The sequence below is a fragment of the Salvelinus namaycush genome, chromosome 21 (assembly GCF_016432855.1).
Source record: "Salvelinus namaycush isolate Seneca chromosome 21, SaNama_1.0, whole genome shotgun sequence".
Lineage (NCBI taxonomy): Eukaryota > Metazoa > Chordata > Actinopteri > Salmoniformes > Salmonidae > Salvelinus > Salvelinus namaycush.
In genome coordinates, this window is record NC_052327.1 from 8,175,394 (window position 1) to 8,247,482 (window position 72,089).

A 72,089-nucleotide genomic window follows, 5' to 3' on the forward strand; every position below is an offset into this window, starting at 1 on the left:
TGGACAGACGGGAGCACCTGTAGTGAGGAGACAGAGAGACAGCCTGGTGCGGGGGGCTGCCACCGGCTGGTGCGTGGAGGTGGCACCGGAGAGACCGGACCATGGAGGCGCACTGCAGGTCTTGAGCAGCGAACCTGCCCAATCCTACCTGGCTGACTGCTCCCCGTAGCCAAGCCAGTGCGGCGAGGTGGAATAGGCTGCACTGGGCTGTGCTGGCGAACCGGGGACACCATGCGTAGGGCCGGTGCCATGTACCCCGGCCCGAGGAGACGCACTGGAGACCAGATGCGTTGAGCCGGCTTCATGGCACCTGGCTCGATGCTCACTCTAGCCCGGCCGATACTAGGCGCTGCTACGTACCGAACCGGGCTATGCCTGCTCTCCGGGGACACCGTGCGCCTCACGGCATAACATGGTGCCTGCCCGGTCCCTCTCTCTCCAATGTAAGCACGGGGAGTTGGCTCAGGTCTCCTACCTGGCTTAGCCACACTCCCCGTGTGCCCCCCCCCCCAAGAAATTTTTGGGGCTGCATCTCTGGCTTCCAGCCGCACTTACGTGCAGCCTCCTCATACCACCGCCTCTCCACTTTTACTGCCTCCAGCTCAGCTTTGGGGCGGCGATATTCACCAACCTGAGTCCAAGGTCCCTTGCCGTCCAGAATCTCCTCCCAGGTCCAGGAGTCCTCCGATCGCTGCTGCTGCTGCTGCTGCCCGTTACCACGCTGCTTGGTCCTTTTTTGGTGGGTGATTCTGTAATGGCTTTCGTCGGTGGAAGGAGAGGAGGACCAATGCGCAGCGTGGTACGTATCCATATTTATTTGAATACTTTTCAATATTGAACAAAACAATAAACAGACGAAAACCAACGAAGCTACAGTCCCGAACTAGTGAACACAGACAAACCAGGAACACACGAACAGGAACAATCACCCACAAAACCCAACACAAAACAGGCTACCTAAATATGGTTCCCAATCAGAGACAATGACTAACACCTGCCATATCAGGCCAAACACAGAAATAGAAAAACATAGATAAACAAACATAGACAGCCCACCCCAACTCACGCCCTGACCATACTAAATAAAGACAAAAACAAAGGAAATAAAGGTCAGAATGTGACAACACCCCTGCCAAGCACCCATGTCTCAAAGAAGCAGAGAGTCAGTCTGGATGGTATGCATGGATGACTAGTCTGAAGTTCAAGATGGGGAACTATCGGACCAAGTGTAGCAGAGCTGGAGTTCCTGAGGTCTCTGAATGCAGGGAAGAGGAGCTGAAACAACTCCGAGAGAGAGTCACCCCACTCAAACATCAAGAGACCCAGACAAGCTGATGTAAACTTCCTGCCATGCTTCCCGAGAGGGGAAGACCCAGAGTATGTCAAGCAGCAAACCATCAATGAAGTTCAAGTTCCTAGAGAACAACTGATATCCTTCTCTCTTTTGTCTCTGTCTCCCTCTCTCTCCGTTTAACCCTCTTTCACTTTGTAAGATCTTTCTTTCAGTCAACATTGTGTTAAATGTGGCTTTTGTTTGTGAGCTGATGTATTTTTTGCAGGTGTGTGCATAACAAACATCAATCTGAAGAGCCGACTCTATGGCGAGCTAGACAGACAGACTGATCGCCTTGTTCAGGCAGAGGGCAGCAGGGACAGGCCATGCAGCAGATGCTATGAGAAGTGTCTTAATGATCTATGATCTCCAGGTAGGTTAAAAATGAATACCATTCTCCGCATTCAAACATTCATTTTAATGTATTCACCATAACATGACTGTAGACAAGCTATATTTTAAACTTCCTAAACTGTCCTCTGCACCATGTGTGTGACTCTTGAAAGGAGCAACTTGACGTGAACACCTGCTGCCCTTCGTGGTCTCCCCGTCTACCTTCCTGGTTGGCTGATGCAATTATGTTGTTATTTGGTTTGATTTACGCCTTGCATCTGAGTTACCCCAAGAAGCTGATCCACACTTTTGACTTCATACAAAAAGTCCTGATCAAATAAAATAACATTTGATTTGTTACATGCGGCGAATACAACAGGTGTAGACTTTACAGTGAAATGCTTACTTACAAGCCCTTAACCAACAATGCAGTTTTAAGAAAAAAAAAAGTGTTAAAGTATTTACTAAAATAAACTGAAGTAAAAAATAAGTAAATAAAATAAAACATGTAAATAAAGAACAAAAATAACAAATAATTAAGGAGCAACAATAAAATAACAGTAGCAAGGCTATATACAGGGGGTACCGGTACAGAGACAATGTGCGGGGGCAACGGCTAGTCAAGATAATTGAGGTAATATGTACACTATCGTTCAAAAGTTTGGGGTCACTTAGAAATGTCCTTGTTTTGAAAGAAAAACAATTTTTTTTGTCCATTATATAACATCAAACTGATCAGAAACATTGTTAATGTTGTAAATGACTATTGTAGCTGGTTTGTTATGGAATGTCTGCATAGGTGTACAGAGGCCCATTATCAGCAACCATCACTCCTGTGTTCCAAAGGCACGTTGTGTTAGCTAATCCAGGTTTATCATTTTAAAAGGCTAATTGATCATTAGAAAACCCTTTTGCAATTATGTTAGCACAGCTGAAAACTGTAAAACTGGCCTTCTTTAGACTAGTTGAGTATCTGGAGCATCAGCATTTGTGGGTTCGATTACAGGCTCAAAATGGCGAGAAACAAAGGACTTTCTTCTGAAACTCGTCAGTTTATTCTTGTTCTGAGAAATGAAGACTATTCCATGTGAGAAATTGCCAAGAAACTGAAGATCTCGTGCAATGCTGTGTACTATTCCCTTCACAGAACAGTGCAAATTGGCTCTAATCAGAATAGAAAGTGGAGTGGGAGGCCCCGGTGCACAACTGAGGAAGAGGACAAGTACATTAGAGTGTCTAGTTTGAGAAACTGACCCCTTACAAGTCCTCAACTGGCAGCTTCATTAAATAGTACCCGCAAAACACCAGTCTCAACGGCAACAGTGAAGAGGCGACTCCGGGATGCTAGCTTTCTTTTCTTTCAAAAACAAGGACATTTCTAAGTGACCGTAAACTTTTGAACGGTAGTGCACATGTAGGTAGAGGAAAAGTGACTATGCATGGATAAAAAGATGGGGGGGGACAATGCAAATAGTCCGGGTAGCCATGTGATTAGCTGTTCAGGAGTCTTAAGGCTTGGGTGTAGAAGCTGTTAAGAAGCCTTTTGGACCTAGACTTGGTGCTCTAGTACCGCATGTCGTGCAGTAGCAGAGAGAACAGTCTATGCCTAGGGTGGCTGGAGTTTTTGGCAACTTTTAGGTCCTTCTTCTTACAGATCGGATACTTTTTGAGGATCTGAGGACCAATGCCAAATAGTCTCCTGAGGGGGAATAGGCGTTATCGTGCCCTCTTCCTGACTGATGGGCTTGGATGATGGAAAATGGTTAAACCCAAGCTTTTGTCTCTGAAAAATGACCTATTGGAGCAAGAGTAATGATGTATGGGCCTGTGTGGGTATTTGCCTTGTCTCCAACTCATGTCCTTACATGGCTGCAAGGCCTTTCTCGTGGATTCATGTTTTTGTTATTCACTCAATGTTTGCGGGTCTGATGGACCCACAACATTATTGGGTTTCTAAAACAAAACAGCCATAAGAATTTACGTAAAAATTCTTCGTACTTAGATGTTACAAGCAATATAGACAGCAATATAGACAGCAATATAGACAGCATTATAGACAGCCATACATGGTTAATATTTGCCATTTACCTCTGCTAGATCACATTGATCAATAAAAGCGCTATTTGTTTTAAAATAAAATGTTATAATCAAGACATGGGTGGAATAAATCATGTTTATGTTGAACAAATATAAATGAAACAAGGTTTTCATCACTATTGACGTTTATTGCTTTGAACTGAACAAATTGGAAGGACAATTTTTACATACAGTATTTTATGGAAATGATAAAATAGCCCCATTGAATTTATGATTTATTACAGTCTTATCTTAATCAGCTCGTCAAAATAATGTGCAAGAAGTTGGGCTTTTCCATTATTAGCTGGCTATATTGCAATACAAGTACATCCTAGCTATTGTCCATCGCTGAAATCGGCAATGGTTGCTTTCCCTGGCTCTCTTCTAAAAGCTTTAGGGCCATCTGTTATATTGGTTGTCTAGTAGCCAGCTGGTGGGAATACTTGGAAATATTACAGCTAGGTCGTTCCAGCTATTGTTTAGTTAGCTAGCCAGGTAGCTAGCTAGCTAACAAGGTAGCTACATTTCAAGTACAGTAACTAGCTAGCTACTAACTACCTAACCTTTACTCTTCAGATAATTAGGTTATCAGAACTATCAAGCTCTGTATTCATCCTTGATCATTCAATTCCATTGCAGTTCCATTGCAGTCACTGACGACCGAAGTTAGCGTGCATGCCCTCGTCCCACCACAAGGAGTCGCTAGAGCGCGATGGGACATCCCGGCCGGCCAAACCCTCCCCTAACCCGGACGACGCTGTGCCAATTGTGCGCTGCATCATGGGTCTCCCGGTCGTGGCCGGCTGCGGCACAGCCTGGGATCAAACCCGGATCTTTACTGACACCTCAAGCACTGCGATGCAGTGCCTTAGACCGCTGCGCCACTCGGGAGGCCTATTGATGCTTTTAACTTTCATGTTTCACCTTCATGTTTCAACATAGGTACAGAAACTCAGTCCTAGTGGGAAGGTCAGGGATAGGTAGCCTACGGTACTGGCTGGAAGAATGGATTTTATGGTATAAAATGGAAGAATGCTTTATGGTATAAACATTGATAAGGTCATACGGAGGAGACAGACATATTCCCTTCATAAAGACAGAATGACAGACACACAGTATAAAACCATTTGGGGGTTTTGCCCAAACGGATATGACCTAAGCCCTTTAGTTCAGTTATTACTAAGTAGTTACATAGGTATAAGGGCAACTTAGGGTAAACAGTTACCAGCCCTCTTTCAAAGGTCAGCCAATCATCACTTGCAGGTGAAAACAATTCACAGCATAAAGGGGTGGTTTCCTGGGAACCCATCCCTAAATGTACTCTGCTTTGACCGATATGTATACATTGTACTATATATACCATAATGTTTATAAAAAAACACGCACAAAAATGTGTCCATCCAACATCATTACGTTAATGAATAATTATTGTGACCAATAGTGTGATAAAAGTGACATATCCATGGAGTAGTTGGGCATCGTCTCATACCCTGCTGCCAATATCTTTGAACGTGGTAACCTGAACGAATCATATTGGCACACACACTAGAAAAAGATAAACTCTCAGCAGGCTACAATACATAATATAAAAACAGATTTGTAAATATCAAAGTCTGTACGGGACGATTCTAATTTCAAAATGTATTAAGGTAAAAAAATATATATATGGCTATAGAATGGCAATATGATTCGGTTCAACTCAATAAATTAAGAGTTTATTTCAAAAAACACTACATCGACCAATTTTTCACATCTGTGTTTTTTCATCAGAAATTACTTCATCATGATTGCATATGGGTACCTTCATGTTTGTGTATAATATTAATGTTCCCAGATTTTTTATTCATAGATGTTTGCAAAACACTATACATCCATTGTTTAGCTGGAATGGAATGTTCATTTCCTCTATACAGCATTTGACTGTGATATGTGGTTGTCTCACCTAGCCATTTTAAGATTAATGCACTTACTGTAAATTGCCATGGTTAATAGCGTCTGCTAAATGACTAAAATGTCAAATGTAAATGTTTTACATACAGATCTCATATTACCGTATTTGCTACTTTTTATAATGTATAATTAGTACAGTTCTTTATTTTAAAAAATTCAGTTATTTCTTACGCTTGACTATGTAAAACCTAGCAGTACTACTTATTTCACTGAGAGTGGGGCACATATATTGCATTTAGCCAAAAAACATATATTGCATTTAGCCAAAAAACATGATTATTATTATCAAGTAATATACAGTATTTTATAGATGTCTGTCATAGTGAAGAAACACACCAATCTCTTTCATAATTTCTGTAAACTATGAAAGCTAATTTACCAACATTTCTGAAAATGTTTATATATAGCATTTTGGAATGAAACTCTTCATTTATACATAAATAGTGAGGTTCCACTGCAAGACTAATTAACATTAAACCATAATAATCTAAATAATAATGTATAAACTGTTGAACAAACTATAGAAGATAAAACTGTAAATATATGTAGGATAATGTAATGTTATCCTCTGACAAAGAGGTTTGTCTCCATGGTTGCAGATATGAAATAATAAACATTACAACATTACTGTTTCTAAATATAAACATTACTTCCCCAAAGATTCTATTGATTGTGGAGGCCAAGTCATCTGATGCAGCACCATCACTCTCCTTCTTGGTCAAATAGCCCTTACACAGCCTGGAAGTGTGTTTTGGGTAATTGTCCTGTTGAAAAACAAATTATGGTCCGACTAAACGCAAACCAGATGGGATGGCGTGTCTCAGCAGAATTCTGTGGTAGCCATGCTGGTTAAGTGTGACTTATTCTAAATAAATCAGTGACAGTGTCACCAGCAAAGCACCATCACACCTCCTCCATGCTTCACGGTGGGAACTACACATGCAGAGATCATTCGTTCACCTACTCTGTGGCTCACAAAGACACGGCGGTTGGAACCAAAGAACTCAAATTTGGACTAATCAGACCAGTCCTTGTGTACTACTCCCTTCACAGAACAGCACAAACAGACTCGGGGCCTCCCACTCCTCTTTGAGTGGGAGGCCCCGGTGCACAACTGAGCAAGTGGACAACACCAGTCTCAACTTCAATAGCGAAGAGGCAACTCCGAGATGCTGGCCTTCTAGTCAGAGTTCCTCTGTCCAGTGTCTGTGTTCTTTTGCCCATCCTAATCTTTTATTTTATTGGCCGGAGTCGCCTCTTCACTGTTGACGTTGAGACTGGTGTTTTGGGGGTACTATTTAATGAAGCTGCCAGTTGAGGACTCGTGAGGAATCGGTTTCTCAAACTAGACACTCTAATGTACTTGTCCTCTTGCTCAGTTGCGCACCAGGGCCTCCCAGTCCACAGTTGAAGTTTCACAGTTGAAGTTCAACTGCATATATAGAACATTTGTGGGTAATCCTAGTAGTCGGAAGTTTCAACTGTATATACAGTTGAAGTCGGAAGTTTACATACACCTTAGCCAAATACCTTAAAACTCAGTTTTTCATAATTCCTGACATTTAATCCAAGTAAAAATTCCCTGTCTTAGGTCAGTTAGGATCACCACTTTATTTTAAGAATGTGAAATGTCAGAATAATAGTAGAGAGATTTATTTATTTCAGCTTTTATTTCTTTCATCACATTCCCAGTGGGTCAGAATTTTACAAACTCAATTAGTATTTGGAAGCATTGCCTTTACATTGTTTAACTTGGGTCAAACGATTTCGGGTAGCCTTCCACAAGCTTCCCACAATAAGTTGGTGAATTTTGGCCCATTCTTCCAGACAGAGCTGGTGTAACTGAGTCAGGTTTGTAGGCCTCCTTGCTCCTCCTTCTGCCCACACATTTTCTATAGGATTGAGGTCAGGGATTTGTGATGGCCACTCCAATACCTTGACTTTGTTGCCCTTAAGCCATTTTGCCACAACTTTGGAAGTATGCTTGGGGTCATTGTCCATTTGGAAGACCAAGATGTTGCTTCAATATATCCACATCATTTTCCTGCCTCATGATGCCATCTATTTTGTGAAGTGCATCAGTCCCTCCTGCAGCAAAGCGCCCCCACAACATGATGCTGCCACCCTCGTGCTTCACGGTTGGGATGTTCTTTGGCTTGTAAGCCTCCGCCTTTTTCCTCCTAACATAACGATGGTCATTCTGGCCAAACAGTTCAGAGGACATTTTTCCAAAATGTATGATCTTTGTCCCCATGTGCAGTTGCAAACCGTAGTCGCTTTTTTATGGCGGTTTTAGGGCAGTGGCTTCTTCCTTGCTGAGCGGCCTTTCAGGGTAAGTCGATATAGGACTTGTTTTACTGTGGATATAGATCATTTTGTACCTGTTAAACTCCAGCATCTTCTCAAGGTCCTTTGCTGTTGTTCTGGGATTGATTTGCACTTTTCGCACCAAAGTACGTTCATCTCTAGGAGACAGAATGCGTCTCCTTCCTGAGCGGTATGACGGCTGCGTGGTCCCATGGTGTTTATACTTGCGTACTATTGTTTGTACAGTTGAATAATACTGAATGCAGTATTTGGTTTTTTACGTGTTATTTCTTACATTAGTACCCCAGGTAATCTTAGGTTTTATTACATACAGTCGGGAGGAACTACTGGATATAAGAGCAACGTCAACTCACCATCATTACGACCAGGAATACGACTTTCCCGAAGCGGATCCTCTGTTTTGCCCACCACCCAGGACAATGTATCGGATCCCAGCCCGTGAACCAACACAACGACGCCGTAAAAGGGGCAGACGAAGCGGTCTTCTGGTCAGGCTCCAGAGACGGGCACATCGCGCACCGCTCCCAAGCATACTACTCGCCAATGTCCAGTCTCTTGACAACAAGGTTGATGAAATCCGAGCAAGGGTAGCATTCCAGAGAGACATAAGAGACTGTAAGGTTCTTTGCTTCACGGAAACATGGCTCACTCGAGACACGCTATCGGAGTCGGTACAGCCACCTGGTTTCTTCACGCATCGTGCCTCTTCTTACCAGAAAGATGCTTGTTTCTGTAGGCACGATGCGTGAAGAAACCAGGTGGCTGTACCGACTCCGATAGCGTGTCTCGGGGGGGTATGCCTTATGATTAACGAGATGTGGTGTGATCATAACAACATACAGGAACTCACGTCCTTCTGTTCACCTGACTTAGAATTCCTCACAATCAAATGTCGACCGCATTATCTAGCAAGAGAATTCTCTTCGATTATAATCACAGCCGCATATATTCCCCCCAAGCAGACACATCGATGGCCCTTTATTTGACTCTATGTATACTGGAAACCACATATCCTGAGGCTGCATTCATTGTAGCTGGGGATTTTCACTATTCTATCAGCATATCAATTGTGCTACCAGGGCTGGTAAAACCCTAGATCATTGTTATTCTAACTTCCGCGACGCATATAAGGCCCTCCCCCGCCCTCATTTCGGAAAAGCTGACCATGACTCCATTTTGTTGCTCCCTGCCTATAGACAGAGACTAAAACAGGAAGCTCCCGCGCTCAGGTCTGTTCAACGCTGGTCCAACCAATCTGATTCCACGCTTCAAGATTGCTTCGATCACGTGGATTAGGATATGTTCCCCATTGCGTCAAACAACAACATTGACGAATACGCTGATTCGGTGAGCGAGTTTATTAGCAAGTGCATCGGCGATGTCGTACCCACAGCAACTACTAAAACATTCACAATCCAGAGACCGTGGATTGATGGCAGCATTCGCGCGAAACTGAAAGCGCGAACCACTGCTTTTAACCAGGGCAAGGTGACCGGAAACACGACCGAATACAAACAGTGTAGCTATTCCCTCCGCAAGGCAATCAAACAAGCTAAGCGTCAGTATAGAGACAAAGTAGAGTTGTAATTCAACGGCTCAGACACAAGAGGTATGTGGCAGGGTCTACAGTCAATCATGGATTACAAAAAGAAAACCAGCCCCGTCGCGGACCAGGGTGTCTTGATCCCAGACAAACTAAACTTCTTTGCTCGCTTTGAGGACAATACAGTGCCACTGACACGGCCCGCTACCAAAACCTGTGGACTCTCCTTCACTGCAGCGGATGTGAGTAAAACATTTAAACGTGTTAACCCTCGCAGGGCTGCAGGCCCAGACGGCATCCCCAGCCGCGTCCTCAGAGCATGCGCAGACCAGCTGGCTGGTGTGTTTACGGACATATTCAATCAATCCTTATCCCAGTCTGCTGTTCCCACATGCTTCAAGAGGGCCACCATTGTTCCTGTTCCCAAGAAAGCTAAGGTAACTGAGCTAAACGACTACCGCCCCGTAGCACTCACTTCCGTCATCATGAAGTGCTTTGAGAGACTAGTCAAGGACCATATCATCTCCACCCTACCTGACACCCTAGACCCACTCCAATTTTCTTACCGCCCTAATAGGTCCACAGACGACGCAATCGCAACCACACTGCACACTGCCCTAACCCATCTGGACAAGAGGAATACCTATGTGAGAATGCTGTTCATCGACTACAGCTCAGCATTTAACACCATAGTACCCTCCAAACTCTGGGTCCCTGGGTCTCAACCCCGCCCTGTGCAACTGGGTACTGGACTTCCTGACGGGCCGCCCAGGTGGTGAGGGTAGGTAACAACATCTCCACCCCGCTGATCCTCAACACTGGGGCCCCACAAGGGTGCGTTCTGAGCCCTCTCCTGTACTCCTTGTTCACCCACGACTGCGTGGCCATGCACGCCTCCAACTCAATCATCAAGTTTGCAGACGAGTAGTAGGCTTGATTACCAACAACGACGAGACGGCCTACAGGGAGGAGGTGAGGGCCCTCGGAGTGTGGTGTCAGGAAAATAACCTCACACTCAACGTCAACGAAACAAAGGAGATGATCGTAGACTTCAGGAAACAGCAGAGGGAGCACCCCCCTATCCACATCGATGGGACAGTAGTGGAGAGGGTAGTAAGTTTTAAGTTCCTCGGCGTACACATCACGGACAAACTGAATTGGTCCACCCACACAGACAGCGTGGTGAAGAAGGCGCAGCAGCGCCTCTTCAACCTCAGGAGACTGAAGAAATTCGGCTTGTCACCAAAAGCACTCACAAACTTTTACAGATGCACAATCGAGAGCATTATGTCGGGCTGTATCACCGCCTGGTACGGCAACTGCTCCGCCCACAACCGTAAGGCTCTCCAGAGGGTAGTGAGGTCTGCACAACGCATCACCGGGGGCAAACTACCTGCCCTCCAGGAAACCTACACCACCCAATGTCACAGGATGGCCATAAAGATCATCAAGGACAACAACCACCCGAGCCACTGCCTTTTCACCCCACTATCATCCAGAAGGCGAGGTCAGTACAGGTGCATCAAAGCAGGGACCGAGAGACTGAAAAACAGCTTCTATCTCAAGGCCATCAGACTGTTAAACAGCCACCACTAACATTGAGTGGCTGCTGCCAACATACTGACTCAACTACAGCCACTTTAATAATGGAAAAATTGATGTAAAAAATGTATCACTAGCCACTTTAAACAATGCCACTTAATATAATGTTTACATACCCTACATTACTCATCTCATATGTATATACTGTACTCGATACCATCTACTGCATCTTGCCTATGCCGTTCTGTACCATCACTCATTCATATATCTTTATGTACATATTCTTCATCCCTTTACACTTGTGTGTATAAGGTAGTTGTTGTGAAATTGTTAGGTTAGATTACTCGTTGGTTATTACTGCATTGTCGGAACTAGAAGCACAAGCATTTCGCTACACTCGCATTAACATCTGCTAACCATGTGTATGTGACAAATAAAATTTGATTTGATTTGTGGTGCCTTCAGGCATTTAGAAATTGCTCCCAAGGATGAACCAGACTTCTGGTCTACAATTTTTTTCCTGCTTGGCTGATTACTTTGATTTTCCCATGATGTCAAGCAAAGAGGCACTGAGTATGAAGGTAGGCCTTCAAATACATCCACAGATAGACCTCCAATGGACTCAAATGGTGTCAATTAGCCTACCAGAAGCTTCATGACATAATTTTCTGGAATTTTCCAAGCTGTTTAAAGGCACAGTCAACTTAGTGTTTGTAAACTTCTGACCCTCAGGATTTGTGATACAGTGAATTATAAGTGAAATAATCTGTCTGTAAACAACTGTTGGAAAAATTACTTGTGTCATACACAAAGTAGATGTCCTAACTGACTTGCCAAAACTATAGTTTGTTAACAAGAAATTTGTGGAGTGGTTGAAAAACGACCTAAGTGTATGTAAACTTCCGACTTCAAACTGTATATACAGACAGACAGGCATACAATGTGCATCCATTATTACATGGAGCAATTGGAGGCAGGTGTCCTGTTTCTTTGAAAGTCCATATGATGATGTTGTCATTACAGGAGCAGACATTTTGATCTTTGTATTGGCCCTCATGCAGTGCAATGCATTCTGGGGCTTCAGGATGGTGGTGATGTGTCCCTCTGTTCCGGTGACGCTTCAGGTGGTCGTAGCGTGTGTGTGTGTGTGTGTGTGTGTGTTTAGTTCTGGTGGCGCTTCATGTGTAGGGAAAGGTGATCGGACCGGGAGAAACAGCGCCTGCACGCTACACACTTGAAGGGCTTGGCTCCCGTGTGTTTACGATAGTGTCGTGTCAGCTCGTCAGAGCGGGCGAAACGCCAGTCACAGCCCTCCCAGTTGCAAGAGTATGGTTTCTCCCCTGAAACACACAGAGAGAGATGTAAATACATTGTCTGTAAAATACCTATCAGTATGGGTATGTTACAATTGGTGAGACCTGTGTGGCTGTTAGACAGGGATGTGTGACAGTTTGTAATGTGACATGGAGATACAGCAGGACATACAGTTATTTTGAGAAAGAGATGAGAGTTGTAGACTATTTTGCATTGCTCAATACTGTGTTCACAGTGATGTCGTCAACAGAGTGTGGTAAACATACCATCAGACACACAAATCAAATCAAATTGTATTGATTGCATACACCGTTTACAGCAGGTATAAAAGCTTCAGCCAAATGCATACAGTATGTGTATCTCCCTCAACAATGCAGCACATTAGTCAATAATAATAGAGTCAAATAAGAAAATAGAAAGTAATAAGAGAGGTGCTATGCATAGTAATAGACTGTATTTATGCTCTTTCAGAGTTCTGAGTGCATGTGTGTGCGTGTGTGTGTGTGTGTTTATGTGTAAAGGTTGGATGTGCGGGTAGTCTTTGCAAATAATCTATTAGGTGCAAATAGTCTAAGGTACAGGTCTGTGCAGGGAGACAGCAAGGGTTAGCTGTTCAGCAGTCTGATATCCTGGTGGCAGAAGCGGTCTCTGAGCCTATTGGTATTAGACCCGATGCTCCGATACTGTTTGGTAGATGGTGGTACAGTTGCAGTACCAGATGGTGATACAGCCGGTCAAGATGCTCTTGATTGTGTAGCTGTAGAAATTCTTGAGGATCCGAGGACCCATGCCGGGTTTCTTCAGTCACCGGAGGTTGAAGAGGCACTGTTGCGCCTTCTTCGCCAACCTGGTGGTGTGATTGGACCATCTCAGGTCCTCTCATGTGCATGCAGAGGAACTTGAAGCTTTTGACCCTCTCCACTGTAGCTCCGACAATAGGGGCATGCTCCTCCTCGTTTCCTTTTTCCTGAGAAAATCGCCTTTGAATGTTTTGGTATCTAGTGAAGAGCTCTTCTTTGTCTACACCCATTCAGCATTGTTCACACCCTCTTAAACTTTAGCCCCACCCATCTCGTTTCGCTCTCGGCGCGTTCAGAACGCACACTTGATGCTCTGACTGATGATTTGTTTACCTCTGGATAACATGAAAACAGCCTATCCAGCTCTGCTGGCAACAATTTCATTACGCTTTTTTGCAGACATTTACTGACACCGGCCATATTCAACGGTGGTACACACCTCACGTAATGTTAGCTAACGAGCCAGCCAGCTAACGTTAGCTAGTTAAACAACAATGAACAAAGTGCCAACAATGCCTAACATTAGAAAAGCAAACAGCTCTGGGAAACTAATAATAACGTCCGCTAGGAAGCCAGCCAGCTAACGTTAGCTAGCTAGTTAACAGTACACATTAGCTTGAAATGAAACCACTTTCTGTCAAAATTAGAAACGTGTATATCTATCTAGCTGTTTTCTCCATCTCTTTAGCTATCATACTCTAATTCCACTAATTTCAAAACTTGATCCTCCAGAAAATGGAGAGAAACACTTATGCAGATCCACTACAGTACACTTTAGCTTAAGACATATAGCTAACTAGCTCGGTAAACAATGAACCTAGCTAGGTAAACAATGTTTAAGATCACACACGTCACGTAACGTAGCTAATGTTAGCTAGCTAGTTAACAATACACTTCAGCTTAAGACATGTAGCTAGATAGCTAGCTAGGTAAACAAAGTTTATGATTGAACCAGCTAATGTTAGCTAGTCAAACAACAATGAACAAAGTGCCAACAATGCCACAGTGCTGGGAGCTAACCAACCATGTCAGCTAGCTAACATTAGGCTCTAACTAGAAAAGCAAACGGCTCTGGGAAACAAATAATAACATCAGCTAGGGAGCCAGCCAGCTAACGTTAACTAGCTAGCTAACAGTTCACTTTAGCTTGAAATAAAACCACTTTCTGTCAAAATCAGAAACTTGTTATATCTGAAAATGTAACTAGCTAACGCTAGACTATCTTACCTGTATCCATCATCATGCATGATGGACGCGTCTCCCTGTCAGAAATGCCATACCACGGTTGCCCTTAGTTTGAAGATGTAATCCGGAGACAGGTGTTTTCTCCATCTCCTTAGCTATCATACACTAATTCCACTGATTTCAAAACTTGATCCTCCACAAAGTGGAGAGCAACACTTATGCAGCTCCACTACACAATACATTTTTAAAAAGCCGCGTTCGACAGGATTACTAACACAGATTGACAAGCTCAAATAGATAGCAGCCTTCAATATGGCAGACCAATCCAAACTCCTCTCTCGACATGTCCAGCCCACTCATCTCAGCCAATCATGTCTAGTGAGAAGGTTGCTAACTTTTTCTGTGGCTTAACCAACAAGGCTCGTATTTTAATAATTTTATTCGTATTTACAGATGGCATACAAGTTTGTTATTAAGGCACATGAAAGTTGACATGTTCGAGAAGGTATTTCTGACAAAAAAAACATTTTGATAAAAATATATTTTTTTACGTTTAAACATCTCTCCTGTGATGTGAATGGTGCTGAGTCCTGGATATGGCAGCTGTTCAACTGACAGCATTAACAGATTGACAGATAATACACTTGAACTATTTGGTCAGGTGGCAGTTGTGCAACAGTTGAGTTGTTATCAGTCTAACATGGCCACACACACATACAGATGTAGGATCTTAATTTGATCGCCCTGTTGCAATGCAGGACATTGAAAAGTTGTAGTATATATAAAAAGGCTTCTGAAGTTTGTAATTTCAGACTTGATTTTCCCTTACGAAAAATGTATCAACCCCTACAAAGATGTCCATTCAATATAATCCACATAATAATTCACATTTCCTATTGCTGCAGAATTGTTTTCCTGCTGTAGCAAACTGGCTCAAATTAAGTATGCACGCATGCACGAACACATGCCAGTTTTATGAGGCATCTACATGGTTTTACTAAAAGACAGCAAACAATACCAACTCTGTGAAGCCCATAAACCAGGGGTCTCCAAACTTTTCTAGCATACCTTTCAAAAATAAAACATGTCGTGAGCTACATTTTTTGTCAAGCTTTCAAATAGGCACATTATTCTCCTCTCTCCTGCAAGTCTTCCTGGGGTCCTTTGTGTACAATGTAGAACATAGTAAAAAATAAAGAAAAACCCTTGAATGTGTAGATGTGTCCGAACTTTTGACTGTATGTGAAATCAACTCTTGTGGCTTCATGTTCTCTAAATATCACTATCCCCCAAATTTAGCTTTTGGTTATAGATGTGGCCATAAGCTAAAATACACATTTATCTGTTGCAGGGATTTACCGCCCCACATCTGAATTAGTTGATTTACGAGATTTTTACTTAAATTGGCTTACACCTGTCATGGTTCCACCTGTCACCAGAGTGCGGCAGAGACTGTCCTAGAGACATTAACGACACTTAGCTGTGTCCAATTTACACATTATGATTTACCTGTTAAAAGAGGTGTGTTTTCTGTTGTCATTTGCAGACGCTTGAATTGTTTACTGTGTGAGTTTTTGAGACTTAGTGTTTGTTGTTTTTTCAAGTGTACTGTGATCCTGCGGCTACCGTTTCTCAGTCAAGTATTATGTTTATCCTTAACATCTGATTCCTCATTTGGTCTCTTCTCTGCACCTGGTTCCAACCTTATCACATCACAGCAAGCTTCTGCCTAAACATGGACCCAGCAGAGACCAGATCAAGAATGTTGTAACCCACCAAGGAGCACTGATGGGGCAGCAGCAAGAACAACTCTCCCATGTGTCAAAGACCCTCTAGGCTCTAGGCTCTAGGAGCCAATGTCCAAGTCGCCCAGTGCTACAGGCGTCGCCGTAGTTCCTCCAGGGAACCTGCACCGGGAACCCAAGATCCCAGCCCCCGAGTGGTATGACGGCCACCCGGGAGGATGCAAGGGGTTTCTCATTTAGTATTCTCTGGTGTTCGAGCTACAGTCCTCCTCGTTCCACATCGATCGGGCCATGATCGCCTAAATCATCTCTCTACTCTCGGGCAAGGCCCTGGCTTGGGGAGTGTCGGTGTGGGAACAGCGGCCACCATCCAGCAGCTCCATATTAGCCTTCATTGCCGAGCTACGACAAGTCTTCGACCACCCCGTCAGTGGACGAGAAGTGGCCAGTCAACTGTTCAACATCCGCCAAGGGGCCAGACCAGTGGCTGACTTCGCCATTGAGTTCCGCACCCTCGCCGCTGAGAGTGGGTGGAATACGGAGGCCCAGGTCACCAGGGTTTGTCTAATTCCATCAAGGATGAACTGGCCTCTCGGGAACTGGGAGAAGACCTCGTCCCTAATACGCTTGCAATCAGGATCGACAACCGCCTATGAGAACACGTGAGACAGCGCCTTTTTGACACCACCCCAGTATCCGGTTTCCTGAGGACCCCAAGCCCCATGAACCCAGCATTGAGGAGCCCATGCAGCTGGGACTCACACGTCTGAGCCCACAGGTGCGTGACAGGCGCATGCGCGAAGGCTGCTGCTTCTACTGCGGAGGTCTCGGCCATCTCCGTGCTACATGCCCAGAGCTGACGGGAAATGCCAGGGCTCGCCAGGTCAAGGGGAGACCCTGACGAGCTGTGCAGTTACCTCCCGGCTACCCAGTCAACCATCTGTCGCTGCCCGCAATCCTCCACTGGGACAACTGTCAGCACCATATTCAAGCCTTCGTGGACTCCGGGGCCACAGATATATTCATTTGATCAGGACTTCGCCAGAGAATTACAAATCCCCTGTGTGAAGTGTCGACTGGCAGTTGATGGACAGCCCATTGGCTCCGGTCAGGTGGGAATATCAGACCAAGCCCATTCTACTGCAGGCTGGGGTGAACCACTTAGAGACTCTTAGTTTTCTTTTGATCACTGCTCTCGAGAGCCCCCTTATCCTAGGGTACCCCTGGCTAGCGCTACAAACCCCACTATTCTCCTGGTCCACGAGACACCTACTAGACTGGAGTAAGGACTGCCAGACTAAATGTCTAAGACCCCAACCAAGAGCCTTGCCGTGTCCTCCTGCATCCCTTCCCTCGACTGTGCCATAGAACTCCTACCCGGCTCCACACCTCTATCGGGCATTTGTACTCCCTCTCAACCCCTGAAGCAGCAATGGACAATTACATCTGTGAGTCACTGGAGGCAGGTTTCATTCACCCCTCTACATCCCCAGCTAGTGCAGGCTTCTTATTCGTGGGTAAGAAGGATGGAGGCCTGCGTCCTTGCATCGATTACAGAGGGCTGAACCGGATTACAATCAAGAATTGTTACCCCCAACCCCTGATGTCCGTCGCCTTGGAGTTGACCCAAGGGGCCCAATTCTTCACCAAACTAGACCTCCGCAACAATTACAATCTGGTGAGAATCAGGGAGGGAGAAGAGTGGAAAACTGCCTTTAACACCCCTTGTGGTCACTGTGAGTATTTAGTCATGCCTTTCGAAATATCGAACTTACCGGCAGTCTTTCAAGCAATGACACTCTTAGGGATATGTTGAATCGGTTCATCTTTGTTTACCTCGACGACATCCTGATTAATTCCAAAACCCTTCTGGCATACATACTGCATGTCCGCAGAGTCAACTATACATCAAGATAGAGAAGTGTGAGTGTCATGTATCCCAAGTTTCCTTCCTGGGTCAAATTATCTCTACTGCAGGCATCCAAATGGACCCCGTAAAGGTTGAGGTAATCGCTGACTGGTCCCGTCCCACCTCACTCAAGCAGGTGTAACGATTCCTAGGGTTTGCCAATTTTTACAGGCGATTTATATGCAACATTGGTGCGGTGACAGCGCCTCTCACGGTCCTAACCCACAAGTCCCAGACCCATTTTTGCTGGACTCCCGAGGCTGACAGGGCATTCATGGTGCTCAAGGGACATTTCACCTCTGGACCCATCCTCGTTCATCCTGATCCTACTCGCCCCTTTGTGGTAAAGGTGGACGCCTCTGACACGGGAGCTGGGGCGGTCCTTTCACAGCGGAACGAGAAGGACAAGAAACTGCACCCATGTGCCTTACTCTCCAAGCGGTTCTCGCCAGTGGAACGCAACTATGATGTAGGCTACTGGGAGCCTTTGGCGGTTAAGTGGGCAAACGGAGCCGGCCAACCAGGAGCTGTAGACATTTCTCCGCTGTTTCGTCTCCACCCAGGCCAGCAACTGGAGCAAGATCCTCATCTGGGTGGAGTATGCTCACAACACACTGCCAAACTCGTACACTGGAGTGTTGCCGTTCGAGTGTCAGTTTGGGTTCGCCCCCCCGTTTCCTGAACAAAGGACGAAGTGGGGGTGCCATCAGCCGAGGCGTTCATTTAACGATGTTGCCGCAACTGGATCAGAGCGCGATCCTCCTTGCTCCGCACCTCTGCCTGTTTGTTCGGCTTGGCCCTGTAGTCTATGCAGTCTCGCAGGCTTCCCTGGCTTCCGGGTCCACTCCAAAGTCTGCCCCTGCTTGTCCTGTTCCACACAGGCGCTGTTTTACTGCCAAGATGGTGCCGACAGACATGGCAGCTCTGCTTCTAGCTCCTGAGCAACTTTGCAGTATTTAGTCTTTTTGTGTGTTATTTCTTACATTATTAGCCCAGAATGATTTTTGTGTTATTACATACAGCTGGAAACTATTGGATATCAGAGTGGCGGTAACTCACCAGCATTACAACCAGGAATACGACTTTCCCGAGTTTGATTCTTTGTTCGTACCCCCCAGGGCAATTGAACTTAACCCAGAGGCTGTTCCAAGACGCCGCTCTGCCAGTGGAGAAGAGGTATTCGGAGTGGACTAGTCCGACAAATCGCTTCCGAGTATATTACTGGCTAATATTCAGTCTCTGGGCAAGGGTCTCCTTCCAGAGAGACATCAGGGACTGTAAAATACATTAGGCAGCCATGACTTTCATGGAATCATGGCTCTCTAGGGATATACTGTCCCCGTCCATACAGCCAGCTGGGTTCACAGTACATCTCGCAGACAGGAATAAAGACCTCTCCGGGAAGAAGAAGGGCGGTGCTGTATGTTTCATGATTAACTACGTATGGTGTGATTATGATAACATACAGAAAGTCAAGTCATTTTGTTCACCCAACCTAGAATTCCTCACAATCAAATGCTGAACGTATTACCTCCCAAGATAATTATTTTTGGTTATAGTCACAGCCGTGTATATTCCCCATCAAGCCAGTACCATGGCAGCCCTCAAAGAACTACACTGGACTTTATGCAAACGGGAAACCACATATCCCAAGGCTGTATTTTTTGTAGCTGGGGGATTTTAACAAAGCAAATTTGAGGAAAACACTAACAAAGTTCTATCAACACATTGACTGTAGTACTCACTCTTGTAAAACACTCGACCACTGCTACTCCCCCTTTCAATATGCCTACAAGGCCCTCCCCCACCCTCCCTTCGGCAAATCAGATCACGACTCCATTTTGTTCCTCCCTTTCTATAGGAAGAAACTCAAACAGGAAGTACCTGTGCTATAGTCTGACCAATCTGAATCCATGCTTCAAGATTGTTTTGATCATGCGGACTGGGAAATGTACCGGGTAGCCGGTAACTGGGACCTTTTGGAGTGCCAACAGAAGAAGATCATCAAAGGTAACGCATTTTTTATATCGCTATTTCTGACTTTCGTGTCGCACCTGTCTGGTTGAAATATGTTTTTCATGTGTTTGTACGCGGGGCGCTGTCCTCAGATAATCGCATGGTTTGCTTTCGCCATAAAGCCTTTTTGAAATCTGACACAGCGGCTGGATTAACAAGAGGTTAAGTTTTATTTTGATGTATTACACTTGTGATTTTATGAAAGTTAAATATTTATAATACTGTCGTTTGAATTTCGCAATTTCACCGGATGTTAAGAAGTTTTTAACAAACTATAGTTTTGGCAAGTCGTTTAGGACATCTACTTTGTGCATGACACAAATAATTTTTCCAACAATTGTTTACAAACAGATTTCACTGTATCTAAATCCAGTGGGTCATACATTAAGTTGACTGTGCCTTTAAACAGCTTGGAAAATTCCAGAAGATGATGTCATGGCTTTAGAAACTTCTGTTTGGCTAATTGATGTAATTTGAGTCAATTGGAGGTGTACCTGTGGATGTATTTCAAGGCCTACCTTCAAACTCAGTGCCTCTTTGCTTGAGATCATGGCAAAATAAAAAAAAATCAGCCAAGACCTCCCAAGTCTGGTTCATCCTTGGGAGCAATTTCCAAACGCCTGAAGGTACCACGCTCATCTGTGCAAACAATAGTATGCAAGTATAAACACCATGGGACCACGTGGCCATCATACCGCTCAGGAAGGAGACGCGTTCGGTCTCCTAGAGATGAACGTACTTTGGTGCGAAAAGTGCAAATCAATCTCAGAACAACAGCAAAGGATCTTGTGAAGATGCTGGAGGAAACAGGTACAAAAGTATATTTATCCACAGTAAAACAATTCCTATATCGACAAAACCTGAAAGGCCGCTCAGCAAGGAAGAAGCCACTGCTCCAAAACCGCCATAAAAAAAGCCAGACTATGGTTTGCAACTGCACATGGGGACAAAGATCGTACTTTTTGGAGAAATGCCCTCTGGTCTGATGAAACAAAAATAGAACTGTTTGGCCATAATGGTTATGGCCAAACAAGGAAAAAAGGGGAAGGCTTGCAAGCCAAAGAACATCATCCCAACCATGAAGCACGGGGGTGTCAGCATCATGTTGTGGGGTGCTTTGTTGCAGGAGGGACTGGTGCACATCACAAAATAGATGGCATCATGAGGAACGAAAATTATGTGGATATATTGAAGCAACATCTCAAGACATCAGTCAGGAAGTTACAGCTTGGTTGCAAATGGGTCTTCCAAATGGACAATGACCCCAAGCATACTTCCAAAGTTGTGGCAAAATGGCTTAAGGACAACAAAGGTACTGGAGTGGCCATCACAAAGCCCTGACCTCAATCCTATAGAAAATTTGTGGGCAGAACTGAAAAAGCGTGTGCGAGCAAGGAGGCCTACAAACCTGATTCAGTTACACCAGCTCTGTCAGGAGGAATGGGAAGAAATTCACCAACTTATTGTGGGAAGCTTGTGGAAGTCTACCCCAAACGTTTGACCCAAGTGTATATACAGTTGAAGTCGGAAGTTTACATACACCTTAGCCAAATACATTTAAACTCAGTTTTTCACAATTCCTGACATTTAATCCTAGTAAAAATTCCCTGGATCACCACTTTATTTTAACAATGTGAAATGTCAGAATAATAGTAGAGAGAATGATTTATTTAAGCTTTTATTTCTTTCATCACATTCCCAGTGGGTCAGAAGTTTAAATACACTCAATTAGTATTTGGTAGCATTGCCTTTAAATGGTTTATCTTGGGTCAAACATATATGGGAAATGCACATCGCAAGAAAACACGCATTGCTGGCTCTGTTGGGAGTGGAAGCTCTCACGCACCAGTGGCCTCAGACCCTCCTTTATGCGTTTCCCTCTGTGTACCTTATTCAGCCCACGCTGGTTACGGTGAGTTGGGAGGGCTTGTCGTTGGCTCAAACAACCTTGGTTTGAGGAGATCATTCACCTTTTAGTCTCACACCTGTTCTCAGGGTGTGGACTTTCAAAATACAGAAATCATCCTCATATGATTCTGCGTTTTGCATCATATGGGGGATGATTTCTGTGTTTTGAAAGTTACATATCTTAAACTCAATTGCTGACAAGGAAAATATTTTGGGGACAATGTCAACAATGGACTGATGAAAAAAAAGAGCAAAAGATCATTTTTGGGTGGAATTTTATTTTAAGAGTCTATTAAGGCACCTGTGCGTCAGTCGAAGCTTAACTCAGTAGAGACTAAAGGATATTCCAGAGTTAACCATCCCTGAGACTGGGTGTGGCAACTCATATATCGAAAGTTTAGTCAATATTTTAGGTTACTTTTTGTAAAAGGGCTTTATAAATTAAAACATAGCATCAACCTACGTGACATCAAAGAGGGCCAACCAACTTTCTGGTAGAGAATGCAGTGTTGAGTACTAAAATTGACGCCCGTAATAAAGCGCAGTGTGCTATGATAAACTGCATCTAACGGCTTTAATTATGTGACAGATTTTTTATTGCTTGGATGTGACTGCCCCCAGTGTAGCCCACAGTGTGCTTATGGCTGGGGCAGGAGACGTCATTAGGTAGCATGCAGATTGTGCAATACCTAGGTATCACAAGTTTTCCTGTGGGTTGGAACTCTGTGTGGTCTTCCATGGGCCATTTCATTTTATGTCCACTGTAGTCGGCATGGAGCGTGATTTCATATCCACATAGCTGTGTTGTACCGAGTTAACCAACTGAAGGAGGGAAACAAGTTACAACACCTGTTTGGCCCTGCACTGCCAAGTTCTGGGCTCGGTGAAGAGTGATACTGAATTGAAGGAATGAATCTGTGCCTCGAGTTTATCACCTGAGGAAGGTCATTGGCCTTGTCAGGCTTGATTCTAATGTCCTTCAGTAGAGGGCGCTAGTGCCTAAACTTTCCATAGCTGTGTTGTACCTCGTTTCCCATCTTCAGAGAAGAGTAGTTATAGTCATAAATGTACATTTCTATTTGTGTAATTGTACAGAGGACGTTACTCTTTCTTACCTGTGTGTGTCCTTTGGTGTGCTTTCAAGTGAGAGCTCTTTGTGTAAACCTTGGAGCAGCCTACAAGGAGAGACAATGGATGTTAGTATCACTGTACTGACCATGGAGAAGTACTCAACTTTGGCCTCTCGGTAAGCAAACAAACAGCATCATGAAACGCATCTCCTGTATCTTTGACCAAACACGTTTTAGCCTTTAGCACATTAGCCTGCAAAGTATCTATATCAATGGCCTAAATGTCACTTTGGCTGCATTCATTAATTCATGCATTAATTAATTAATTACATTTATTCATTCATTAATCTATCCATTCATTCATCTATCCATCCAGGATCCGGAGGCTCACCAGGGAAGTCACAGAAGTGGATCCGTCTCTTCTCGAGCTCAGGGTTGTTCCGTCGGTTGTACCTGGGTCCTGTCAGCACCCCTTGTCCGTGGGCCATAAGCATGGAGTGGTGGGACATCTGGGTGACCTTTAACCCCAGTCTGCTAGAGGCCTGGAAGGGAGGCGGAGGGGTCAGCAGCTCAGCCTGGTTCTCAGGACTACCCGGCTGCGAGTTGGGGGGTGAGGGAGGTAGGCTGTGGGGCTGTGACTGGGGTGACGCCTTGGCGTGGGGGTGGTAGAAATGCGCCGGCATTGAAAACGACGAGTCACCACCGCCGTGACCCACCGTTGTCAAGGAGACGCTGTTCAGGTTGAGCATGGTTCTACCGTTGCCGGCACCGCTGGTCCCTGATTGGCTGCTGCGGGAGAGTGTCATTGTGAGGTCAGCGCCGCTGACGGGGATTGGCATCTGGTAGACCTGCGGTTGTTGGGGGCCAATATGCAGCTCAGTATGTGTATCTGAAACTGGGTGTCCGCTGGCGGCCATATCGGGTTTGTTAAACATAGTGCTGAAAGTCTGGGGAATGCTGAAGACAGACATGAAGTCAGGCAGGGTCTGGATAGAGCACGGCACTGGGACGTCCAACCCAGGCTCTGTCTTGATGTGCTGGAGGAGATGGGTCTGGTGGTGCTGCTGGGGCTTGTTGGGCCGGTTCAGGCCGGTGCAGAGGTGGGTGGTTTTGGGGAGGATGAGGTTGATGTTGAGGCTGTAGGGAGCTGTGTTGGGCTTCTCCTCTGAGAGGTACTTGTCCACCAATGAGGGGCTCTCTCCGCGGTTCTTCTTGTCTGTGTGGGCCATGGATGAAGGATGGAGGGGACTGCATGTGGTCTGGGGGAGGTACTTTTCCATCTCCAACCGGATCTAGAGGGAGGGAGGAGGAGGAAGGGGGATAGATGGGGAGGGATGGAGGGAGAGAGATTAGATTAGATGAGGATATGGATTCATGATGTGCGCTGAGAGTCAGGAAGCAAGTTCAGGGAGGGAGAGTTTTAATAAATAAACGCAACTTAATACAAAACAAGAACCACGAATAACGCACAGACATGACACTGGAACAGAAACAGTAACACCTGAGGAAGGAACTTTAGGAAGTGACATATATAGGGCAGGTAATCAAGGAGGTGATGGAGTCCAGGCGAGTGAAGACGCGCAGGTGCGCGTAACGATGGTGACAGGTGTGCACCGTAACGAGAAGCCTGGTGACTTAGAGGCCGGAGAGGGAGCACACGTGACATTGACTAGCTTTTCATTTACAAACTAGGTTCTTTTAAAAAAAACTATGTTTAATTGAATCCCTATAAGCAAAAATAGGACATATTAAGCTATTGTTCTTTTTCTAGGAAAGTTACAAATGGATGCCGGATAAATATGGAAATGCAGCCCAAAACAAATCAGCCACAACTTTAACTGTGAGTTACTGAGGCCAAACGCTAGGGCACAGGGAGTTAATCCAAGCCAAAGCCCAGCCAATCGGTTGTGTAAAAATAATTCACTGAGCTGTTGATATACTTAAGCCCTATCCAGCTGTGCACAATGGCTTACCCAACATCAGATACAATGGAGGGAAGAGAACAATTCATCAGGCCTATTATGCCTCCACAGCTATTTGAAGTGCCAGCTACAGTGGGGCAAAAAAGTATTTAGTCAGCCACCAATTGTGCAAGTTCTCCCACTTAAAAAGATGAGAGAGGCCTGTAATTTTCATCATAGGTACACTTCAACTATGACAGACAAAATGAGAAAAAAAAAATCCAGAAAATCACATTGTAGGATTTTTTATGAATTTATTTGCAAATTATGGTGGAAAATAAGTATTTGGTCAATAACAAAAGTTTATCTCAATACTTTGTTATATACCCTTTGTTGGCAATGACAGAGGTCAAACGTTTTCTGTAAGTCTTCACAAGGTTTTCACACACTGTTGCTGGTATTTTGGCCCATTCCTCCATGCAGATCTCCTCTAGAGCAGTGATGTTTTGGGGCTGTTGCTGGGCAACACGGACTTTCAACTCCCTCCAAAGATTTTCTATGGGGTTGAGATCTGGAGACTGGCTAGGCCACTCCAGGACCTTGAAATGCTTCTTACGAAGCCACTCCTTCGTTGCCCGGGCGGTGTGTTTGGGATCATTGTCATGCTGAAAGACCCAGCCACGTTTCATCTTCAATGCCCTTGCTGATGGAAGGAGGTTTTCACTCAGAATCTCACGATACATGGCCCCATTCATTCTGTCCTTTACACGGATCAGTCGTCCTGGTCCCTTTGCAGAAAAACAGCCCCAAAGCATGATGTTTCCACCCCCATGCTTCACAGTAGGTATGGTGTTCTTTGGATGCAACTCAGCATTCTTTGTCCTCCAAACACGACGAGTTTAGTTTTTACCAAAAAGTTCTATTTTGGTTTCATCTGACCATATGACATTCTCCCAATCTTCTTCTGGATCATCCAAATGCTCTCTAGCAAACTTCAGACGGGCCTGGACATGTACTGGCTTAAGCTGGGGGACACGTCTGTCACTTCAGGATTTGAGTCCCTGGCGGCGTAGTGTGTTACTGATGGTAGGCTTTGTTACTTTGGTCCCAGCTCTCTGCAGGTCATTCACTAGGTCCCCCCGTGTGGTTCTGGGATTTTTGCTCACCGTTCTTGTGATCATTTTGACCCCACGGGGTGAGATCTTGCTTGGAGCCCCAGATCGAGGGAGATTATCAGTGGTCTTGTATGTCTTCCATTTCCTAATAATTGCTCCCACAGTTGATTTCTTCAAACCAAGCTGCTTACCTATTGCAGATTCAGTCTTCCCAGCCTGGTGCAGGTCTACAATTTTGTTTCTGGTGTCCTTTGACAGCTCTTTGGTCTTGGTCATAGCGGAGTTTGGAGTGTGACTGTTTGAGGTTGTGGACAGGTGTCTTTTATACTGATAACAAGTTCAAACAGGTGCCATTAATACAGGTAACGAGTGGAGGACAGAGGAGCCTCTTAAAGCAGAAGTTACAGGTCTGTGAGAGCCAGAAATCTTGCTTGTTTGTAGGTGACCAAATACTTATTTTCCACCATAATTTGCAAATAAATTCATTAAAAAACCTACAATGTGATGTTCTGTTTTTTTTCTTCTCATTTTGTCCCTATGATGAAAATTACAGGCCTCTCTCATCTTTTTAAGTGGGAGAACTTGCACAATTGGTGGCTGACTAAATACTTTTTTGCCCCACTGTATGTCTGTACAGTATATTTCCAAATCTCTTCCCTAACAACTCTAGTGTTGATGTGCTTTTCAATCAAATGTATTTATAAAGCTCTTCTTATATCAGCTGATGTCACACAGTGCTGTACAGAAACCCAGCCTAAAACCCCAAACAGCAAGCAATGCAGGTGTAGAAGCAAGGAGGCTAGGAAAAACTCCCTAAAAAGGCCAGAACCTAGGAAGTAACCTAGAGAGGAACCAGGCTATGAGGGGTGGCCAGTCCTCTTCTGGCTGTGCCGGGTAGAGATTATAACAGAACATGGCCAAGATGTTCAAATGTTCATAGATGACCAGCAGGGTCAAATAATAATAATCACAGTGGTTGTCGAGGGTGCAACACGGCCTAGGAACAGTGGATTAACTGCCTTGGTCAGCACCTCAGGAGTAAATGTCAGTTGGCTTTTCATAGCCGATCATTCAGAGTATCTCTTCCTCTCTTGAAGGGCTATCACTTTATGGGCACTTCAACCTGTGTGTGAGGTCAACAATACTTTATTGCGAGATCCTCCTGTATGAAGCTGCTGCTTTCAAAACAGGGCACAAACAGGTCTTGTGTTAGTTGATTATGTTCTGGCAAGCAGCTTAACGCAGTACCCTTGGCAGAGTCCCCCCTCTTGCCTGAGTGTCCATGGACTACCTGGATTGGTCCAATAAGAAACAATTTTGTTTTCAGTTGCATGCTGTAATGAACACAACCCTGGTTCCTTTCCTTTTCCCTCTCACACACACTCCCCTGTCCCCTGTTTATCCGCTCTGTATCAGGAGAAGAATGGAGTGCACCTGAACCCAAGACTGAGTCAGTATTTATTTTTTATTTTTATTTAACCTTTATTTAACTAGGCAAGTCAGTTAAGAACACATTCTTATTTTCAATGACGGCCTAGGAACAGTGGATTAACTGCCTTGTTCACGGGCAGAATGACAGATGTGTACCTTGTCAGCACGGGGGTTTGATCTTGCAACCTTTCGGTTACTAGTCCAACGCTGTAACCACTAGGCTACGCTGTCGCCTGTAGAACATGTACAACTGCTACATGCCAAAGCCCAGATAACAGAGAAAGAAGAGAAGAAAATATGAAACGTCTTATCAGCTCTACTCTGGGTTATGGGGTAAAGGGGGGGGGGGGGGGAGTGGGGGTAGAGAAGTGTCAGGGGGGTTTCCACAATTCCGGACCATGACCGTGTCTGCATTCCAAATGGCACCGTATTCCCTACTTTTGACCAGGGCCCATAGGGAATAGGGTGCCATTTGGGACACACCCAGGGGGGTTTCCATACTTCCGGTTCATGACCGTGACAGTGATTTCCGGTCAAAATACCAGCCAAGTCAACCATGCACAATATTTGAGTACAATACTGTGCGATGAAAGGGGACTAATGTCACATTTCATACCAAGTCACGAAAGCGAAATGTGATCAAATTTCTTTCAATCAATCAAATGTATCTATAAAGCCCTTTTTACATCAGCCGATGTCGCGAAGTACTGTACAGAAACCCAGCCTAAAACCCCAAACAGCAAGCAATGCAGAGTAACTAGAGTAACTAGAGCATCTATACTGTCCAACAATACGATAATGCAATAAAAATTCCTTTGCCCATGGTTAGCCATGCAAATATCTGCAACTAATCTCCAAATCAACATCCAACAACACCACTCAAGAGTTCTTTGTGGCCCTCACATTTGGCACCACTATCCTTCATGTCACCAGTAGCACTCAATGGTGTCTGAAGTCAAAGTGCAAGTAATAATATATGCCATTTAGCAGACGCTTTTATCCAAATCGACTTACAGTCATGTTTAGGTATGAGTGATCCCGAAAATCAAACCCAAAGTCCTGGTGTTGCTGGCACCATGCTCTACCAACTGAGCCATACAGGTCCATCGTCGACCTCACTATTTCTCCACCTCCTCTTTTTTATTATTGACATGGATGAGTAGATGACCACTATGACAAACACAACAGCCCAAACAGAGAGAGGAGATTACAATCATGGATTATAAAGAAAAAGCCAGCCACGTCGCGGACACCAACGCCTTGCTCCCGGACAAGCTAAACACCTTCTTTGCCCGCTTCGAGGAAAACACAAGAGCTGCCAACGAGGACCACCGCCAGTCACGAGGACTGTGAGCTCTTGTTGTCCATGGCCTAGGTGAGTAAGACATTTAAGTGTGGTCAAGTGCCACAAAGAGGGACGGAGGTAAAGAGGGACAGAGTTGGCCCGGAAGAGAGCAGCACGGCTGGCCCTTAAATGTACATGGATAGCTAACATTGATAATATGCATGTCAATCTCTCCTGGCTCAAAGTGGAGGAGAGACTGACTGCATCACTACTTGTCTTTGTGAGAGGTATTTACATGTTGAAACCACTGAGCTGTCTTTTCAAAAGACTAGCACCAAGCTCAGACACCCATGCATACCCCACAAGACATGCCAAAAGGGGTCTCTTCACAGTCCCCAAGTCCAGAACAGACTCGGGAAACATACCGTACCACACAGAGCCATGACTACATGGAACTCTATTCCACATTAAGTAACTGATGCAAGCAGTAGAATCAGATTTAAAAAACAGATAAAGCTACACCTTATGGAACAACATGGACTGTGAAGAGACACACACAGGAACACACACGCATAAGAACACACACGCTAGCAAACACACTCTACACATACGTACATTGTAATATTGTTGTATGGTGGTATTATACATTTTGTAATGTAGATATGTAGTGGTGTAATAATGTCATATGATGCACTGTTTTATTTTCTGTGTGATGTGCCTTAATGTGTTTGGACCCCAAAGAGAGTAGATGCTGCCTTGGCAGCAGCTAATGGGGATCTTTATAAACATTTTTTTTAAACTAGCAAGTCTGCCAGCCCAGACGGCATCCCTAGCAGCATCCTCAGAGCATGTGCAGACCAGCTGGCTGGAGTGTTTTCTGGACATATTCAATCTCTCCTTATCCCAGTCTGTTGTCCCCACTTGCTTCAAGATGGCCACCATTGTTCCTGTACCTAAGAAACCAAAGGTAACTGACTATCACCCTGTAGCACTCACTTCTGTCATCATGAAGTGCTTTGAGAGGCTACTTAATATCACCTCCACCTTATCCGACACCCTAGACCCACCCCATACCACCACAACAGATCCACGGATGACGCAATCGCCTGCACACTGCTCTATTCCATCTGGACAGGGGGAATACCTTTTTAAAAATGCTGTTCATCGACTATAGCTCAGCCTTTAACACCATAGTGCCCTCCAAGCTCATCACTAAGCTCGGAACCCTGGGTCTGATCCCTGCCCTGTGCAAACTAGATCCTGGACTTCCTGACGGGCCGACCCCAGGTGGTGAAGGTAGGAAACAACACCTCCGCCACGCTGATCCTCAACACCGGGAACCCACAACAGTGTGTGCCCTCCTGTACTCCCTGTTCACCCATGACTGCGTGGCCACGCATGTCTCCAACACAATAATCAAGTTTGCTGATGACCCAACAGTGCTCAGTGATTACTAACAACGACGAGACAGCCTACAGGGAGGAGGTGAGGGCCCTGGTGGAGTGGTGTTAGGATCTATTAACACAGATGACAAGATGATGCCGACAGAGAGGGTTCCCTCATTTCTAGTCCTTAGGAAACTCTACAGTATTTTGTTTTTTATGTATTATTTCTGACATTGTTAGCCCAGAAAATCGTAAGTGTTATTACATACAGCCGGGAAGAACTATTGGATATCAGAGCGACGTCAACTTACCAGCACTACGACCAGGAATACTGCTTTCCCGAAGCGGATTCTTTGTTCGAACCACCCTAGGCATTCGAACTGTTTCCAGAGGTTGACCCAAAACTACATCGCCACAGGAGAGGTAGACGGCGCGGCCTTCTGGTCAGATTTTGGAGGCGTGCACACCACCCACCGCTTCCGAGTATATTACTCGCTAATGTCCAGTCTCTAGATAACAAGGTAGACGAAATTAAGGCTAGTGTTGCTTTCCAGAGAGACATCCGGGACTGTAACATATTCTGTTTCACGGAAACATGGCTCTCTCGGGATATGCTGCCGGGGTCGGTAAAGCCACCGGGATTCTTTGTGCGTCGCACCGACAGGAATACACATCTCTCAGGGAAGAAGAAGGGCGGGGGTGTATGTTTCATGATTAACGACTCATTGTGTAATTGTAACAAAATACAAGAACTCAAGTCCTTTTGTTCACCTGACCTAGAATTCCTCACAATCAAATGCTGACATATTATCTCCCAAGAGAACTCTCCTCGGTTATCGTCACAGCCGTATATATATTTTCCGCAAGCGGATACCAAGACGGCCATCAAGGAACTTCACTGGACTTTATGCAAACTGGAAACCATATATCCTGAGGCTGCATTTATTGTAGCTGGGGGATGTTAACAAAGCTAATCTGAGAACAAGGCTACCTAAATTCTATCAGCATATCGATTGCCGTACACGAGCGAGTAACACACACGACCATTGCTACTCTAACTTCTGCGATGCATGCAAGGCTCTCCCCCACCCTCCCTTCGGCAAATCTGACCATGACTCCATCTTTTTACTCCCCTCCTATAGGCAGAAACTAAAACAGGAAGTGCCTGTGCTTAGGTCTATCCAACGCTGGTCTGACCAATCGGATTCCACGCTTCAAGATTGCTTCAATCACGTGAGCGCGTCACAACAGTAGCCAACTACAGAGAAACATAGGCTCATCCATCAGTCTTTCTCCCCTGGCCTGCAGTTACTTTCCCTGGCTTGGTGTTGTATCACCCACCTCCCTCCCCAGGCAGTTTGGAGCTTAGGGATAAGCACCCTAGCCTAGCAGCCCCATAGAGCAGGTCCCTGTACAGACAGGTCTAACTGCATACTGCTGTCAACACAGGCATAGCCAAGGCCGGGGAAGGCACCATCATTAGACTGCTTGAAAAGCAAAGCATCAACTATATTTGATGAACAAAGATCCTATATTTAGTTAATATGAACCTAGTGCCCTGTCCCTGTTGGGCATGTGTGCATATAAATTAGCCTATTGACAGTGTGTGTGGGGGAGTGCAATTTTGGCAGGGGGTCTTGTGGTTCTCTCCCAGATTTGTTTTACTTGAAAAGATATTGCCTGCATTTTAAAGGCCCAATGTAGCCATTTTAATCTCAATATCAAATAATTTCTGGGTAACAATTAAGTACCTTACTGTAAGAGTTTTCCAATAAAATGGTAAAACATAAACAAAAATAGCTATTGGCCAAAAAAAACTAATTCAAGCTAAAATTTTGTTAGGACTATCCCGGAGTGGTCTTAGTGGGGACGTGAAGGACACCAAAGCGGTGCATCAATCACAATGTAGATCAATCCGCCAGAGCGGAAGGGCCTAATGGGAGCTGTATCCTGAAGATACAGGAGGTATCTGTATTAGCAGAGAGGTTTTGAACTCTCTTTGTTATTGGTCGATTACCTTATACTACCTGGTGACGTCACCAGGCAACCAGCAAAAATTACATTTCACATTCTACATTTTTTTCACACTTTTACAGTGTTAATTTCATCAGCTGTTGTATAATATGATACAAAACACAGGACAAACAGATTTTTGACTGCACTGGGCCTTTAACAAGGTTTACCATTACTCATGGTCTCTCTGGAAGGTTTGTAGAGAGGAAATATACATTTGAGTCGTGTTTTAAGGACTATATAGGAAAGACAATGGGTGTGAACATGTTTACCTATTACATTTCAGAGAACCTTCATTCGGTTGGCTTGCCACCCATAGATTATGAAAGTCTGGCAGGTTCCTGTCGTGCCAAATAGTGTTAACCCCCTGCGTCACAATGGGCTAAAACAGGGTCACACAGGGTGTTTTTCCATAGTCTTACAAATCTCACACACGTGGTTATTGGCTCAAATTGAAGGAGACACATGTACCATGTCAGATATTGAGGTGAAATGTATTTAAGTTTATGATTACATCCCGATATTACACTTTATATACAACACAGAAGATTAAAACATAAAACATCTTTGTGAGGTGTACATGAAGAGGACTATTAAAAGCTGTGTTGGTCAATATTCACCTTCGGTCACTCCCTATCATATTGCCAACATGTGCAAATTGGCATTGATGACAGCCTCAAGTCTTCTTGGGTATGATGCTACAAGCTTGGCACACCTGTATGTTGGGAGTTTCTCCCATTATTCTCTGTAGATCCTCTCAAGCTCTGTCAGGTTGGATGGGCGAGCGTCACTGCACAGCTATTTTTAGGTCTCTCCAGAGATGTTCGATCGGGTTCAAGTCCGGCCTCTGGCTGGGCCACTCAAGGACATTTAGAGACTTGTCCTGAAGCCACTCCTGCATTGTCTGGGCTGTATGCTTTGGGTTGTTGTCCTGTTGGTAGGTACACCTTCGCCCCAGTCTGTGGTCCTGAACGCTCTGGAGCAGGTTTTCATCAAGGATCTCTCTGTAATTTGCTCCGTTCATCTTTGCCTCAGTCCTGACTAGTCTCTTAGTCCCTGCCGCTGAAAAACATCCCCACAGCATGATGCTGCCACCCCCATGCTTCACTGGATGGTGCCAGGTTTCCTCCAGACGTGACGCTTTGCATTCAGGCCAAAGAGTTCAATCTTGGTTCCATCAGACCAGAGAATCTTGTTTCTCATGTTCTGAGAGTCTTTAGTTGCCTTTTGGCAAACTCCAAGCAGGCTGTCATGTGCCTCTTACTGAGGAGTGGTTTCCTTCTGGCCACTCTACCATAAAGGCCTGATTGGTGGAGTGCTGCAGAGATGGTTGTCCTTCTGGAAGGTTCTCCCATCTGACCATCGGGTTCTTGGTCACCTCCCTGACCAAGGCCCTTCTCCCCCGATTGCTTAGTTTGGCCAGGCGGCCAGCTCTAGGAAGAGTCTTGGTGGTTCCAAACTTCTCCCATTGAAGAATGATGGAGGCCACTGTGTTCTTGGGGACCTTCAATGCTGCAGACATGTTTTGGTACCCTTCCCCAGATCTGTGCTTCGACACAATCCTGTCTCGGAGCTCTACAGACAATTCCTTCGACCTCATGGTTTGGTTTTTGCTCTGACATGCACTGTCAACTGTGGGACCTTATATAAACAGGTGTGTGCCTTTCCAAGTCATATCTAATTAATTGAATGCACCACAGGTGGACTCCAATCAAGTTGTAGTAACATCTGAAGGATGATCAATGGAAACAGGATACACCTGAGCTCAATTTCGAGTCTCATAGCAAAGGGTCTGAATACTTATGTAAATAAGGTATCTGTTTTTTATTTTTAATACATTTACTAAAATGTCTAAAAACCTGTTTTCTCTTTGTCATCATGGGGTATTGTGATGTCATCATGGGGTATTGTGTGTAGATTGTTTTTATTTTATAAATTATAGAATAAGTCTGTAACGTAACAACATTTGGAAAAAGTCAAGGGGTCTGAATACTTTCCGAAGGCACAGTAGATTGTATAACCCAGAATGAAGGGTTTGACGATTATTATCATAGAAGTGATAAAAGATAGAAGTAGGGAATGTGAAGGAAAAATATATAGTCTGGAAGGACAGCCTTGACTTGTACATCTTGTCTCATACAGTCATTGGTTTCTGTAGGTAATGGGTAGAGATATGAGGGGGAGACGGTCATGACCCCCTCCTCAGACCTTTTGGCAGAACGCCCAGAACATGTTCTATAAGTTAAGATAGGAGACGGTGCCAGACACATGCAGGAACCATGCCTATGTAGCTTGTCTGTGTAAGCAGTATATAAGACAACTAACGGGACTGCCACGGCAGAGCTCACTTCAGACTAGAGGTCGACCGATTATGATTTTTCAACGCCGATACCGATTATTGGAGGACCAAAAAAAGCCGATACCGATTAAATCGGCTGATTTTTATTTATTTATTTGTAATAATGACAATTACAACAATACTGAATGAACACTTATTTTAACTTAATATAATACATCAATAAAATCAATTTAGCCTCAAATAAATATTGAAACATGTTCAATTTGGTTTAAATAATGCAAAAACAAAGTGTTGGAGAAGAAAGTAAAAGTGCAATATGTGCCATGTAAGAAAGCTAACGTTTAAGTTCCTTGCTCAGAACATGAGAACATATGAAAGCTGGTGGTTCCTTTTAACATGAGTCTTCAATATTCCCAGGTAAGAAGTTTTAGGTTGTAGTTATTATAGGAATTATAGGACTATTTCTCTCTATACCATTTGTATTTCATTAACCTTTGACTATTGGATGTTCTTATAGGCACTTTAGTATTGCCAGTGTAACAGTATAGCTTCCATCCCTCTCCTCGCTCCTACCTGGGCTCGAACCAGGAACACAACGACAACAGACACCCTCGAAGCAGCGTTACCCATGCAGAGCAAGGGGAATAACTACTCCAAGTCTCAGAGCGAGTGACGTTTGAAACGCACCCCGCTAACTAGCTAACCATTTCACATCGGTTACACCAGCCTAATCTCGGGAGTTGATAGGCTTGAAGCACAGCGAAGAGCTTCTGGCAAAACGCAGGAAAGTGCTGTTTGAATGAATGCTTACGAGCCTTCTGCTGCCTACCACCGCTCAGTCAGACTGCTCTATCAAATCATAGACTTGGTTATAACATGATAACACACAGAAATACGAGCCGTAGGTCATTAATATGGTCGAATCCGGAAAATATCATCTCGAAAACAAGACGTTTATTCTTTCAGTGAAATACGGAACCGTTCCTTATTTTATCTAACGGGTGGCATCCATAAGTCTAAATATTCCTGTTACATTGCACAACCTTCATTCAATGTTATGTCATAATTACGTAAAATTCTGGCAAATTAGGCGGCCCAAACTGTTTCATATACACTGACTCTGCGTGCAATGAACGCAAGAGAAGTGACACAATTTCACCTGGTTAATGTTGCCTGCTAACCTGGATTTCTTTTAGCTAAATATGCAGGTTTAAAAATATATACTTCTGTGTATTGATTTTAAGAAAGGCATTGATGTTTATGGTTAGGTACACATTGGAGCAACGATACGCACCGCATCGATTATATGCAACACAGGACACGCTAGATAAACTAGTAATATCATCAACCATGTGTAGTTAACTAGTGATTATGATTGATTGATTGATTGTTTTTTATAAGATAAGTTTAATGCTAGCTAGCAACTTACCTTGGCTTCTTACTGCATTCGCGTAACAGGCAGGCTCCTCGTGGAGTGCAATGTAATCAGGTGGTTAGAGCGTTGGACTAGTTAACTGTAAGGTTGCAAGATTGAATCGCCCGAGATGACAAGGTAAAAATCTGTCGTTCTGCCCCTGAACGAGGCAATTAACCCACCGTTCCTAGGCCGTCATTGAAAATAAGAATGTGTTCTTAACTGACTAGCCTAGTTAAATAAAGATTTTAAAAAGGTGTACAAAAATACCGATTTACGATTGTTATGAAAACTTGAAATCGGCCCTAATTAATCGGCCATTCCGATTAATCGGTCGATCTCTACTTCAGACCTGTACTTTATGCATCTAAGTTGACTGTGACCTCTCCAGCTTGCTGATAATAAATAATAATTAATTTAAGAATGACTTCAGGTGTCCCTGGTGGTAATTTCCACGACACAATCAAGCTATTTTAAGACACCTGGGTGTATTAGAAACAAATATGTAAAGATTATTTGGTGAAACTTTTGAATTTGGCCTTACTGCCATAACCTCAATAAATGCACTAAATAACAAACAAAGATACACATATATCCGAAGGATCTATGGTTTGTAGTGACTGAAATGCATAAGAAAGGTATTGAGGTGATCTGGTAATAAGTGTGTGTGTGTGTGTGTGTGTGTGTGTGTGTGTGTGTGAGTGTGTGAGTGTGTGAGTGAGTGAGTGAGTGAGTGAGTGAGTGAGTGAGTGAGTGAGTGAGTGAGTGAGTGAGTGAGTGAGTGTGAGTGAGTGTGAGTGAGTGAGTGAGTGTAAAAGTACATCTGCATTGCTTTCAAATGCAATTTTGTCACAGTCCATTCTATATCCCAATTCAAACGGAAACTTTGCGTGCTCACGCTGGAAATATAATACATAGGAGAGAATGAGAGAGACAGACAAGCCGCAATCGTTTGTAGAAAATGTATTAGAGGAATTGTTACGATCTTCCCTAAGCTAAGTAGACTTAAGATGTAGTTTAAAATGTATTGGGCTGTAAGCTAATGGTGTATCAGTCAAATAGGCTACAGTGGGAATAGAAAGTCACACTGCTTTCAAATTCTGCAAGGAAGAAAGGGCAAGTTTTAATACATTTTCATTTTCAGAATGTCTTTTTTTCTCTCACTTGGATATTGTGGGTTACAGTGTGTATATAAAGCCGGGAAACGTATAATTGTATGTGTTTTCATTTCAGGCTGTAAGGCAACAAAATGTGTACATTTTGAAAGGGGGTGGGTACTTTCTATACCCACTGTACATATTTGACAACAATTGCAGCCTACCTGTGTTGATTTCAATCCTAGGCATATAGCCTTGGTAGGCTACAGCTGGAAAACTGGAGGACTCCGATTTCAATAGAGAATACTGTTTATCTAGAAGAACGACCCTTACGAAAAAAACTTGCAGTCAGAGTGCTGTATAATTACAGTACACTGCAGTATAACTGCAGTTCAACGGCAGTACAATGCAATTACTGCATCCAAAATACCACAGTTGACTGCAGTGACTGTACTTTTACTGCGGTTTCAAAACGTCAATCTTTTTTTGTAAGGGGAGACTTGGTTGTTTATGAACAACTCGGGTATACTAACTACAACTTCCTTGTGAGCTATAAGCAACAACAGTTTAGCACAGGTATGGTGGCTCCCGTAGGACATCTAAGATGAGTCAAAAGGAACTCACAACAATAACTCCCAGGGGCTAGATAGCAAACAAAATCAACTGCCTATTATGGATTTTCAGGACAATTACATTGGCATTGATGCTGGCTACTCTCGCACACAAATTTCACACCGTTGACGGGCATCTCTCAATGTGATTTCGGCTTGAGAGTCAGAGTTCTCAGTGATGGGGTCATAATAGCTAGCTCCAACCATTCAAAAGTTAGAGCCAAATCTATAGGAAGAAAACTGAAACCGCTCTGTTTTTCACAATCACTTTTAGCGGCTATCGGAGGTTACTTGCGTAACCCAGGTTCTATGAACTGCGGGGCATTCTGTGGATTCATTATTGGAGGGGGGGACAACAACATAGCACTCTGGAATATTTGGGGGGACACTTAAGCTATACCGACTGTGCCTATGAAGGGGGGGCCACGTTTATTACTAATCCCCAAGTCAATCTCCAAGTCAGGGACAGACTATGGGAGGCGCACAGTACTACATAGAGCCATGGCTACATGGAACTCTATTCCACGTCAGGTAACTAATGCAAGCAGTAGAATCAGATTTAAAAAACTGATAAGAATACAGCTTACGGAACAGCAGGGACTGTGAAGAGACACACACACAGGCACAGACACACATACACATGATAAGACACGTACTCTACACACACACGCCAAGTGGATTTTGTAGTGTAGATAATGTGATAGTAGAGTAGTGGCCTGAGGAAACACACTTACTGTCTTGTGAAAAGTGTTACGAAATGTAATGTCATATTTTACATTCTATATAACTGCTTTAATGTTGCTGGACCCCAGGTATGGGGATCCTTAATAAATACAAATACTATTAAAGAAGAGAAGGCTTCTTGAACTTTCAATTGCAATATTCTGATTACGAAAATAATTCCTGAATCTCTGTATAGAGAAAAGAAATTGGCCCTATTCTTATTCTTTCTATCATTAGCCTAAATCCATCCATGAAGACAGACAGTCAAATGACAATCATAAACACACCAGAGGCTATAAATAGATAAGATAAATCCACATCAAAGTTAAAAGCTGTGAATTCCAAAGAAATATCCATGTCCAAAAGAGAGCATCAAGGGTAATTGGACACCGTCAGATCCCATTCAACAGTTGGCATTCCGCCAGATGTCGCAGGGTAAACATAAAACACGACACCAGAAAGGAAACTGAACTATCTGCAGTTGGGGGTCGGAAACTGGGGAAAACCTCACACACACCCTCTTAAAATCAGCAGCAAAATAGCAGCAGACAGATCATGTGCAAAAACTGAAGTCTATATATTATTATTATTTAATAATAATGACATTTTAATAAGAAAAACGTGGTCAAATTGAGGTTTTAATTCATTCGTTTTGTCTTGAACCATAAATTAATCATTTTTCGATGTGTTCAATGATATTACACTGTACAGTTTACTTGCACCTTGTTCGATCCTCTGCTATCCTATTCGAAGTAGGCTATAATCCTCACTGTTTTATTGCACACTTGTTCGTCCCGGCTAAATAGATAGTCGTGGTGCTACTTTAGTCCACTTCTATTCATAAAACAATCTTTAAACGAATTAAATGCACGAAAAATATGCATTTATAACGAAGTGACTAACAAATCTAAAGACATAAAAAATACGAATCAATTTGTATGCCTATTCAACAACATTATTCCAAGTATGGAAGCATGCTTGTGTCGAGAAGACTAGCCTAATGCAATGTAATAACGCTATAGGCTTTTCTATAGGCTAACAATTTATGGGAAATCATGTATATTGAATAGGCCTACATGTGCTCTTTCTCCCAAGAACATTGAAATAATTAATTCATTATTATGTATGCATATACAACAATGTTTATTGGGGTTAGAGAATAGAGGGGGACACATAGTTTATTTTATTGAGTGGAAGTGCCCACTATCCAACTGACTACAAAATATAAACCAGGAGAAGAGCGGGATAGGGTGGAACCGCTGGCCGTACCTGGCCTACCCTCCACCGGGTTAAGATGTCGACTAATTCTCACCGCGGGTTTCACTTCCTCAAAAACGGACGAGTCATCTGCGCCGTCCGCTCCAGACAGCCGCACAAGTTTTAGCTGCGTGAAAACCGCGCTCTCTTCTGTGTGTGCCGGATTCATGGCCAGTCCTATACTAGTTTCCATAACTATCTCCCGGATAAAACGTATTCAAATAGCTCTTTCTTTGTAAATATAACTTATGTAAAGTACATATAGATTTGACAACTGCTGCGTGATAAGCGCGTCTTTATCAGATCCAGGAACGCCCGGTAATTCCAAATGCCTCCCTCTGGCTCACATGTCGTTTTACCTGCGCTCAAGAAGCCTATGGCAGTGAGACCTGGAAGTCATGATTGACAGGAACATTAGCCAATCCAAGCGAGGAGGGGCGGGTGGGGGATAAACGGTGAAACTCGAACAGCTAATTTTGGGCATTCATTCCAATTGGTGAAGCTAGCACTGGCGGTTCTAGCTTGTATAGCTCCCTGGGCGAACCACACCTTCAGCACATTTAAAACTATATAAATATAAAAATATATACAAAAATAAGACCCATAAATATAAAAAAATAAGTAACAAAGACAAATAGAAACAAATTGTAGTATATAAATACAAAATATAATTACATTTTTACACTACTCATTTATTGCCTTGTCAGCTTGGGATTGGATCCAGCAACCTTTTGGTTATTGGCCCAACACTCTAACCACTAGGCTACCTGCGTGTGCTTTGGGGACCTTTAACAGAATGTGACTGGCAGAACGGTGTTGTATGTGGAGGATGAGGGCTGCAGTGGACATCTCAGATAGGGGGAGTGAGGCCTAAGAGGGTTTTATAAATAAGCATCAACCAGTGGGTCTTGCGACAGGTATACAGAAATGACCAGTTTACAGAGTATAGAGTGTATAGAGTGATGTGTCCTATAAGGAGCATTGGTGGCAAATCTGATGGTAATGAACATCTAGCCGCTCGAGAGCACCCTCACCTGCCGATCTATGAATTACGTCTCAGTAATCTAGCATGGGTAGGATAGTCATCTGAATCAGGGTTTATTTGGCAGCTGGGGTGAAAGAGGAGAGATTTACGGTAGAGGGAACCAAGTCCAGATTTAACTTTAGCCTGCAGCTTGTGCTGAGAGAAGGACAGTGTACCATCTACCAATACTCTCAAGTACTTGTATGAGGTGACTACCTCAAGCTCTAAACCCTCAGAGGTAGTAATCACACCTGTGGGGAGAGGGGCATTCTTCTTACCAAACCACATGACCTTTGTTTTGGAGGTGTTCAGAACAAAGTTAAGGGCAGAGAAAGTTTGTTGGACACTAAGAAAGCTTTGTTGTAGAGTGTTTAACACAAAATCCGAGGAGGGGTCAGCAGTATAAGACTGTATCATCTGCATATAAATGGATGAGAGAGAGCTTCCTACTGCCTGAGCTATGTTGTTGATGTAAATTGAGAAGAGCGCGGGGCCTATGATCAAGCCTTGGGGTACTCCCTGGGTGACAGGCTGTGGCTGAGACAGCAGATGTTCTGACATCATACACTGCACTCTTTGAGAGAGGTAGTTAGCAAACCAAGCCAAAGACCCCTCAGAGACACCAATACTCCTTAGCCGACCCACAAGAATAGAATGTTCTACCGTAAAAAAAAATATTAAAAAGTAACAAATAATTAAAGAGCAGCAGTAAAATAACAATAGCGAGGCTATATACAGGGTGTACCGGTACAGAGTCAATGTGCCGGGGCCCCGGTTAGTCGAGGTAATTGAGGTAATATGTACATGTAGGTAGAGTTAAAGTGACTATGCATAGAAAATAATCAGAGTAGCAGCGGCGTAAAAGGGGGGGACAATACAAATAGTCTGTGTAGCCATTTAATTAACTGTTCAGGAGTCTTATGGCTTGGGGGTAGAAGCTGTTAAGTAGCCTTTTGGACCTAGACTTGGCGCTCTGGTACCGCTTGCCGTGCGTGAGCAGTGAGAACAGTCTATGAATAGGGTAGCTGGAGTCTTTGACAATTTTTAGGGCCTTCCTCTGCCTGGTATCGAGGTCCTGGTTGGCAGGACGCTTGGCCCCAGTGAAGTACTGGGCCGTACGCATTACCCTCTGTAGTGCCTTGCAGTTGGAGGCCGAGCAGTTGCCATACCAGACATTGATGCAACCAATCAGGATGCTCTCTATTTTTGCAGCTGTATAACTTTTTGAGGATCTGAGGACCCATGCCAAATCTTTTCAGTCTCCTGAGGGGGAATAGGCTTTGTCGTGCCCTCTTCACGACTGTCTTGGTGTGTTTGGACCATGATAGTTTATTGGTGATGTAGACACAAAGGAACTTAAAGTTCTCAACCTGCTGCACTACAGCCCGTCAATGAGAATGGGGGCACGCTCGGTCCTCCTTTTCCTGTAGTCGACAATCATCTCCTTTGTCTTGATCACGTTGAGGGAGAGGTTGCTGTCCTGGCACCACACAGTCAGGAGTCATACCTAGCCATGCAGTCAGGAGTGAACAGGGAGTGCAGGAGGGTACTGAGCACGCACCCCTGAAGGGCCCCCATGTTCAGGATCAGCGTGGCGGATGTGTTGTTGCCTACTCTTACCACCTGGGTACGGCCCATCAGGAAGTCCAGGATCCAGTTGCAGAGGGAAGGGTTTAGTCCCAGGGTCCTTAGCTTAGTGTTGAGCTTTGAGGCCACTATGGTGTTGAAAGCTGAGCTGTAGTCAATGAATAGCATTCTCACATAGGTGTTCCTTTTGTCCAGGTGGGAAAGGGCAGTGTGGAGTGCAATAGAGATTGCATCATCTGTGGATCTGTTGGTGCGGTATGCAAATTGGAGGGGGTCTAGTGTTTCTGGGATAATGGTGTTGATGTGAGACATGACCAGCCTTCCAAAGCACTTCATGGCTACAGACATGAGTGCTATGGGTCGGTAGTCATTTAGGCAGGTTACCTTAGTGTTCTTGGGCACAGGGACTATGGTAGTCTGCTTCAAACATTGGTATTACAGACTCAGTCAGGGACAGGTTGAAAATGTCAGTGAAGACACTAGCCAGTTGGTCAGCGCATGCTCGGAGTGCACGTCCTGGTAATCCGTCTGGCACTGCGTTCTTGTGACACACATCGGCTACGGAGAGCGTGATCACGCAGTCATCTGGAACAGCTGATGCTCTCATGCATGTTTCAGTGTTATTTACCTCGAAGCGAGTATAGAAGTAATTTAGCTCATCTGGTAGGCTCATGGTCACTGGGCAGCTTGCGGCTGTGCTTCCCTTTGTAGTCTGTAACAGACTGCAAGCCCTGCCACATCCGACGAGCGTCGTAGTCGGTGTAGTACGTTTCAATCTTAGGCTTTTATTGACGCATTGCCAGTTTGATGGTTCATCGGAGGGCATAGCAGGATTTATTTTAAGCTTCCGGGTTAGAGTCCTACTCCTTGAAAGCGGCAGCTCTACCATTTAGCTCACTACGGATGTTGCCTGTAATCCATGGCTTCTGGTTTGGGTACGTACAGTCACTGTGGGGACAACGTCATCGATGCACTTATTGATGAAGCCAGTGACTTATGTGGTGTACTCCTCAATGCCATCGTAAGAATCCTGCAACATATTCCCATCTGTGCTAGCAAAACAGTCCTGTAGCTTAGCATCTGCTTCATCTGACCACTTTTTTATTGACCGAATCACTGGTGCTTCCTGCTTAAATTTTTTTTTTTTTTTTTTTTTTGGGGTGGATCAGCTTAATATTGCGGAAAGAATGTTGCTTCCAATGTAATTGTCTGCATCATTTCCAATCCCCCATATTTTTTGGGTAAATATATATATCCATACACGCATGCATACATATATACATATATACATACACATACCTATATAGACATACATACTTTTTTAAAGAATATACCTTTATTATTATTCCCCGCAACCCTACCACCGCTCCCCCAATTGGAGTAAACTAATAAACACTTCTGCTTTTACCTTCAATTTATACATCTTATACCTATTTTACAGACACAGACTACTTTATAATAGTTCTCTCTTGTTTGTTCTTAGTCCTTCCTCTATTTCTGTTGTCCATCCAATTTTATTTCCACTTGTAACTGTGCTATTTCACAAAAGCTCCGCACCTATACACATTTCACAGATCCCGTATGCCCTACATTGTTTATCTTGTTATTAGTCCCACCCTTCAGTTCCACTCAACCCTTCCCATCTATCTTCCAACATCATCCATTTCGGATTTTTATTTGCCATATATTTTTCAACTGTGCTGTGATGCTTCACAAAAGATTTGAACCTTCCTATTCTCATAGCTTCTACAGATTGTAAATTAAAAATAAACATTTTTGCTAAAATAATTATTATATTATTGATTGATTGACTATGGCTTTTCAAATCCCCCAGTATTGCTATCTGTAGCGTTAGTTCTAGGCAAATGTTGCAATTCTTCAGCCATTCCTGGACCTGTGACCAAAAACGAGCTACATATGGACAATACCAAAATAAATGATCTAATGACTCTGCCTCCTCACAACAGAATCTGCAGAGCTTGGAAGATTGTATACCCCATATATATAACATTCTATTAGTTGCAAGAATTTTGTACAGTAATTTAAATTGAAAAATTCGAAGTTTTGAATCCGGCGTTGTTTTGCGTATCAATTCATAAACCATGTGCCATGGAATGGGTACATCGAAAATCTCTTCCCAACTATTTTGCAATTTATATGGCACAGCTGTCAGTTTTTTGGTCCTTAAATGAAATTGGTATATGTTTTTATTTATCACACTTTTCTTTAACCATTTATGTTCTTTAATACAGGGCCGACATACAAGTTCCTTACTTTTTTCCCCTTCTACTTGCCTCTTCCATTTTTGTGGTAATGCTGCAATTAATTGGTTGTAATTTTGGGTAGAGCAGACATTTCCATATGTCTGTGTTAGCTGCATGTGTGACATAACTCCACCAGTCCTATTTATGATATCATTCACAAAAATTATACCTTTTTTAGACATTTCTTCGATAAATACAGTTTTTTTATCAATTACTATATTTGAATTTAACCACAATATTTGTTGTACTATTTGTTCCGTCCTTTCAGGTGGATTAAACTGAAATTGCAACCAACTTTCTAAGGCTTGTTTAAAAAATAAGGATATTTTGGAGATTATTTCCTTTTCAAACAACCGAAAGTGAGCAGGTGTAATCTGAATAAAGGGAAAAAGGCCCTTCTTGAACATAGGATGAGACATTCGTACCAATTTACTAGAGAACCAGTTTGGATTTAAGTATAACTTTTGTATGACTGATGCCTTTAGTGAGAGATCTAATGCTTTAATATTTAATAATTTCTGCCCTCCGAATTCATATTCGTTATATAAATAGGCCCTTTTAATTTTATCTGGCTTGCCGTTCCAAATAAAATGGAATATTTTTTGTTCATATAATTTAAAAAGCAGGTCACTAGGTGTAGGCAAAACCATAAGCAAATAGGTAAACTGTGATATGACTAAAGAGTTAATCAGGGTGATTTTTCCACAAATAGACAAGTATTTTCCTTTCCATGGTAGCAAGATCTTATCTATTTTTGCTAACTTTCTATAAAAATTTATTGGAGTGAGATCATTTCTTTCTTTTGGGATTTTTATACCGAGTATGTCCACATCTCCGTCAGACCATTTAATTGGTAAACTACATGGCAATATAAAATGTGTATTTTTTAGTGATCCAATACGTAATATGGTACATTTATCATAATTTGGTTTTAATCCAGAGAGGATAGCAAAGGTATCTAGATCCTCTATGAGGCCGTGGAGAGACTCTAGTTGTGGTTTTAAAAGAAAACATGAATCATCAGCGTACAATGACACCTTAGTTTTTAAGCCACGGATTTCTAATCCATTAATATTAATGTTTGATCTAATTTTAACAGCTAACATTTCGATGGCAATAATAAATAGATATGCCGATAGTGGACAACCTTGTTTTACTCCTCTAGATAGTTTAAAACTTTCTGAGATGTAGCCATTATTTACTATTTTACACCTAGGGTTACTATACATAATTTTAACCCATTTTATAAGAGATTCCCCAAAATTGAAATATTCTAGGCATTTATATATAAACTCCAGTCGTACTTTATCAAAAGCCTTTTCAAAATCAGCTATGAAAACCAGACCTGGTGTCCCCGATATTTCATAGTGTTCTATTGTTTCCAGTACTTGCCTTATATTATCTCCAATGTATCGTCCATGTAAAAAACCTGTCTGATTAGGATGAATAATATCTGACAAAACTTTTTTTATTCTATGCGCCAAGCATTTTGCTAGGATTTTTGCATCACAACACTGAAGTGTAAGAGGTCTCCAATTTTTTAATTGGACTGGATCTTTATATATACCACTTGGGTCCTGTTTCAGTAATAACGATATCAGACCTTCTTGTTGCGTGTCTGATAATCTACCATTTATATAGGAGTGGTTAAAACAAGCTAATAATGGTCCTTTGAGTATATCAAAAAAAGTTTTGTATACTTCCACTGGTATGCCATCCAGCCCTGGAGTTTTCCCATCCTTAAAGGCCCCAATTGCATCAAGCAGTTCCTCCTCTGTAATTTGGCCTTCACATGAGTCTTTCTGTACAGATGTTAATTTTACATTATTAATAGGAAAAAAATCCATACAATTAGTTTCAGTTAGTGGAGATGGAGGAGCCTGAAACGAAAACATATTCTTAAAGTACTTTACTTCCTCTTTCAAAATATCATTTGGTGAATCATGCGTGACTCCATCATTTGTAACAAGTTTTAATACATTTTTTTTGGTAGCATTTCTATATTGAAGATTGAAAAAGAATTTGGTGCATTTTTCCCCATATTCCATCCAGTTCGCTTTATTTTTATAATATATTACACTGGATCTTTCTTGAATAAGTTCCTCCATTTCTTTTTGTTTTTCCTCTAACTTATTCTGTGCCTCTATGGTACTGTTTTTATTGCTATCTAACTGTACTGTTAGTCCTTCAATTTCCTTTGTTAATATGGACTCTTTTGATCTAAATTCCCTTTGTTTTATAGATGAGTACTGAATTGCATGGCCTCTAAAGGCACACTTAAAAGTGTCCCATACAATAAGGGGATCTGCTGTACCTATGTTATGTCTGAAAAAGTCAGTTATAAAATCTTCTGTCCTAGTTCTAAACAATTTATCATCTAGTAGACTTTGATTAAATTTCCAATATCCTCGCCCACGTGGAAATTCTGTAAGAGAAATATATATGCCAATTATGTGATGATCCGACCGCATTCTGTCCCCTATCAACACTTTTTTAACTTTTGGTGCCAGAGAGAATGGTATAAGAAAGTAGTCAATACGACTAGCTTGATTCAGCCTCCGCCATGTATATCTCACTAAATCAGGGTATTTAAGTCTCCATATATCCACTAATTCCAATATATCCATGACATTCATGATTTCCTTAAGTGCCTGAGGGTGATAGTTTGTAGTGTGATTTCCTTTCCGGTCTATAGAGGTATTTAAGACTGTATTAAAATCTCCCACTATAATAATAGAGTCTAGTGTTGCTTGTAGAGTTGATAAATTCTTATATATATTTTCAAAGAAGCTTGGATCATCATTATTCGGACCGTATAGGTTAACAAGCCATATTTGTTTATTGTCCAATAACATATTTAAAATAATCCATCTACCTTGAGGATCTGTTTGGACAATTTGCACATTTGGATCAAAATTATTGTTAATTAAAACCATCACCCCTTTTGAATTTCTTTGCCCATGGGAGAAATATATTTTGCCCCCCCAGTTCTTTTTCCACAAAACTTCATCTAAAACTGTTGAATGGGTTTCCTGTAAACAATAGATATTATAATCCTTCTCTTTTAGCCAGGTAAATACTGATCGTCTTTTCTTATTATCTGCTAAGCCATTACAATTGTAACTGGCTATACTTATTTCACCACTTACCATAATGAGACACACCTTTCATTCTTTTAATCAGAATATATTTTTGTAAACGTACTATTAAAAAGTAACATAATGATTGAGTGTCTATATAGTTGTACCATGATATTTGCATTTCTACTAAGTAAACCTCCAATTGGTCCCTACTATTCCACCCGCTAAAAGGCCTCATCTCGAGATGGCTTGTCATCCCAATGCCCGGTAGACCACCCTCGACCCCCTGTATCCCATAGCCCTGAACCGACTGGGATCCATTCTTTGAAAAGAGCATACAGTGCCATTTACCGAATTGAAGAAGATCAATTACCATATGCATTTCCATTGCCCTCACCTCGATTTGTATTATATATATCTGTGGATCATCCTCTATTGTCCCTAACATCTTTTACTTCTTCCTTCGCAACAGTTGTGGGATACACACATACACCCACACACACTCAGCCCTTACCCCCACACAACCATAAGCTCACTTTCTCAACAATTGCACCATCCCAGAGCCCAACTCAAGATGGGTCATGATTTACAAATGCACTTGCAGTTGCAGCTGCATGAGAAGGCCTGCAAGACCGCACAAAAAATTAGCAAAAATTGAGAGATTTATTTACCATTGTCATATCCTAGATAATGGAGGTCAAATGTACACCTTATTCCTGAAACACCCACAATACGGCCACCCGTCATGACCATGTCCCCACGCATCTCCATGCAGTCCGACTTTGATTTTGTGCCGCCAGGGCCACAATAATATACCCCCTCTCTGAATGTCCGAGTGTGACCCCCTCCCCATGGGTTACTGCAGCTAGTGTTGCCAGCACTGCCACTGCCTGGGTGGGGGCACCCCACCGGAATCCCCACCGGCTAGGTACAAGGTCGTCATGGTTCTCATTAGCAGCTTTGAGAATTTCCTTGTATATTATGCTCTCCCTTTATGGGGCTTTGGCTTTGCAGGACCAACCCTGCCAAGCAGGCTCAGAATCTTGAGGGGGCAGTGCTGCTCTTGGTCTCTGACCTCATTTTAGCTGCATACAGACCGCTTACAGCGGGCACATATAACAGTTAGGGACTTCTCCTTAGTATCTGGGTCATTCAGGTGGGTGTCTAGGGTATAGTGCCATGGACCGTACCATTAAAATAGGATAATAAATAATTAGATATAATTTATAAAAAAATAAATAAAAAATGTAGTTCTCCATGATAGGACAATAAATAAATAAGACGTATAATTCATTATAAAAGTATATCCATCATCTTAACAACATTGAAAGCCCTCTCATACCCGGCTCACAGCAATACATTGGCTCTGGGATATGCAACCATTTCATTACTCACTCACTCAACTTTCCAAACATAACAAATAAAATAAAAAATAAACACAAACCATACCATCCACACATACTGTGCCTTCTGTTTACTTAGTTTTTATCTTCACTATGTTGAATTAGTGCTTGTGTGTTCAATTAGTTATATGTGAAGATTTATAGAAAAGCTATATTTTTTATTGTATTGTTACAATCAGTAACCGGGCTTGAATTGTGTTTATTTCCCTCGTCTATGAGAACTTTGTAATTTTTAAAATAACCATGGAGTAGTCTTTGTGTCTCTGAACAACTGGTTATCAATATATAGTTTATCAATGACGAGAGCTACTCGTTTCGCTTTTAATCTATTTTCTTTGAAAATTGGATACAGAACTTTGCGCCGTTCTGCAATTTCCTTCGGAAACTGATCATTCATGCCAATTTTGGTCCCAGCAAGTCTTTTACCCAGGCTTTTAACCATTATTTTATCTTTAAATGAAGCAAATTTGGCAACGATTGGGCGTTCGTACCTCTGCCCTCTCTGTCCGAAGCGGTGAACGCGTTCAAGTTGGATTTTGTCGATAACTTCTTTCTTGGATACCTGTAAGTACCAAATTCTCTCTCATGGATCTAGTTTGTATGTCCAGTAAGGTTTCTTTCAGAACGGTGTTCTCCTTTTTAATTCCATTCATTTCGGTTTCAATCTTATTGACTGTCCCTTTTAGCGCGTGTGTTTGCTTCTCCAATGTCGCAGCTTTTTCATCACTCATCTCTAGGCTTGCCTTCAACTCTTTTATATCCTTACTAACTAATTCAAGTATACCCAGTTTGTCATTTATTGATTTTAACAGATCGGTTTCGACCTTTACCATTCCCGGTGGTGAGAATATTAAATCATCAGTGTCTGTAGAAGAGTCACGTTTTCGTTTTGTAATCGGTTCCCCTGTCTTACTCTCCGTCATGTTTGGTTGTTGCCTGTTTTCGTAATATTTGTCGATAAATGTCTCTAGTTTTAGGATTTGTTTTGTGTTATTGTCCAGATTGAAGGTTATCACTCACCAGATTAAGTAGTGCTAATATTTTAGTCTAATTTAGCAGATATTTTGAATATTATGTTTTATCTTGAGGTGCTCTACATAAATCCCTTCAGTCCGCCATTACCCTCCTGCTTAAATTTTTGCTTGTAAGCAGGAATCAGGAGGATAGAATTATGGTCAGATTTGCACTGTAGAGCCTCCAGCCCTGCTCAATATGCCTTAGCTAGCCATTTTGTTCCACCCCCCACACATGTGGTGACCGCACCTGGCTTAAATGGTGCCTCTACAGACAAAACCTCTCTCATCGTCACTCAATGCCTAGGCTTACCTCCACTGTACTCACATCCTACCATACGCTTGTCTGTACATGATGCCTTGAATCTATTCTTCCACGCCCAGAAACCTGCTCCTTTTACTCTATGTTCCGAACGCACTAGACGACCAGTTCCTTTAGCCTTTAGCCATACTCTTATCCTACTCCTCCTCTGTTACTCTGGTGATGTAGAGGTTAACCCAGGCCCTGCAGCACCCAGCATCACTCCATTCCCCAGGAGCTCTCATTTGTTGACTTCTATAACCGTAAAAGCATTGGTTTCGTGCATGTTAACATTAGAAGCCTCCTCCCTAAGTTTGTTTTATTCGCTGCTTTAGCACACTCTGCCAACCCGGATGTCCTAGCTGTGTCTGAATCCTGGCTTAGTAAGGCCACCTGTCACGTTCGTCGTAATCCTCCTCGTCTGAGGAGGAGTAAGGATCGGACCAAAGCGCAGCGTGATTTGAATACATTCTTCTGTTTAATAAAGAAGAAACGAAGAACACTTGACAAACTTACAAAAAACAACAAAACGAACGTGACGCTATAAAACGAGAGTGCGGACACAAGCAACCAACAGACTACCTAAATATGGTTCCCAATCAGAGACAACACAAAACACCTGCCTCTGATTGAGAACCATATCAGGCCAAACTAGAAAACCCCACATAGAAACAGACAACATAGAACTGCCCACCCAACTCACGCCCTGACCATACTAACTAAAGACAAAACAAAATAAAGGTCAGAACGTGACAGTACACCCCTCCCCCCAAGGTGCGGTATACCCCAGCTACTCGTATCGGCCGGGCTAGAGTGGGCATCGAGCCAGGTGCCATGAAGCCAGCTCAACGCAGCTGGTCTCCAGTGCGTCTCCTCGGGCCGGTGTACATGGCACCAGCCTTACGCATGGTGTCCCCGGTTCGCCAGCACAGCCCAGTGCGGGCTATTCCACCTCGCCGCACTGGCCTGGCTACGGGGAGCATTCAACCAGGTGAGGTTGGGCAGGCTCGGTGCTCAAGAGCTCCAGTGCGCCTTCACGGTCCGGTCTATCCGGTGCCACCTCCTCGCCCCAGTCCAGTACCACCAGTGCCAATACCACGCACCAGGCTTCCTGTGCGTCTCCAGAGCCCTGTTCCTCCTCCACGCACTCACCCTGTGGTGCGTGTCTCCAGCCCGGTACCACCAGTTCCGGCACCACGCACCAAGCCTCCTGTGCGTCTCCAGAGCCCTGTACGCCCTGTTGCTGCTCCCCGCACTAGCCTTGAGGTGCGTGTCCTTAGCCCGGTACCACCAGTTCCGGCACCACGCACCAGGCTTACTGTGCGCCTCAGCAGGCCAGAGTCTGCCGTCTGCCCAGCGCCGCCTGCGCTGCCCGTCTGCCCAGCGCCATCTGAGCTGTCCGTCTGCCCAGCGCCGCCTGCGCTGCCCGTCTGCCCAGCGCCGTCAGAGCCGCCCGTCTGTCCTGAGCCGTCAGAGCCGCCCGTCTGTCCTGAGCCGTCAAAGCCGCCCGTCTGTCCTGAGCCACTAGAGCCGTCCTTCAATCAGGAGCCGCTAGAGCCGTCCGTCAGTCAGGAGCCGCCAGAGCCGCCCGCCAGTCAGGAGCTGCCAGAGCCGCCCGCCAGTCAGGAGCTGCCAGAGCCGCCCGCCAGTCAGGAGCTGCCTGAGCCGCCCGCCAGTCAGGAGCTGCCTGAGTTGCCCTTCAGTCATGAGTTGCCCTTCAGTCATGAGCTGCCCTTCAGTCATGAGCTGCCCTTCAGTCATGAGCTACCCCTCAGTCATGAGCTACCTCTCAGTCATGAGCTACCTCTCAGTCATGAGCTGCCCTTCAATCATGAGCTAACTCTCAGTCATGAGCTAACTCTCAGTCATGAGCTGCCCCTCAGTCATGAGCTGCCCCTCAGTCCAGTGGGGTTATTTTGGAGGGTCAGTGTTCCCAGGAAGCCACGGAGGCGGGGATTGACTATGGTGGAGTGGGGGCCATAGTCAACGTGACAGATGCCCACCCAGACCCTCCCCTATAGGTTCAGGTTTTGCGGCCGGATTCCGCACCTTGGGGGTGGGGGGGGGGGGGGGGGGGTTACTGTCACGTTCCTGACCTTATTTCCTTTGTTTAGTCTTTATTTAGTTGGTCAGGACGTGAGCTGGGTGGGTATATTCTATGTTCTGTGTTTCTATGTTTAGGTTTGTCTTATTGGCCTGATATGGTTCTCAATCAGAGGCAGGTGTTTTGCGTTGTCTCTGATTGGGAACCATATTTAGGTAGCCTGTTTTTCACTGTTGGTTTGTGGGTGATTGTTTCCTGTGTCAGTGTTTGTGCCACACGGGACTGTTTTGGTTAGATTTACTTTTGTTATTTTGTATTGTGTCTTGTTCAGTTTATTATATTAAAACTATGGACACTTACTACGCTGCGTCTTGGTCCGATCCCTGCTACACCTCCTCTTCAGACGAAGAGGAGGAAATTTGCCGTTATACCACCAAAAATCCTGAAATTTCCATCCCTAACTATAACATTTTCCGACAAGATAGAACTGCCAAAGGGGGCGGAGTAGCAATCTACTGCAGAGATAGCCTGCAGAGTTCTGTCATACTATCCAGGTCTGTGCCCAAACAATTCGAGCTTCTACTTTTAAAAATCCACCTTTCCAGAAACAAGTCTCTTACCGTTGCCACTTGTTATAGACCCCCTTCAGCCCCCAGCTGTGCCCTGGACAACATATGTGAATTGATCGCCCCCCATCTATCTTCAGTGTTCGTACTGTTAGGTGACCTAAACTGGGACATGCTTAACACTACGGCCGTCCTACAATCTAAGCTAGATGCCCTCAATCTCACACAAATGATCAAGGAACCTACCAGGTACAACCCTAAATTCGTTACCATGGGCACCCTCTTAGATATCATCCTGACCAACTTGCCCTCTAAATACACCTCTGCTGTCTTCAACCAGGATCTCAGCGAATACTGCCTCATTGCCTGCGTGCGAAATGGGTCCGCGGTCAAACGACCACCCCTCATCACGGTCAAACGCTCCCTAAAACACTTCAGCGAGCAGGCCTTTCTAATCGACCTGGCCTGGGTATCCTGGAAGGATATTGACCTCATCCCAAAAGTAGACGATGCCTGGTTGCTCTTTAAAAGTGCTTTCCTCGCCATCTTAACTCTACTTCATCACCCTCCCGGATCCGGGATCCTCCTCATCAGAAAAGCTGACTAGCATAGCCTAGCATAGCGCCACAAGTAAATAATAGCATATAAATATCATCAAATCACAAGTCCAATACAGCAAATGAAAGATAAACATCTTGTGAATCCAGCCATCATTTCCGATTTTTTTAATGTTTTACAGCGAAAACGCAATATGTATTTCTATTAGCTAACCACAATAGCCAAAGACTCAACCGCATATTTTCACCATGTTTCTACCGCATAGGTAGCTATCACAAAACCGACCAAATAGAGATATAATTAGTCACTAACCAATAAACAACTTCATCAGATGACAGTCTTATAACATGTTATACAATACATTCATGTTTTGTTCGAAAAATGTGCATATTTGAGGTATAAATCATAGTTTTACATTGCAGCTACCATCACAAATAGCACCGAAGCAGCCAGAATAATTAGAGAGCAACGTGAAATACATAAATACTCATCATAAAACATTTATGAAAAATACATGGTGTACAGCAAATGAAAGATAAACATCTTGTGAATCCAGCCAATATTTCCGATTTTTTAAGTGTTTTACAGCGAAAACACAATATAGAATTATATTAGCTTACCACAATAGCCAAACACACAAATGCATTTATTCACCGCAAAAGGTAGCTATCGCAAAAAACAGCAAAAGATATAAAATTAATCACTAACCTTGGACAACTTCATCAGATGACAGTCTTATAACATCAGGTTATACAATACACTTATGTTTTGTTCGAAAATGTGCATATTTAGAGCTGCAAACCGTGGTTATACATTGTGAATACGTAGCATCGATTCACCAGAATGTCCGGAGCTATTTTGGATACTCACCTAATCTGACCAAAGAACTCATCATAAACTTTACATAAAAATACTTGTTGTATGGCAAATGAAAGATACACTGGTTCTTAATGCAACCGCCATGTTAGATTTAAAAAAATAACTTTACCATAACAAACAGCTTGCGTTTTTGCGAGACAGCGCTCGCCAAAACGGCGGAGAATAGGAATCAACATTTTCCACAGAAATACGAAATAACATCATAAATTGTTCTTACTTTTGCTGAGCTTCCGTCAGAATCTTGTACAAGGAGTCCTTGGTCCAGAATAAATCGTTGTTTGGTTTTAGAATGTCCTTTTCTTCTGTCGAATTCGCGCCACAATGCTAGCCAATGTTGATAACGTTCCCATTTTCTCTCGACGCAAAGAACGGAAAACTCCAAAAGTCCCAATAAACGTTGAATAATCTGATAAAACTCGGTTGAAAAAACCTACTTTACGATGTTATTATCACATGTATCAAATAAAATCAGAGCCGGAGATATTCGCCGTGTATACCGAACGCTTATCAGAAGACAATATCGAGGTGCTTCGTGCGCCTTGGTAGACAAAGGAAATTCCTGACCTGTCACTCCAAAAGCTCTTGTTCGACCTCAGATCAAGCTAGACACCCCATTCCACCTTCCACTGCCTGTTGACATCTAGTGGAAGGCGTATGAAGTGCATGCATATCGATAAATATAAGGCAATTGAATAGGCAGGCCCTGAAACAGAGCCTCGTTTTCAGATTTTTCACTTCCTGCATGGAAGTTTTCTGCAAAATGAGTTCTGTTTTACTCACAGACATAATTCAAACAGTTTTAGAAACTTCTGAGTGTTTTCTATCCAATAGTAATAATAATATGCATATTGTATGATCTAGAAAAGAGTACGAGGCCGTTTCATTTGGGCACGATTTTTTCCAAAGTGAAAACAGCGCCCCCCTATTGACAAGAAGCATGCCCCATTCAAAAAAATGTAGAACTAAGAGCAGATATAGCCCTTGATTCACTCCAGACCTGACTGCCCTCGACCAGCACAAAAACATCCTGTAGCGTTCTACATTAGCATCGAAGATCCCCCGCGATATGCAACTTTTCAGGGAAGTCAGGAACCAATATACACAGTCAGTTAGGAAAGCTAAGGCTAGCTTTTTCAAACAGAAATTTGCTTCCTGTAGCACTAATTCCAAAGAGTTTTGGGACACTGTAAAGTCCATGGAGAATAAGAGCACCTCCTCCCAGCTGCCCACTGCACTGAGGATAGGATACACTGTCACCACCGATAAATCTAAGATAATCGATAATTTCAATAAGCATTTTTCTGCGGCTGGCCATGCTTTCCACCTGGCTACCCCTACCCCGGCCAACATCTCAGCACCCCCTGCAGCAACTTGCCCCCCCCCCCCTCCCACTTCTCCTTCACCAAAAATCCTGACAGCTGATGTTCTGAAAGAGCTGCAAAATCTGGATCCCTACAAATCAGCTGGGCTAGACAATCTGGACCCTCTCTTTCTAAAATTATCCACCGAACTTGTTGCATTCCCTATTATTAGCCTATTCAACCTCTCTTTCGTATCGTCAGAGATCCCCAAAGATTGGAAAGCTGCCGCGGTCATCCCCCTCTTCAAAGGGGGAGGCTCTCTAGACCCAAACTGTTATAGACCTATATCCATCCTGCCCTGCCTTTCTAAAATCTTCGAAAGCCAAGTTAACAAACAGATCGCCGACCATTTCGAATCCCACCGTACCTTCTCCACTATGCAATCTGGTTTCCGAGCTGGTCATGGGTGCACCTCAGCCACGCTCAAGGTCCTAAACAATATCATAAAAGACAGTACTGGCCTCCCGGGTGGCGCAGTGGTCTAGGGCACTGCATCGCAGTGCTAGCTGCGCCACCAGAGTCTCTGGGTTCGCGCCCAGGCTCTGTCGCAGCCGGCCGCGACCGGGGGGTCCGTGGGGCGACGCACAATTGGCCTAGCGTCGTCCGGGTTAGGGAGGGTTTGGCCGGTAGGGATATCCTTGTCTCATCGCGCTCCAGCGACTCCTGTGGCGGGCCGGGCGCAGTGCGCGCTAACCAAGGGGGCCAGGTGCACGGTGTTTCCTCCGACACATTGGTGCGGCTGGCTTCCGGGTTGGAGGCGCACTGTGTTAAGAAGCAGTGCGGCTTGGTTGGGTTGTGCTTCGGAGGACGCATGGCTTTCGACCTTCGTCTCTCCCGAGCCCGTACGGGAGTTATAGCGATGAGACAAGATAGTAATTACTAGCGATTGGATACCACGAAAATTGGGGAGAAAAGGGAATAAAAAAAAAATATATAAAAAAAATATATATATATATATATATATATAAAAATATAAAAAATAAAAAATAAGAGACAGTACTGTGCAGCCGTCTTTATCGACCTGGCCAAGGCTTTCGATTCTGTCAATCACCGCATTCTAATCGGCAGACTCAATAGCCTTGGCTTCTCAAATGACTGCCTCGCCTGGTTCACCAACTACTTCTCTGATAGAGTTCAGTGTGTCAAATCGGAGGGCCTGTTGTCCGAACCTCTGGCAGTCTCTATGGGGTGCCACAGGGTTCAATTCTCGGGCCGACTTTTCTCTGTATATATCAATGATGTCACTCTTGCTGCTGGTGATTCTCTGATCCACGTCTACGCAGATGACACCATTCTGTATACATCTGGCCCTTCTTTGGACACTGCTAACAAACCTCCAAACGAGCTTCAACGCCATACAACACTCCTTCCGTGGCCTCAAACTGCTTTTAACTGCTAGTAAAACTAAGTGCATGCTCTTCAACCGATTGCTGCCCCCACCCTCCCGCCCGACTAGCATCACTACTCTGGATGGGTCTGACCTAGAATATGTGGACAACTACAAATACCTACAGTTGAAGTCAAAAGTTTACATACACCTTAGCCAAATACATTTAAACTCAGTTTTTCACAATTCCTGACATTGAATCCTTGTAAAAAATTCCCTGTCTTAGGTCAGTTAGGATCACCACTTTATTTTAAGAATGTGAAATGTCAGAATAATAGTAGAGAGAATGATTTATTTCAGCTTTTATTTATTTCATCACATTCCCAGTGGGTCAGAAGTTTACATAGACTCAATTAGTATTTGGTAGCATTGCCTTTAAATTGTTGAACTTGGGTCAAACGTTTCGAGTAGCCTTCCACAAGCTTCCCACAATAAATTGGGTGAATTTTGGCCCATTCCTCCTGACAGAGCTAGTGTAACTGAGTCAGGTATGTAGGCCTCCTTGCTCGCACACACTTTTTCAGTTCTGCCCACACATTTTCTATAGGATTGAGGTCAGGGCTTTGTGATGGCCACTCCAATACCTTGACTTTGTTGTCCTTAAGCCATTTTGCCACAACTTTGGAAGTATGCTTGGGATCATTGTCCATTTGGAAGACCCATTTGCGACCAAGCTTTCACTTCCTGACTGATGTCTTGAGATGTTGCTTCAATATAACCACATAATTTTCTCTCCTCATGATGCCATCTATTTTGTGAAGTGCACTAGTCCCTCCTGCAGCAAGCACCCCCACAACATGATGCTGCCACCCCTGTGCTTTACGGTTTGGATGGTGTTCTTCGGCTTGCAAGCCTCCCCCCTTTTCCTTCAAACATAACAATGGTCATTATGGCCAAACAGTTCTATTTTTGTTTCATCAGACCAGAAGACGTTTCTCCAAAAAGTACGATCTTTGTCCCCATGTGCAGTTGCAAGTCTTGCTTTTTTATGGCGGTTTTGGAGCAGTGGCTTCTTCCTTGCTGAGTGGCCTTTCAGGTTATGTCGATATATGACTCGTTTTACTGTGGATATAGATGCTTTTGTACCTGTTTCCTCCAGCATCGTCACAAGGTCCGTTGCTGTTGTTCTGGGATGGATTTGCACTGAACGTGTCTCCTTCCTGAGCGGTATTTTGGCTGCGTGGTCCCATGGTGTTTATACTTGCGTACTATTGTATGTACAAATGAATGTGGTACCTTCAGGCATTTGGAAATTGCTCCCAAGGATGAACCAGACTTGTGGAGGTCTACAATTTTTTTCTGAGGTCTTGGCTCATTTCTTTTGATTTTCGTATGATGTCAAGCAGAGGCACTAAGTTTGAAGGTAGGCCTTGAAATACATCCACAGGTATACCTCCAATTGACTCAAATGGTGTCAATTAGCCTACCAGAAGCTTCATGACATAATTTTCTGGAATTTTCCAAGCTGTTTAAAGGCACAGTCAACTTAGTATATGTAAACTTCTGACCCACTGGAATTGTGATACAATGAATTATAAGTAAAATAATCTGTCTGTAAACAATTGTTGGAAAAATTACTTGTGTCATGCACAAAGTAGATGTCCTAACCGACTTGCCAAAACTATAGTTTGTTAATAAGAAATTTGTGGAGTGGTTGAAAAACGAGTTTTAATGACTCCAACCTAAGTGTATGTAAACTTCCGACTTCAACTGTGATCACCATTCTTTTTCACCACTATTACCAGTGAGTTCACCCAATCTGTAGGTTCAAACATTTTCGGATGACTTTTCCATCCGTCCGAGTTCCTCCTTGAGCTTTTTCCTAAGTGAGAAAGCACTTTCCTGCACGCATGCACAACTGGAGTTACTTTTTCATCAGAACATTTTGTGTTCTCAAGGTAAACATCCGAGACTCTAAAACACATCTTTGTACTCAGTCTGTGGTGATTCTTGGTCATGTTCAGTCTATGATGTCACTACAAACACTCTTTTCACCAGATTGAGCTTTTCACATGTCCTGGCATAGGCTGTACAGGCTTTTCCACAATCAGCAGCTGTGCTTTGAACTGTTTTCCCTTATGCTGTAAAGTTACTATGCAGCTTCCGTTGACTGGTACTTTCTCCCTAGTATAACCAGTAACCTTGATTTTCACAGGGTGTATTTTGCTCTTCACTTTCAGTCATCCAGCAACAACAGGTTTACCTGAGCTCCAGTATCAAGCTTGAATGGTATTATAGTCTCAGGTCTTACCTAGTGTGCATAGACAGAGTAAATACTACGGGTATATGTATGCCCGCAGGCCTCTTGCCTAAACACTCCCTTTCCCCCCCTGGGAACAAATTAAACAGAATAATTCAAACTGAGTGAACTATTTAAATAAACCAAAAACACTAGGTACTATGGTATACACATACCTCCACTGGAGCGGCTACAAAAACATTTTCAACAAATGTACCAGACCAACAACCAACACAGAACATACAAAGAAGCTCTCTCTTCTAACAAAGGAACACTGGCTTTTCAAGCTGCAGAAGGAGTCGGTAATTGCAGACAGCTGTATCCCCTGACGAGAGGGCGGGGTCAGAGCTCCAACTAGTGATGGGCCGACCAATCAGCTGCTTTGGAATCCAGGAAGCCATCCTGAAATACACACACACATACAAACCAACAACACAGAAACTGGGGAATGTAACAGTCAATGGCACAATCCATTCAGCTTTTACTGCATTGGAAATATCCACAGAATCAACAAAGAATTCTTCAGTCTCCTCCTCGACTGTGTGAACCTTTTTCTTTGTAGCCTCAGCATTGCAGCATTTTGAGATGATTTTTCCCACAGTTGTTACACGATTTGCTATATGCAGGGTAACTTGTGTGTTGCTCCTCTCTTTTTACTGAATGCGCTGCTGCCTCACCCCTGTGCAACTCTTTAGCTTGTGCTCTGGTGATTTCAGCTGCTCTACATATATTCACTGCTTTATCCAAAGTGAAATCTTGCTCACACAGCAATGTCTCCTTGTGTCCATTATCAAGTACGCCACGGACTATCCTGTCTTTCACTAGTGAGTCTTTCAGGTTAAAAAATGTACACCTTTTGCGCTGTGTGTTCAACTCAGCCAAGTACTGGTCAAAACTGACTCCCTGTTTCTGATCATGAGTGAAAAACTCTCTCAAACGTGATGTTCTGGCTAGGTACAAAGTACTCCTCAAGTCTAGCCATGAGCTCAGTCAATGTCAAGTTTGCCTCGTCTAGCTGGAAGGTATTGTAAATGTCCAATGCATCCTCTCCAAAAACATTCAATCTGTCATCCTCTCCCCCTTCTCCACTGGCTGCTAGGTAGATATTGAATCTCTGCTTGAAACTTTTTCAATTGTCGGCTAGATATCCTGTTAACTGCATAGGAGTAAGACGCCTTAGCCTATCCATGACGGAAAAGACTCGGGGAACAGGTACAGTTTAAATGTATCTTACTTTGGTAGGCTGTTAAGCAATTTGCTCGTCAACAGATTCCAATTCAGCCTCGCTTTCGCTGCTGTCACTCTCGCTGCTGCGGCTCATGTTGCCATCTTCGACTACTCAAGTCACTCGACAGGTGGTATATTGTACAATTTTCGTTGGGGGAATTTGCAGAGTTAATCCTTTATTTTTCCTGTCTTTTCATAGTGACTACCAATCTGACAACATGTTATGTTTGTTCCTTGTTTAACAACTTTTAATTGACAGGAACTTCAGCTAGCAATATCACTGTGTAGCCATGCAGGCTTATTCCCCACAACCCTGCGTGGTTGGCACATTGCCTCTTGGGGTGGCATAGTCTTAATGTTATTAACACATAACAATCCAAAAACTGCAGTGAATCTGGCGTGACCTGACTGGCTGGAGAAGGGAATCATAGCAAAAGAATAATAAGCAAGATTTTTGGTTCGCAAACAGCATATCCTGTTATAGCAAATACAAATTCAAGCACATGCACAAACAAACACACACAAGCATGCACACACATAGACACCAGTGGAGGCTACTCAGATGACGAAGGGGAGGACCATCTCCTCTGTGAATTTCATAAAAATAAAAATGGTAAAACATTAAAAAAGTTAAGATAAAACTATACTAAATATATATAATCACGTCACCAAAGATTTGAAAACACACTATTTTTCAAAGAAGGTCTACAGTAGCCTCAACAGCACTCTGTAGGGTAGCCAGAGGACAGCTAGCTTCCATCCTCCTCTGTGTACATTGACCTCAATACAAACCTAGGAGGCTCATGGTTCTCACACACTTCCATAGACTTACACAGTAATTATGAAAACTTCCGGATCACGTCTTCTAGTCTATCAGAGCTCTTGCAGCATGAACTGACATGTTGTCCACACAATCAAACGATCAGAGAATGAATCTACTACTGAAAGCATAAGCTACAGCTAGCTAGCACTGCAGTGTATAAAATGTGGTGAGTAGTTGACTCAAAGAGATTAAAAGACAATAGGTGAACAGTTTTTAACAAATTCATTTCTTCCAAAATGAAGGAGAAGCAAGAGAGAAATAGAGAGAGATTTTGTCTTTTTTTCCCACTTTCACTATGTTAGCTAGCTGGCTATGGCTATCCAACACAACACTGGAACTCTTCGAAGTCAAGGTAAGCTTTTGGTATTACTAATTTAATGCCACGGGGCCCGCCGGTGTAACTGCTTGCTGACTGTACACGAACCTTACTGCATGATTGTAGTGGGTTTACTAACACGTTAGTTCTATTAGCTATGCTGACTATGACGTTACTTTAGCTAATATGGTGACAACGATGTAGGCTGTGTGTAGCGGAACAAAACGGTGATAAACATACCTGAATTTGTCCAATAGAAACTCTCGTTTGCAACCGTTGGACTAATGATTACACCCTATATCAGCTAGATGCAGGCAAGAGTGTGCAAGGCGGTATTGAATGTCACTGTCTATCGCCTCAAATTCGTCTATCGACTTGTGTGAACCTACGTTGTAAACTTTCATTCATAGGCTAGGTTGTAGCAACCTCATAGTGGGTATAGAGAAAATTAGAGTATCATGTAGTAACCTAAACCTATCACTGTTACATTGAACTGGATGAATGGAATATGAATGAGAGTCATCCAATATGCTGTGACAGAAATAAGGCCATGCTCATAAAAAAAATGTTGTCCTCCCCCATCTTAAACGACACTGATCACCACTGATAGGCACACACACACACACACATTTCCCTAAGGGTTTGTGTGTGTATTTCAGTACTGACAGAAATGCCAGTGAAACACAAGTCACAGTGGACAATGGACATATTGCTGTCAAAACATCTTGGTAGAACACAGAAAATATGACCGTAAACATGACTAGAAAAATACTTTCTTTCCAAGCAAGAAGAGTGAGAACCCACAGAATGCCACCTGTCCCTTTAAAAAAAAGTTTCTCAACCTCCCAGGTACAGGAATCCAATGGGATGTGACCATATGTGGTTCCAGGAAGTGCTGGAATTCCTTCAGGTGAGATGGGACTGCCTAAAAACATGTTACTTCGATACAGCTATGACCGGAAGTGACTTTTCGTAGCAGGTTAGGAGAGCATTTTTGCTAATAGTCCAAGGACCACCCACCAAAGATGTATTGTTTCGTGACCCAGGAAACAAAACTGCAAAATTTCAAGAACATTACGTAGATCATTTTATGAATATGAACACTATGTGGTTCAAAACTTGCAAAAGTTTTACATTAATTAATTATTTGTAATAAAATATAAGATTTTTAGCATTTCAAAACATAGCACATCTTGGGTAATTTCCCTAGCAATGTTCCGACATTGCTATGTTTCACATTGGTAACTTTTTCAGCACACTGGCACAAAGAACTATTGTGCGTTCAGTGTTTGTCCCTGTATAAGCTCAAGCAACACATGTTACCAGTCCTTCACTGATCCAGATGAAACCCAAAACTAGGAAATATGTTTTAACCATGTACAGTGGTTTTCTCAGTTAATATAAGACACTTTGGCAGCTGTATTTAGCCTACAAGTGTCACGTTCTGACCATAGTTCTTTTGTATTTTCTTTGTTTTAGTGTGGTCAGGGCGTGAGTTGGGTGGGTAATCTATGTTTTCTATTTCTGTGTTGGTTTTCTGTGTTTGGCCTGATATGGTTCTCAATCAGAGGCAGCTGTCAATCGTTGTCCCTGATTGGGAACCATATTTAGGTAGCCTGTTTTCTGTTGGGTTTTGTGGGTGGTTGTTTTCAGTCTTTGTGTGTCTGCACCAAATAGAACTGTTTCGGTTTTCACTTTGTTGTTTTGTAATTTGAAGTGTTCAGTTTTGGATTATTATTAAATAAGATGAACACTAACCACGCTGCGCTTTGGTCCTCTCCTTCCACCGGCGACAACCGTTACAACAAGAGCCATCATTGCTTTTGCCTGCCAGCTAAACTAATCAGCACAACGTTTGCTAGCTAACACAGCTCTCAAAACATTCAAAGTCCCAACAGCTACATAAAGTGTTTTATTTCATATTCTTTTTGGATTCCTCTGTTGCTTTCTGCAAGTATGGACAATGGAACGTGTGTAACAATTGTCACCAAGGTGTAAGATGGAACCTTAAAATGTTACTAGGGAAATAACCCAAAAATGCACTATGATTTAGAAATTGTACCTTTAATTTATAATATTGAATTAATGTGCAACTTTTACAAGTTTTGAACAACACAGTGTTCATATTCATAAAATTGTATGTAATTTTGTTGAAACTTTGCAGTTTTGTTTCCTGGTTCACGGAATGCCTTTTCTGAAGCCTTTTTTGGTGGTTGGCCCATTTGACTATAACCCTAACCCTAACTCTTTTCCTAACCTTAACATAATTATCTTAACTTGCTACCTTAATTATCCTAACTTGCTGTGTAAGTTCTAACCTGCTATGTCACTTCCGGTCATAGCTTTATCGAAGTGTGTGTTTTTAGGGAATATGAAGGTGAGATAGGCCAGGGGAATGACATCACAAAGCGAATAGGGTCACAGGACGCAGGGTGAAGTGACTACAGGTCTGTAAGAATGCAACACGCAATGCGCTAATGTAACCCCAACACTGCAAAGTCTTTCTGAATTAGATAACCATTCATTATCACTACTGTAGAGAACACAGTTCAACCACTATAACTGTCTATGTACAGTGCCTTCAGAGTATTCAGACCCCTTGACTTTTTCCACATTTTGTTACGTTACAGACTTATTCTAAAAATATTTAAAAAATATCCTGAGCAATCTAAACACAATACCCCATAATGACAAAGCCAAAACAGGTTTTTAGAAATGTTGAAAATAAAAAATAGAAATACATTATTTACATAAGTATTCAGAACCTTTGCTATGAGACTCGAAATTGAGCTCAGGTGCATCCTGTTTCCATTGATTATCTATGAGATGTTTCTACAACTTCATTGGAGTCCACCTGTAAACCGGTAAATTCAATTGATTGGACATTATTTGGAAAGGCACACACCTGTCTATATAAGGTCCCACAGTTGACAGTGCATGTCAGAGCAAAAACCAATCCATGAGGTCCAAGGAATTGTCCTTTGAGCTCTGAGACAGCATTGTGTCGAGGGACAGATCTGGGGAAGGGTACCACAACATGTCTGCAGCATTGAAGGTCCCCAAGAACACAGTGGCTTCTTTTATTCTTAAATGGAACAAGTTTGGAACCATCAAGACTCTTCCTAGATCTGGTCGCCCAGCCAAACTGAGAAATCGAGGGAGAAGGGCCTTGGTCTGGGAGGTGAACAAGAACCCGATGGTCACTCTGACAGAGCTCCAGAGTTCCTCTGTGGAGATGGGAGAACCTTCCAGAAGGACAACCATCTCTGCAGCACTCCACCAATCAGGCCTTTATGGTAGTGGCCAGACGGAAGCCACTCCTCAGTAAAAGGCACATGACAGCCTGCTTGGAGTTTGCCAAAAGACACCTAAAGACTCTCAGATCATGATAAACAAGAATCCTCTGGTCTGATGAAACCAAGATTGAACTCTTTGGCCTGAATGCTAAGTGTCACGTCTGGAGGAAACCTGGCACCATCCCTACGGTGAAGCATGGTGGTGGCAGCATCACGCTGTGGGGATGTTTTTCAGCGACAGGGACTGGGAGACTAGTCAGGATCAAGGCAAAGATGAATGGAGCAAATTACAGAGAGATCCTTGATGAAAACCTGCTCCAGAGCGCTCATGACCTCAGACTGGGGTGAAGGTTCACCTTCCAACAGGACAACGACCCTAAGCACACAGCCAAGACAACGCAGGAGTGGCTTCAGGACAAGTCTCTGAATGTCCTTGAGTGGCACAGCCAGAGCCCGGACTTGAACCCGATCTAACATCTCTGGAGAGACCTAAAAACAGCTGTGCAGCAACGCTCCCTATCCAACCTTGTGTAAATGTAATATTTAAGTTATTATTATAGATTATTTTTTATTTTTTTCTAAAAAGTCGTTTTTCTTTGTCATCATGGGTGGGAAAAAACAATTTAATACATTTTAGAATAAGGCTGTAGCGTAACAAAATTTGGAAAATCTCAAGGGGTATAAATACTTTCCGAAGGCACTGTATTACTTAGTGCATGGGTCGGTCTAACTGCAGGTAGGTAGTTATGCTTCCCAGATGTTTATTTTTTTTATCGCATGTATCATGACTCAGGATATGACCCAGATGCAGACACAGGAGGCGGATAGTACAGTTCTCATACTTTTTATTATACAAGGTGACAGGCTAGGGCAGGTCGAGGGCAGGCAGAGGTCAGTAATCCAGGGTCAAAGAGGTACAGAACGGCAAGCAGGCTCAGGGTCAGGGCAGGCAGAATGGTCAGAACCAGGAACGTGAAAACAGATCAGGGCGTGACAGCATGTAAATATTATAATTTAGATGCAGATGTTAGAAAAATCAAAGCATATTGTCACGCCCTGGCCTTAGTATTCTTTGTTTTCTTTATTATTTTAGTTAGGTCAGGGTGTGACATGGGGAATGTATGTGTTTTTGTATTGTCTAGGGGTTTTGTATGGTATATGGGTCAGTGTCTTGTCTAGGTGTTTGTATGTCCATGGCTGCCTAGATTGGTTCTCAATTAGAGGCAGCTGTGGTTCATTGTCTCTAGTTGAGAGCCATATTTAAGGCAGTCATAGGCATTGGGGTTTTGTGGGTAATTGTCTATGTTGTACGTTTGTAGTTTGTGTGTGCACTTACGTTTATAGCTTTACGATCGTTTGTTGTTTTGTTATAGTGTTCGTTGCGTGTTTTTTCCCTTCTCTAAATAAAAGAGAATGTATTTTGCACACGCTGCGCCTTGGTCCTCTCTCTCACCCATAGACGATCGTGACAGAATTACCCACCAGAATCGGACCAAGCGGCGTGTAAAGCAGCAACGGGAGCAGAGCATAGAGGATTCATGGACATGGGAGGAGATATTGGATGGAAAGGGACCTTGGGCACAACCGGGAGAATATCGCCTCCCTCGTGAAGAGCTGGAGGCAGCTAAAGCCGAGAGGAGGCGATATGAGGAGGCAGCACGGAAGCAAGGCTGGAAGCCCGCGAGTACAACCCAAAAATGTCTTGGGGGGGGGGGGGATAAAAGGGAGTGTGGCGAAGTCAGGTAGGAGACCTGCGCCTACTCCCTGTACTTACCGTGGAGAGCGAGAGTACGGGCAGACACCGTGTTACGCAGTAGAGCGCATGGTGTCTCCTGTACGTGTGCATAGCCCGGTGCGGTACATACCAGCTCCTCGTATCGGCCGGGCTAGATTGAGTATTGAGCCAGGTGCCATGAAGCCGGCTCAACGCGTCTGGTCTCCAGTGCGTCTCCTCGGGCCGGCTTACATGGCACCAGCCTTACGCATGGTGTCCCCGGTTCGCCTACATAGCCCGGTGCGGGTAATTCCACCTCCCCGCACTGGTCGGGCGATGTGGAGCATACAACCAGGTAAGGTTGGACAGGCTCAGTGCTCAAGGGAGCCAGTACGCCTGCGCGGTCCGGTATTTCCGGCGCCACCTTCCCGCCCCAGCCCAGTACCACCAGTGCCTACACCACGCACCAGGCTTCCTGTGCGTCTCCAGAGCCCTGTTCCTCCTCCACGCACTAGCCCTATGGTGCGTGTCTCCAGCCCATTACCACCAGTGCCTACACCACGCACCAAGCCTCCTGTGTGTCCCCAGAGTCCTGTGCATCCTGTTGCTGCTCCCCGCACTAGCCCTGAGATGCGTGTCCCCAGCCCGGTACCACCAGTGCCGGCACCACGCACTAGGCCTAATGTGCGTCTCCAGGGTCCAGTATGCCCTGTTCCTTCTCCCCGCACTAGCCTGAAGGTGCGTGTCCTTAGCCCGGTACCTCCAGTTCCGGCACCACGCACCAGGCATACAGTGTGTCTCAGCCGGCCAGAGCTGCCCGTCTGCCAAGCACCGTCAGAGCTGCCCGTCTGCCAAGCACCGTCAGAGCTGCCCGTCTGCCAAGCACCGTCTGAGCTGCCCGTCTGCCAAGCACCGTCTGAGCTGCCCGTCTGCCAAGCACCGTCTGAGCTGCCCGTCTGCCAAGCACCGTCTGAGCTGCCCGTCTGCCAAGCACCGTCTGAGCTGCCCGTCTGCCAAGCACCGTCTGAGCTGCCCGTCTGCCAAGCACCGTCTGAGCTGCCCGTCTGCCAAGCACCGTCTGAGCTGCCCGTCTGCCAAGCACCGTCTGAGCTGCCCGTCTGTCCCGAGCCGTCAGAGCTGCCCGTCTGTCCCGAGCCGCTAGAGCCGTCCGCCAGACAGGATCAGCCAGAGCCGTCCGCCAGACAGGATCAGCCAGAGCCGTCCGCCAGACAGGATCAGCCAGAGCCGTCCGCCAGACAGGATCAGCCAGAGCCGTCCGCCAGACAGGATCAGCCCGAGCCGTCCGCCAGACAGGATCAGCCCGAGCCGTCCGCCAGACAGGATCAGCCCGAGCCGTCCGCCAGACAGGATCAGCCCGAGCCGTCCGCCAGACAGGATCAGCCCGAGCCGTCCGCCAGACAGGATCAGCCAGAGCCGTCCGCCAGACAGGATCAGCCAGAGCCGTCCGCCAGCCATGAGCAGCCAGAGCCGTCCGCCAGCCATGAGCAGCCAGAGCCGTCCGCCAGCCATGAGCAGCCAGAGCCGTCCGCCAGCCATGAGCAGCCAGATCCGTCCGCCAGCCATGAGCAGCCAGATCCGTCCGCCAGCCATGAGCAGCCAGATCCGTCAGCCAGCCATGAGCAGCCAGATCCGTCAGCCAGCCATGAGCAGCCAGATCCGTCAGCCAGCCATGAGCAGCCAGATCCGTCAGCCAGCCATGAGCAGCCAGATCCGGCAGCCAGCCATGAGCTGCAGTCCCTCAGTCCGGAGCTGCCGTCCCTCAGTCCGGAGCTGCCGTCCCTCAGTCCGGAGCTGCCGTCCCTCAGTCCGGAGCTACCCCTCAGTCCGGAGCTACCTCTCAGTCCGGAGCTACCCATCCGTCCGGTGGCGCCCTCTGGGATGGTCTTCAGTCCGGGACTTGCTACAAGGGTCGCCGCTCCAGAGGCGCCACCAAAGCGGGTATTGACAATGGTGGAGTGGGGGCCACGTCCCGCACCCGAGCCGCCGCCATAATAAGGCCCACCCCGGACCCTCCCCTTCAATGTCAGGTTGTGCGGTCGGAGTCCGCACCTTTGGGGGGGGTACTGTCACGCCCTGGCCTTAGTATTCTTTGTTTTCTTTATTATTTTAGTTAGGTCAGGGTGTGACATGGGGAATGTATGTGTTTTTGTATTGTCTAGGGGTTTTGTATGGTATATGGGTCAGTGTCTTGTCTAGGTGTTTGTATGTCCATGGCTGCCTAGATTGGTTCTCAATTAGAGGCAGCTGTGGTTCATTGTCTCTAGTTGAGAGCCATATTTAAGGCAGTCATAGGCATTGGGGTTTTGTGGGTAATTGTCTATGTTGTACGTTTGTAGCTTGTATGTGCACTTACGTTTATAGCTTCACGATCGTTTGTTGTTTTGTTTCGTTTTGTTATAGTGTTCGTTGCGTGTTTTTTCCCTTCTCTAAATAAAAGAGAATGTATTTTGCACACGCTGCGCCTTGGTCCTCTCTCTCACCCATAGACGATCGTGACACATATTTTCTTTAAGGAAAGATTAAAACCTAAAACTTCTTATAGGTTTGGGGGGGTGTCAGCAAAAATATTAATAATTTCACAATCGGAATTATGGGGGAAGTAGCTGGCGGTGGCGAGAAAGGGCTGGGTTTTGATGAATAAGCAATTTGTGGGTGTATCAAAGCTTGGCCCCTCACTGGCCAATCAGAACATGCCCCATGGCTAAACATGTAGTTGCGTATGTTCAATATTTTATGTATTGCGTTGTCATCAAATCCAATACGAATGTTAGTCGATTATAGCCTAGTTCGTTACATTGCCTGCCCCATATTTTCTAAATATGTTGAACAATTTGTTCTAACTGCATTGCTTCAATATATAAATACATTGTTAAACATAGGTTATAGCATTCACATTGATTTAGGGGCTAGGTCTACTGTAAATTGCACTCTGGACATGCCAAACATAGTGAATAAGCAAGATTATATTCACTAGGTCATTGAAAAGGCCTAAGAAGACTGGGTATAATTTTGATACATTTTGAATAAAACCTAAACAACAACTTGTTTTAAATAGGCTATGTCTAAATATAGTTACAGCACTATAATTGGTCCCCGTGTGCGTATAATATAGACAAGGTAACTTAGACTATGGAGGGTTTGATGCACACTTTTCACAGGAGCTGGATAAACTAAACGTTATACTGCTCTCAAATGTTTTATGAACATCATGGAGCCATCATACAGATCATATTGGCACTTCTCCAGAAAGAGCAGACAAAATTGCATTCAATTCGAGCCATGTACTTTCTCACCATGGACGGTGAATATTTCTAATAGATTCATTTTTTAAATCAAATTAAACTAAAAACAATCCATCTGTTTTTTAAAACAACAACAATATTTCTAAATAGGATGGGGTCATAAATCCCTTGTCTTGTTCTGTGGCACAGTGTGCACACGTAGGCCTAAATGTCTTTACGCATAACATTCGCATGTCTGTAAAAAATACTAGGCTCCTGCCAATTGTATCGTTGCTTATTTGTGACACAGATTCTCCCAAAAGTCTGCCATTATAAGGCGACTGAGTAGTTTGGAGGAGCATGTCTTTGGTAATAGGACGAGGAGGCACTCTTTGAAAATGTGGATGAATAGCTTACTTTAACTTGCAAAATGCAAGTACTTTATATTAATTCTGAATAATAAAAAAGCAAAAGGGCAAAAACCTCATAAATATTTCAATGTACTCTCAATAGACCAGTTAAATGCAAACTAACATGCGTTTGACACTAGCGCCTCCTTAGCGCCAGACGAAAATAGAGCCCCCAGTCTCTAAGGAATGTACATGTACAGATCAACGAATAGTAACATATTTATAGTAAGTGTAAACATACACTTATTCTCTACTCAACCACATCAACTCCTCATACCTGCACGACTGGGGAAAGCTTGATTTATTTTTATATATAAATGCCCATATTGAGTTTTTGGTTAATCTGGTTCATCCCAACACAAACTTAATAGATGTGCCTTGTTAAAAGTTAATTTGTGGAATTTCAAGGTAGGCGTGGTATACAGAAGATATCCCTATTTGGTAAAAGACCAAGTTCATATTATGGCAAGAACAGCTCAAATAAGCAAAGAGAAAAGACAGTCCATCATTACATTAAGACATGAAGGTCAGTCAATCTGGAAAATGTCAAGAACTTTGAAAGTTTCTTCAAATGTAGTCGCAAAAACCATCAAGCGCTTTGATGAAACTGGCTCTCATGAGGACCGCCACAGGAAAGGAAGACCCAGAGTTACCTCTGCTGCAGAGGATAAGTTAATTAGCTTTAACTGCACCTCAGATTGCAGCCCAAATAAATGCTTCACAGAGTTCAAGTAACAGACACATCTGAATGTCAACTGTTCAGAAGACACTACGTGAATCAGGCCTTCATGGTCGAATTGCTGCAAAGAAACCACTACTAAAGGACACCAATAAGAAGAAGAGACTTGATTGGGACAAGAAACACGAGCAATGGACATTAGACCGGTGGAAATCTGTCCTTTGTCTGATGAGTCAAATTTGACATTTTTGGTTCCAACCGCCGTGTCTTTGTGAGATGCAGAGTAGGTGAACAGATGATCTCTGCATGTGTGGTTCCCACTGTGAAGCATGGAGGAGGAGGTGTGATGGTGTGGGGGTGCTTTGCTGGTGACACTGTCGTGATTTACTTAGAATTCAAGGCATACTTAACCAGCATGGCTACCAAAGCATTCTGCAGCGATACGCCGTCCCATCGGGTTTGCACTTAGTGGGACTAAATCAAATCAAATCAAATTTATTTATAAAGCCCTTCTTACATCAGCTGATGTCACAAAGTGCTGTACAGAAACCCAGCCTAAAACCCCAAACAGCAAGCAATGCAGGTGTAGAAGCACAGTGGCTAGGAAAAACTCCCTAGAAAGGAACCTAGGAAGAAATCTAGAGAGGAACCAGGCTATGAGGGGTGGCCAGTCCTCTTCTGGCTGTGCCGGGTGGAGATTATAACAGAACATGGCCAAGATGTTCAAATGTTCATAGATAATAATAATAATCACAGTGGTTGTCGAGGGTGCAACAGGTCAGCACCTCAGGAGTAAATGTCAGTTGGCTTTTCATAGCCGATCATTCAGAGTATCTCTACCGCTCCTGCTGTCTCTAGAGAGTTGAAAACAGCAGGTCTGGGACAGGTAGCACGTCCGGTGAACAGGTCAGGGTTCCATAGCCGCAGGCAGAACAGTTGAAACTGGAGCAGCAGCACGACCAGGTGGACTGGGGACAGCAAGGAGTCATCAGGCCAGGTACTGCTGAGGCATGGTCCTAGGGCTCAGGTCCTCTGAGAGAGAGAAAGAAAGAGAGAAAGAAAGAAAGAGAGAAAGAAAGAAAGAAAGAAAGAA

The 72,089-nt window shown here is 43.9% G+C and overlaps 1 protein-coding gene across 1 annotated transcript; it reads right to left on the reverse strand.

The window, feature by feature from the left end:
- Positions 1 to 12,266: 12,266 nt before the first annotated feature.
- On the reverse strand, positions 12,267 to 39,776 carry klf5l (Kruppel-like factor 5 like). Its single transcript, XM_039017974.1, has 5 exons — positions 39,605 to 39,776; positions 31,214 to 31,221; positions 23,444 to 24,344; positions 23,098 to 23,157; positions 12,267 to 12,445 (listed from the first exon to the last, which is right to left on the reverse strand). Exons 1-5 carry the CDS (start codon positions 39,774 to 39,776, stop codon positions 12,267 to 12,269), a joined length of 1,320 nt encoding a protein of 439 aa, XP_038873902.1.
- Between the last annotated feature and the right edge of the window lie 32,313 nt (positions 39,777 to 72,089).

Coding starts and splice junctions, on each gene's coding strand:
- klf5l (XM_039017974.1), bottom strand. CDS start 39,776: ATGGAAACTAGTATAGGACTGGCCATGAATCCGGCACACACAGAAGAG. Junction 23,158..23,443: donor CCACTTCTGTGACTTCCCTG/GTGAGCCTCCGG, acceptor CTCTCCTTGTAG/GCTGCTCCAAGGTTTACACA. Junction 12,446..23,097: donor ACACCAAAGGACACACACAG/GTAAGAAAGAGT, acceptor TGTGTGTTTCAG/GGGAGAAACCATACTCTTGC.